The 62,979-nt window shown below is 35.8% G+C and overlaps 4 protein-coding genes, 2 long non-coding RNA genes and 1 other non-coding gene across 54 annotated transcripts; 5 read left to right on the top strand and 2 right to left on the bottom strand.

The window, feature by feature from the left end:
* Positions 1-2,844: 2,844 nt before the first annotated feature.
* LOC110935505 (TMV resistance protein N) lies at positions 2,845-22,563 on the bottom strand. Its single transcript, XM_022177881.2, has 4 exons — positions 21,948-22,563; positions 6,009-7,098; positions 5,625-5,921; positions 2,845-4,340 (listed from the first exon to the last, which is right to left on the bottom strand). Exons 1-4 carry the CDS (start codon positions 22,445-22,447, stop codon positions 2,940-2,942), a joined length of 3,288 nt encoding a protein of 1,095 aa, XP_022033573.1. The 5' UTR covers positions 22,448-22,563; the 3' UTR covers positions 2,845-2,939.
* A 4,696-nt stretch (positions 22,564-27,259) lies between these two features.
* Positions 27,260-32,785, top strand: LOC110935502. Of its 30 annotated transcripts, XR_004891932.1 has the most exons (9): positions 27,261-29,159; positions 29,232-29,316; positions 29,619-29,739; positions 29,827-29,900; positions 30,020-31,224; positions 31,421-31,525; positions 31,826-31,932; positions 32,018-32,079; positions 32,165-32,785. It is a non-coding gene; the product is annotated as an uncharacterized LOC110935502 (long non-coding RNA). The 30 variants fall into 30 exon arrangements; XR_004891915.1 differs by having other exon boundaries at positions 27,260-27,476; positions 27,567-29,159; positions 29,619-31,224; XR_004891928.1 differs by having other exon boundaries at positions 29,619-29,900.
* TRNAC-GCA lies at positions 30,202-30,273 on the top strand. The gene has a single exon. It is a non-coding gene; the product is annotated as a tRNA-Cys (tRNA).
* A 1,000-nt stretch (positions 32,786-33,785) lies between the features above and the next one.
* LOC110935501 lies at positions 33,786-40,459 on the top strand. 19 transcript variants are annotated; one of them, XR_004891909.1, is made up of 12 exons: positions 33,789-34,918; positions 35,054-35,198; positions 35,289-35,398; positions 35,596-35,673; positions 36,634-37,455; positions 37,727-37,843; positions 38,311-38,490; positions 38,610-38,737; positions 38,919-39,069; positions 39,541-39,641; positions 39,718-39,766; positions 40,202-40,459. It is a non-coding gene; the product is annotated as an uncharacterized LOC110935501 (long non-coding RNA). The 19 variants fall into 19 exon arrangements; XR_004891908.1 differs by having other exon boundaries at positions 33,787-34,003; positions 34,122-34,157; positions 34,529-35,198; positions 35,289-37,455; XR_004891907.1 differs by having other exon boundaries at positions 33,787-34,918; positions 35,596-37,455.
* A 4,004-nt stretch (positions 40,460-44,463) lies between these two features.
* On the bottom strand, positions 44,464-45,288 carry LOC110935394. Its single transcript, XM_022177783.1, has one exon. It carries the CDS (start codon positions 45,286-45,288, stop codon positions 44,464-44,466), a length of 825 nt encoding a protein of 274 aa, XP_022033475.1.
* A 6,471-nt stretch (positions 45,289-51,759) lies between these two features.
* LOC110935393 (protein FAR1-RELATED SEQUENCE 5-like) lies at positions 51,760-52,974 on the top strand. Its single transcript, XM_022177782.1, has 3 exons — positions 51,760-52,430; positions 52,604-52,865; positions 52,960-52,974. Exons 1-3 carry the CDS (start codon positions 51,760-51,762, stop codon positions 52,972-52,974), a joined length of 948 nt encoding a protein of 315 aa, XP_022033474.1.
* Positions 52,975-60,642: 7,668 nt separating this feature from the next.
* Positions 60,643-61,723, top strand: LOC110935391 (protein FAR1-RELATED SEQUENCE 2-like). Its single transcript, XM_022177781.1, has 3 exons — positions 60,643-60,837; positions 60,934-61,149; positions 61,247-61,723. The coding sequence occupies exons 1-3, from the start codon at positions 60,643-60,645 to the stop codon at positions 61,721-61,723; spliced, it is 888 nt and encodes a 295-aa protein (XP_022033473.1).
* The last annotated feature ends 1,256 nt before the right edge of the window (positions 61,724-62,979 follow it).

Genomic DNA, 62,979 nt, shown 5'->3' with positions numbered 1-62,979 from the left:
TCCGTTTCGACCAATGTAAAGATTACCCATAATGGTCTAAACCTTTTTCAACTTGTAACAGAATAGTTATAGCCGAGGATACCCAACTGAATTCACATCTTACTTTTTTAAATCTTGATGACCGGGGTAGCTCAAGTCTCAATAAAATGACTAAGAATACATAACAGTTTAAAGGGTTAAAAGGTTAAAGGGTTTAAAACCCGGGAACTAAGGCAAACAACAAAAGAACGTGTACAGTAATCAGTCACCACACTGATTACTTGTAAACTCTCCCAGCCGCAAAAGAGAACATGTGCACAGGGAACTCTCTTTTGTCCGCAGGTCCGAACCTTTCAACCCCTAAAAGGGTAAGTCTCCCACTGCAAGCCATGTTCACTAATCAAAGGTTTCCTCTTTAAGAAACCTCTTTCACTATAAAATGCAGGCCATGACAGATATGCAGGACACTCCATAATCAGGAGGGATTTTCCTAACTCTCTAATTCTTCTTCTCCCTCTTGAGAACTAGCTTCATGCCTGTTTCTCTTCTTCACTCTATCAGCCTTTTGTCTAACCAGTCTGATCACTACTTCAGGTCTCGTATTTGTTGTAACAACAAATCTCTACCCTATTTTTGATCTTGAAAATTGAAACAATTTGTGGAAATAATGTTTATTTAGTTGACATGCCTCTTTTAATTGCTTCAAGCTTCCAATTTGATTATGTATTTGATTGTGACTAAGTTTAGCAACAATTCAATAGACTCAAGATAAGTTCTATAAATAAGCAATGGATGTAGAGATATCACTACACAAACACAACGATGTAATGTTGTATAGAGGTTTAGGTGGATGTTAACAAATCTATCTTACGTCCACTCATTGGTGTTTCACTAGCGGGTAGAGCATTGTAAAATATTAGCTACAATGTTGTCGCTTATTGTTGTGTTGCCGGTTATTGCTCTTCTGGGTCTTTGGAAATTTGTTCACATCGGTAATTTTTACATTTGACTATTTTCCAAATATCTAAGACCCGTTGAAATATCAAAATTGTTTATTTTGGCACAAGTAAAAAATAAATTATCTTAGATCACGATGGGTTGACCCTTGACTAAAACCGTCAACCATGACCGTGCGCTGGAAGACAAAAAACCGAAGCCCATGATGCTGCCCTAATTACTCCATTGCTTTAGTTTCTTCATCACGGTGTCACCGGAGGTTGGTTGTTGCAAGAAAGGTGGTCGAGACTCAAGAGGTTGTTGTAGCAAAGGACATCTTAAATTTAGGTGTTGGTTCACGGTAGTGGTTAATAACACCCTAAATTTACATTGTCATTAATTAAATTACAAACCAAACATGTTATGCCAATAAATCAAAGTTGCATTTCACTTTGTTTTTGCCAACCGTACACATTCCAATTTGTTTGTCAAGATTCCAATTCCTTTGACACACTCCAACTATTTATTCAAACATGTTTTGCGAACCAAATGCTTATTTTTTTTTACAAAATAAAATAAATTTGCTAATGGTCTAGTTTTTTTGAATGAAAGGATACAAAAGGTTTTAACTTGCTGATCACATTTGGTCCATCAGGTTTTTTTACCCTCTCGACTTTCTAATACGTGTTGATATAAATTTGACTTTGTCTATGTTTCATGTTAATTGAGTCACTCGGTGTTAAAAATTCATGCTTTTGTTTACATCGTTTTTCGGTTTTGGTCGTCGTTTAGTTGCCACTTAGCACGGTTTTACTCTCTTGCCCCGCAATGCTGGTAGCACGATTTTACGACCCCGCCCTGCAACGCGCGGGCTTAAGACTTGTTATATATAATTAACTATGTATCATGAGTAGTTTTGTCATTTGATTGATAGATAGATTGGTAGACCAATAAGTGGATGCCACATGACATTCACCAACTCTTATTTTTTATTTCTCAGAGTGTAACTACTACATATATATTACCTATGCACAAATTTATAACATGTTGTCAAGCTGGTGGAGTGGTATTGTCTATTTGAATTTGATACATATAAGAAGTTTGAATCCGAGCCTGCATGACTTTTGTCTCATTTTTCTACTTCCCTTCACTTCTCTCTTTCCTTTTCCATTTTATCTTTTTTTTTTCTATTTTTTATTTTTTCTCTGTTTTCATTTAATTTTAAATGTTTATTTTTTTTCATCTTTAACTTTACCTTATATTTCTCAACCAAAATACCTACTAAAACCTATTTGAGAACGAAATATTTAATACCATGATTTTTTTTTCGGTTTTATCTTTCAGTTGGTCGTATTATGACTGTATTTTTTGGTTTTAATCTATCGGTTGATATTTCTCAATCAAACCACCGATTATAAAGGCGATTTAAGAACAAATTATTTAATACCATGATTTTTTTTTTCGGTTTTATCTTCAGTTGGTCATATTATGACTTTATTTTTTAGGTTTAATCTTTGAGTTGATATACCGAGTGCTGACAACGTATCAATCCTATAATAAATAGAATCAATACTAACCGAATACGGAGTGTGACGTGTGTATTTCAGTCTACGTTTCAATATAAAACACTTTTACATTTAATATTCTTGTGTACATGTAACAACTTTGTTTTTTGTGTTCTATCTTTCAGTTGTTAACTTGTTATAATGAGTGTCAGTATTGTACCAATATCGTAATGTTTCGAATCGATAACAACCATATTCCCGACGCAACGTGCAAGGAATTCCACTAGTATAAAATTATAAGTGGGATGAAATTAATGGTCACCTTTAGACTTATGTTGCCCTATTAATATACATTTATAAATAATGTTGCACTATTAATTTACATATATAAATAATAAATAGGACGAAAAAGAAAATCAAAGCCTTAAATCAATATACTTCATGCTAAAGCCATAACAGATTTGTTGGTAAAAAGTATAAAACATGAGGAAGTAAAATGTGGATATTGATACACCTTGTTTATTTTACATCTTTCAAAGTTTGGGGCACAGAAAAGTATATACTTAGAGCCGACGTTGAGTCATGTAGAATATCTAAGGTAGGTGTATAACCAGAAGAACAAATTGTTGGTGTTTCCTTTATACCACTTCTACTTTTCTTCTCAACGAGCCTAACTCCAAAACTTTCACACCCCTCTATAGTGTCAAATCCCTCTTTAGTGTCAAATGAAAGAGCTTTGTATGTTTGATCCCACCATACACTTTGTCTCAATGAACCAAATGAAACATACACCATCCATGTACATTTATAAACACTGTTACCATCACTCTCCTCCCAAAACACATCACTTCGAGAATCCGTATCATTCGTCTCGTCACTCATACTTATCCTTACAATTAGACCAAAGTAACGACTGGGGAAAATGGCACACATTAAGAAACCAGAATAGTCATTGCACCAGTTCTCTGGTAGTTGCAGCGTACATTTATTCCCTCTACGTAGAGGGGTAAACCCCATTGCAATCTTTGCACCTGTAAGTTGCAGAAGCATATAGTGGTTTTCAATAGCCAAACATACCTCAAGCATGGATTCTAGTAATTTCTGACCATCACTTATGTTGCTCCCATGCTTAAGTGACACTTGAGATAACCATCTACAGTTCTTGTGACAATCTCCAAATGTCGTAATTGACTTGCACCCATCTGCTTTGAGAATAGTTAAACTTGATGGGAGCTCGGGCAATTCAAGAAGCTTTTTACAAAACGACAGGTCGAGGAGTTTGAGTCGAGTAAGTTGTGAGAGGCTGAAATCTAATCGTGAAAAATCATTGAACCTTAGACTAAGCTCTTGTAAGTTGGATAACTCAGTAATACTCGATGGGATTTCTACATATTTGAAATGACATGTATAGAGATCCAACTTTGGTAAGCTCCGTAGAAATTGACGCCTTGTTCTTATTAATCCATCTAATCTGAGCTCCTTCAAATGTTTTAAGGCATAAAAGTTGAATTCTATGCTCTTCAAATTCAAGAAAGACAAATCTAGAGAAATAAGGTTGGTACAATGTTCGCCAATTGACGAGGGCAAAACTCTTATCCCAGTAAAACCAATAGACAACTTTACCAAGCCTTCCATGTTTTCTTGGATCTTCGGGAACTCAACAATCTTTTGACAACTACTTATTTCTAGAGTTTTGAGGTTTGCCATGTGGACAATTGTTGGAAACATTCTAAGCTTGTAACAATTAATTACATTTACGTGCTGAAGACTTGTATGACTTCCAAGTGATGGGTGAATCTCTTCTAACTTAGGACAAGAGGTGAGTGTCAGCTTTTGAAGACACGGGAGTCCATCAAAATCCGGTGTTCTGAATAGCTTCTTCATCCATTGGAGTTCAAGAACTTTCAAATGTGGTAGATGCTATAAAGTACACAAAAGTTGATGTCAGATTTTACAGTTAGTATGCTTTAATAAGTTGTATTTTCTGTTGGAAAATTTAATTAGCAAAAAATGGGGCAATTGTATTATTTTTTTTAACTTTTTTTTCTCTTTTTGGCATTTTCATTCTTGTTAGAATATATAAACATAATTTCTATTATATTCGGATATTATTATTATGTATGTATGTTATTTAGGATTATGTAACATATAACTATGTAATTAAGAACGGCATGTATGAGGGGTTGTGTTGGTTAGAAGACACCGTTTCATGAAGATGGTTTTTCCCTCCATTTTCAACCGTCCTCAATTGCCATCTATATGATATATATATATATATATATATATATATATATATATATATATATATATATATATATATATATATATATATATATATATATATATATATATATATATGGTCTGTCGGGTTCTATTTTCGGCACCAAGAATCAATTTCATTTGATCTTGAATTCCCAAATATCTTTGTATATATATTCCACAATCATGGTTGCCAAATCAACAAGTCATTCCGCTGCAAATGCAAATCCTAGTCTAACAAATCTCGTACATAATTATAAATAATCCATCTATCAATTACTATTTATTTTTGGAATAATGGATATTAATAATCTCAACTATTGCTCATTGGCTAGCAACTGTCTCAACTTCAAAAAATCTAACTGGTGGTCCCATCTTTTCACATATTGGCCTTCAATGGATCCTAACTAACACAACCCTAACGCCGTTAGTTTCCGGTCGCCGGAAACTCTTTTTTGGCCTGGAAACTCTTTTTTGGCCGGAAAACTCAACCTTTTCGTATCAAACCTCTTTGTAACCTTATTACGGACCTTTATGAACTTTTTCTAGTGAAAGCCCCAATTATTAAGGTCGCCGGAAAAACTCCTTTTTCACCGGAAAACTCCTTTTTGGGTGGAAAACTCAACTTTTTGGCCGGAAAACTCAAAGTATTCGTCCCAAACCTGTCTGTAACCATAGATCAGACCTTTAGGAACCTATTTTCGACCAAAAACGTTTTTCCGGTGACTGGAGACTAACGACGTTAGGGTTCTGTTAGTCAGGGTCTACTAAAGGCCAATATGTGAAAATATAGTGCCGCCAGTGGGAATTTTTGAAGTTGGGATCGTTGCCGGCCAACGGGCAATAGTTGAGATTATTAAAATCCATTATTCCTTTATTTTTCAATCTGTGTAACGCTCACTCAATACAGTCTACTATTTTTAAATGTTCAATCAAATGCATTACCTTACAACCCTTCCAAACTTCTTTTTGAAAGTTGGTATGCAATTTTAGAACAACAAGTTTCATTGGTTGGAAACTGGTGTGAAATGGTCTTCTTAGAGGATAGCCACAACAATCAATATACCGCAACTCATTTGAAAGAAAAGTAAGCCCTTCAACATACTCAAGAGGTGTCATCGAAACATTAAGGTACCTTAGTTTCTTTAAGTTTGAAACTTTTTTACAAACTTGTAATGTACGCTCAGGATCATAATTGTGTTCACGCAAATGGTATTCTATGGCTTCAATCTTGTCATTTTCCTACAACAAAGAAGGAAATAATGTACAGATTGTTTATATAACTCAGTTCACATACAATATAATGTATTTGAGAAGCTTAACATTTACCGTAATTGTTGCGTCCCCCAAACACATGTTATAGATATCTTCACTTTTCCAAATTCTGCTATGTTTGTTCGGATGTTTCACTCTAACAATGTAATGTCCCATTTGTTGAACTAGATCATGCATATCAAGCCTACCATCCACAATACTTATGAGAGCTTTTTGTCTCAACACCTCTATCCCTATTTCGGGGTGAAAATCACTAGCTTCAAGTATTTCCATTGCCTCATCTTTCTCCCACTTTCTGAAGAAACATGCAATATCTAAAAATAATTCTTTTTCCACAACTTTAAGTCCATCATAGCTAATTTTTAGCTTTTCCACAATCTCAGTTTCTGGAATATCTTTTAGTCTATCCAAGGTACTCATCCACCCCTTCTTATCTTTGTCGAATAGAAAGGAACCTAAAACTTTAAGTGCCAATGGGAGCCCATCAGCATAAGAAACCACACGTAGTGAAAGTGTCTCATAATCTTCCACCGGTTCTTTTTTGTTATATGCATGTTTATTAAAGAGTTGTATTGCCTCATCATCTGATAATAATCTGACATGACAGACCTCGTCTACCTTGTGAGTTCTGAGCAAATGTGCATCTCTAGTTGTGATTAGTATTCGGCTCCCACTACCAAACCAACTATGTGATCCGGCTAACGCTTCTAGTTGACTAAGTTCATCGACATCATCAAGAAGTAGCAACACTTTTGTACGACATAACATACTTTTTATCATGTTTTTTCCTTGCACGATACTGTGTACTTTCATATCTGTTTTGGAAAAAGCTGACAGAATATTTTCTTGCAACTTTTTTAAACCATGTTTGCTTGTTTCCTCCCGAACATTCTCAATAATGTGATGACCTTCAAAATAGCAAGAGATTCCTATATAGAGCGAAGATGCAAGAGTAGTCTTACCACCTCCACCAACCCCCCATATCCCAACCATGCGCACACCATCTGACCCAATTTCTAATTGTGATTTCAAATATTGTATGCGGGTCGTCATCCCAACAAGATCTTCATTAGCTTCTGAATTTATGGGGGACAATCTGTGAACAATAGTTTCAACAATTTCTTTGATGATTACTGACTCATGCCTGCAAATTAGATATATATGAATGTTAAATCACATAGATGTAACTTAACCCACAAATGTGAAAGGATACTCCTAAACCAGCTTAACGTAAAAGAAAAAATCAAAATAAAAAATATCTACCAATCTAATAAAGTGACCACAATACAGATAACAATGCTTAACTAAAAGCACAGCTAGCCTTATGAGAGACTAGACACACTTACATATATAATAATATAAAATAACTTATATTTATATATTGTTTAATAGTGTTCAATCCATGAGACTAATAGTGTTTTTAGTTAAACTGATTATTAATAAAATATAAGATAGTAAAAAACAGTTCTATTTCATATTATTTTTAATAATTGAAACACTCATTATCAAGGAGCCAAACAATTATAACCAGTTCAAATATTCGTAATTTCACAAGTCTAGCTCAAGCAGAGTGTTGCCTCATTTAGGCTCGACTAGCAAATAAGGCGACCTAAACGATTTAACCTATAAAACTAGCAAAAGGAGCCATGTTCTAATGATACTAATCCCTCGCATCGAAGTCAAGGGTCATTTTGTAATTAGTAAATAGTAACTTTAGTTTGTAGTTGTGACTTGCGTAATTCTCTAGGGATCAATTGTGTTAAGTTTAAAACCTAAGAGCATTCGCATCCCTACCATTAGGCCACAGGGTGTGGCTTAACGTCACCCTGCCACCTCAACAATTATGGCGCCCGTAGGCACTATCTAGCACCCCCTCGAAATTAAATGGGGGGCGCTAGAGGGTGTCCGCCATTGTGCTAACGGACCAATTTTGGCAATTTCGAAGAATATGGTCAAATATGACCGTTGGCTAACGTTCAATTTAAAAAAAAAGTTTTTTTTTTTAATTCTAATATATATACACACCTATAACAAACTAAAACACACACCAATCACAAACTAAAACACACACACACCAATCACAAAAAAAATAAATAAATTCTATCCAATCATTTTTAAGAATATCATCCGATTTGTCGAGCTCTTAATCTGACGGTGTTCTTGACGATAATATCACAGTGACGCAGGAGACAATTAATTATTTGCGAGAAGAAGCCCAATCGTCTACATCGCGTACCAGACAACCACCTCTTGAACGAGATCGGTTAGGTGCTTATGAACGTTTAATGCAAGATTATTTTTTTGAAAATCCGTTGTCCGATGATGAACAGTTTAGGCGTAGGTTTCGTATGAGCCATCATCTTTTTCTAAAAATTTCTAACGATCTTTGCGGCCGAATTCTCTTTTTTAACACAAAGAGAAAGTGCTAGTCGCACAATTGGTTTCTCTGGAATACAAAAATGTACTGCCGCAATTAGGCAACTAGCGTACGGCACATCGAGTGATGTGTGGGATGAATATTTAAGGATGTCGGCCAGAAGTTGTCGTGATTGTCTTGAAAATTTCTATCAAGGTATTATTATTATTATTATTATTATTATTATTATTATTATTATTATTATTATTAGGAAAATTGGTATTTAATAAACCAACCTTTAACCAGTTGGTAAACAATAATCTAACCTACAGAATTGGTATATAATAATCCTACCTATCAACATGTTGGTACTCAATGAACTTCTGTTAATTTTTTTTAACTGAAGTTAGTTTTTAAGTTTTATTTATTACACAAACAGTCCCTGTAGTTGTAATTTACTAGTTTTAACTATTTTATAAACCTCAAATCGAGGAAAAGGAGGATTTTCGAGTGGTTTTTTTGTTTCATAAAATAGTTAAAACTAGTAAATTACAACTACATGGACTGTTTGTGTAATAAATAAAACATAAAAAGTAACTTTAGTTAAAAAATGTTAACAGAAGTTCATTGAGTACCAACATGTTGATAGGTGGGATTATTATTTACCAATTTTGAATGTTGGATTATTATTTACCAACTGGTTAAAGGTTGGTTTATTAAATACCAATTTTCCTTATTATTATTATTATTATTATTTATAGTTTATTATTATTATTATTATTATTATTATTATTATTATTTACAGTTTATTATTATTATTGTTATTATTATTTTTTTATTAACACTATTTTATTGGGTGTTATTTTTCTGCACGGGAGGCGATATTTGAGGATGCCAACCGCTGCCGATGTTCCACTTTTATACGAGGCCAATCAGCGGATACACGGGTTTCCTGGGATGTTGGGTAGTCTTGATTGCACGCACTGGGAGTGGGCGACATGTCCAACCGCTTGGAAAGGGCAACACCATCATTGTGACCACGATAGACCTACCCTAATATTACAAGCGGTCGCGTCTCAAGATTTACAGATTTGGCATGTGTATTTTGGCATGGCCGGTGCGAACAATGACATCGCAGTTTTACAATCTTCGAATCTTTTAGACGATGTCATAGAGGGTGTTGCACCCACTACTCACATAAACTGAAAAAAGTTATCCGAGCGAGGATACGTGACAGTGACACACACCATAACCTTCGAGTTGATCTGACCGAACACCTATGGTTTTATCATGAACAGGAGGAGTCAATGAGTGATTTTTTAGTGACATTCTATTATTTTATTTAAATTATGACATTGTATTTTTTTATTTAAATTATGGCATTTTATTTTAATTTTTATTTAAATTATTAGTTCTAAATTAATATATCAAAATTAAATAATGTTTATAAATAAAAAAATAATAATACTTAGGTAATGATGATGATGGCTTTAAACCATTGCATGTAAGTCAAAGGAAGGGGCTTTAAAGCCCTCTGTGTGACGTGGCGGTGAGGTGGCGGGGCTTTATACCACACCGTGTAGCCTTAGTTGTTAGTTTTTGTAAGGGTGTTCTTTGTATTATAAAAAGTAGTTGTGAGTGGATGAGTAATAAAAAAATTACTGTCTATCTGTATATTTGAGGGTACATTATTCACCCTCTATAACTTTTTAATATGTTTTGAAAATAGTTTTAAGTGGAGGAGAGAGAAAAAATAAGACAAAATATAACAAAAGTATTATTTAATTAAAATGAGAGAGAAAATGTAGTTGTTTTTAGTATAATTATATGGAATAAATGGTGAAAGAGATGTGAATGCTCTAATACCCATCAATCAAACTGAGAAGCGACGTATAGATGCATCGCTCCACAATAGTCACATCGATTTAGAATGGGCGCCAAGACATCGATTAAGTTGTATAGTTGATGGGCCACAAATGGGTGGATCCGTTTCTAAATCGCTAGTGAACAAGAAACGGTAAATGCTCCTTTTGACCCAGGTGGTACAGGCCTAGAGTCGGGCGAGACAACTGGTGAAGTTGAGTTGTTAAGGCAGGTCGTTATGATAATAAATCGGAAACGGGTTGATGTACCTTTTGATCCAGGTGGCTTTGGTCCGAAGGCAAAACTTGTAGACGAGTTTTTTTTTAAGACAGGGAGTATGATGAAGGGATGCCTAAATTGAATTAAATATTAACGATATCTTTTATTTATTCAAATTTTAGTTTCCTACTCTTTTTTATTTTGTTTCCTATTTGATAAGTCTTGTGGTTGAACTATAAATAGGGGATTTAGGGTTTATTGTTATGGTAGTTTTTGATTGAAGTTTATTGAAAAGGACATTGTTCTTGGAACCTTTGGTTCATATTATCGTTTTTGATTATCAATAGTTTCGTGAGTCATTTGATATCATGTGAAACTGCACCAGGGCATGTCGTGGAAAAAACGGAAGAGCGAGAGGCTTAGGATTCGTTTGACGACCGAGGGACGGATCAACAGGTGGTTGTTGTCTTTGTTGGTGGATGATATTATCGGTGTATGTTGTTTCAATTGGCAGAAGTATCCGATCGGACTTGCTGGTAGACGGACGGAAGAAGATTCATCAAAGCGGGAGGCTTTGAATCTAGTCGTGTCTAGCAAGAAAATAATAAAACGGTAGAAACGGGAAGCTTGTTTTTTTGTTTTTTTTTTTATCCATGGTCAAGAATGGTGTAGTTCGGGTGACCCGGGAAGAGGGATATTGAGATTGATCAAGGGATTGAAGTTGTCAATAATAGTGCAGATGTGAAGAAACTGGTCTAATTCAAGACTACGAGGGAGAATGAAGCCGTTAATCTTGAATTAAGGAGATAAGGATTAAAGACGGGTTATAGATAATTCTTGGTGAACTATTTATTGAATCTGTATATTTATATAATGGATAAGTGTAGGTTTATTAGATATGTTTATCTGGATACTTATTTTGTTATTTAAAATAGAGTTTGAGTTTGGTTAGAATTAGGATAAGTCTAATATATATAGAAAGTTATTATTGTAATTTGTGTGCTTCATTGATAAATAGATAAAAGAGTCGAAAGAGTTTGTTCAATCTCGTGTTTGTGTGTTCGATCAAAGGGCTTGATTTCCAACATAAGTTTCAGTCAATAAAAACAAAAAAAAAGACGTCATGGACGAGTCCTTCCCACAAAAGATTCTGAGTTCTTGTTTTACGTTTGTTCTGATTGGTTACTGATTGTCCCTAACAGTAGTTTGAGTCTGCTACACTATTTTCTACAAATCACAGTTCTCATGCTTTTCTTCGTATTCGTGTGCATCACCTCTCGCCGGCGAAACCCCTGCAACATCGAATGAGATACAAGAGATCGTCTACTACGAGAGCCACCGGCGGAAGAGATCCAAATCTACTTAGGGAAGTCAAAACATAGCGTTGTTTTTTTCCAAGCGGAAAAGAACGGTAAAAGTAGGGTACGAGGAATGATACAACGTCGCATCGCAGGGGCGATGGTAATCATTAGGGGTCACATCTAGATTGTAGGGTGGAAGTGGCGACAGATGGAATGGCCGATGAGAATGTGATCGGAGAAGGATGGTAAAATATAGTGTATGGTAGGGATGAACATTTGATACCATATTTCCCGTACCGAAATATTTTTATTATGCTATGGTACTCTGTCACCACGTATTTTATGACCGGTAGATTTATATTGCTAAATGTCTAGTTCAGATTGTTTGCATGCAGTTTGGTTTCGAGCTGGGGTCTTTTTTGGAAGTAGCCTCTCTATGTTGGCCCGAACTTGGATCTTGATCTCTAACGAGCGTGAATAACTTGAATAACAACAACTTTATAATAATCGAATGAATGTAATGTATACAAATCGAATGTAATGAACGAAAAAACAATTGAATCTAACTATCCCTATTTATAGTTTTCTACAGGTACGAATGAATAGACGTGACTCTTCGTGAAAGGGTATGTCTCTTGGATTGTGTGGTTGAGATTGATCTTGAAAGGGTATGTCGATTCTCAGCCATTCAACCGAACCGTCGTGTCCCTTCCTTCTTTTGCCTTGCGTCGATCCGAAAGGATGTGTTGTGGAGACACACCTCTTCGCTAAGTGAGGGTGGTTATGAAGTTCCATCTTGTCAATTTCGGTCCCTATACTTTGTAACCGCTAATTAACTAACTATCTATCTAACTAATCATGGTGTTAAGAGATTAACTTGGTTTCATTCACCCCCTTAATCTCGAACATCCATGAGTTGCTTTAAATCTTGAATTCCGAGCAGTTCCCTCATTGTAGCAAACTTGATCCTTGCTAGTGCCTTTGTTAGTATATCTGCCCGTTGTAGTTCTCCACTTATGTGCTCCACAGTGATATCTTCGTTTTCCACGCATTCTCTTATGAAGTGATAGCGTGTGTCAATGTGCTTGCTTCTTCCGTGAAAGACTGGATTTCTCATGAGTGCTATTGCTGAAACGTTGTCTACTCTGAGTGTTATCTTTTCTTCCTTCCAGCCTGTGATTTCACTTAACAGTCTTTTAAGCCATAGTGCTTGACATGCTGCTGCAGTGGCTGCCATGAATTCTGATTCGCATGATGATAGTGCCACTGTTTGTTGCTTTTGTGTACACCAGGTTATAGGTGATTCTCCAAAGTAGAATACCAGACCAGTTGTTCCTTTTCCTTTGTCTGTATTAACTCCAAAACTACTATCGCTATAACCTGTGATCTTACATCCTCCTTGTCTTTTGTAAATGATTCCATGCTCTTTAGTTCCTTTGATGTAATGTAGTATTTGCTTTACTGCTTTCAGGTGTTGCTCCTTTGGTTCTTGCATGAATCTACTAAGTAGACTGACTGGGTAACATAGATCTGGTCTTGTATGCAATAAGTACCTGAGAGATCCTATCAGGCTTCTGTAGTGTGTTGCATCTACTAGATCTCCTTCTTCAGTCTTTGTTAATTGAGTTCCTGGAGTCATGGGTGTCTTTGTGTCATTGCAGGATAACATATCTGCGTCTTTGAGTATCTTGTTGATGTATCCTGTCTGCTTGATGCCTATCTCACCCCCTGCTTGAATTACTTCGATTCCCAGATAGTATGCTAGCAATCCTAGATCGCTCATATCAAACTTGTTCTTCATCTGAGACTTGAAAATGTCTATCTCCTTCTTTGATGTTCCAGTGACTATCAAGTCATCAACGTAGACTCCAACTATTAGTGTAGAGGCTTCACTTGTTCTTGTATAGATTGCGCTTTCTAAAGTACACTTCTTGAAGTTAAGTGACTTTAGGGTTTGATCTAACTTCGTATTCCAAGCTCTTGGTGCTTGTCTTAATCCATACAGTGCTTTCGATAGTCTGTAAACCTTTCCTTCATTTCCTGGCTTTATAAATCCTTCTGGTTGTGATACATAAACTTCCTCCTTGAGGTCTCCGTGTAAGAATGCTGATTTCACATCTAGATGATGTACCTCCCAACCTTGATATGCTGCTAAAGCCAACATTAGTCGTACCGTCTCCATACGTGCTACTGGTGCAAAGACTTCGTCAAAGTCTATTCCATGTTGCTGAACATATCCTTTTGCAACTAGCCTTGCTTTGTGTCTGACAATATTTCCATTTGCATCTTTCTTAGTCTTGAATATCCACTTTAAGCCTATTGCCTTGTGATCTCTTGGCAATTCCGTCAAGCTCCAAGTGTTATTCTTGTTTATCGAGTCTAACTCAGCCTTCATTGCTTCAATCCACTTTCTGTCACTAGATGCTTCCTTGTAATTCCTTGGTTCTTCTTCAGCGAGTAATAATTCATGTGGATCTAACTGAATTTCTTCTGTTTCGTCATACAGTTCTTCGAGACTTCTTAGTCTTACTGGAGTATTGCTGATATTTCCTGTTGTACTTTCAGAAGTGGATGGACCTCCATTTTGTATGTTGCTTGAATTTCCTGCTGAGTTCTGATTGTATGAATATGCTGGCGGGGTTACATAGGAGTCTTGTTCTTCTGTCTGATCTACTCCTGAATCGTCATGATGTGGCCCGCTACTGCCTGGTCCGCTATTGCCTGGACTACTTGGCTCATTTTCTTCTAACTCTGGTGGTATGTCATCTTCACGAATGACAAAGTTCGTCCATTCGGGATTCCCTGAATCTACCGTTTCCATATAACTATCCCAGTTCCATGGTTGACCTTCCATGAACTTTACATCTCTACTGACACATATCTTGTTCTTTGCTGGATCATATAATCTATACGCCTTTGATCCTTCTTCTATTCCAAGATAAACCATAGGTGCGCTTCTATCATCTAACTTCTTTTGTTGAAGTGGTAGTACCTTAGCGTAAGCAGTGCAGCCAAAAACCTTCAAGTGTTCTAAATTTGGCTTCCTTCCTTTCAATGCTTCATATGGTGTCTTGTTCACCAGGGCTTTTGTCGGAACCCTGTTTAGTACGTATATCGCGTGTCGTACTGCTTCACCCCAAAAATTCTGTGGCATGTTCATTGCCTTTAACATACTGCGAGTAGTGGATAACATCGTCCTGTTTCGCCTTTCTACTACTCCATTTTGCTGTGGGGAGTATGGTGCTGTAAGCTGTCTTGCTATGCCATTTGTTTTGCAATACTTGTTGAATTCAGCCGATGTGAATTCACCTCCTCTATCCGTCCTTAGCATTTTTAACTTGGTCTGCGCTTCCTTTTCCACCTTTTCTTTGAACTCCTTGAATGTTTCGAATGCTTGATCCTTGGAAGTTAGTAAATATGCCCACATGTAGCGAGTACAGTCGTCTACAAGTAAGAATATATACTTCTTCCTAGCATGTGTTGGTGGAGTTATAGGACCACACAAATCTCCATAGACTAAGTCCAGAGGTTTTAAGGATCTGAACTTTGCCTGATTTGGAAATGGTGCCCTACTATGCTTTCCTAATAAGCATGCGTCACAGACTTGACTAGCATGACTTATTTGGGGAACTCCATGTACCAAGTTCTTACGAGTCATTTCTTTAATAGCGTCGAAGTGTAAATGGCCTAACCTCGCGTGCCATAACCATGCTATGTCTTCCGTCTTTGATAGTAAGCAGATTGGTTTTCCTGTCTTCAGTTTGACCTTGTACAGCCTGTTCTTCAATCTTTTGACTCGCATTAGTAGCTTTCTGTTTCGGTCTCGGATAGTCAGTAAGTCTCCGTCCATAACCACTTTGCAACCAGTTTCTGTAAGTTGTCCGAGGCTCAATATATTGGTCTTCAGACTTGGAATGTAGTATACTTGTGAAACAATCTTTTGTTCTTGATTCATACATTCCAGTAGTATTGAACCTTTGCCTTTAATTTCTACGTGTGACCCATCACCAAAACGTACTTGCCCTGTCACCGTTTCATCTAATTCCTTGAAGTGACTTCGCACTCCTGTCATATGGTTGCTGGCCCCGTTGTCTAAGTACCATAGATTTTCATTTCCTGAGGCATAACTTGCTGGTTTTATCTGTTCCTCGTTTAGTAGAGCCCTTTCTTGAACATTTTCTTCTTGTATTGTCATCAACAATACGGGTGCTTCGTCTTCCTCGACGAGGTTTGAATGTTCTTGCACATCGTCTTTCTCAGAACAATCCTTCTTGTAGTGTCCAAACTTCTGACACTTAAAACATTGGATCTTACTTAAGTCGGTTCTTGCAAACTTCCTCCAGTTTCTTGAATTTCCATTTCTAGGCCTTGATGTAGATCCTTCGTTTCTGGGACTTTGCCTATTTCCATTGTTTCGCCAATTTCCACGCGTCTGGTTAAACCTACCACGACCGCGGTTTCCAAATTGCCTTCCTCTGTTGTTATCCTGATGTGTAAACATAAGCCTATCTTGGCTTTCCCCTTGATTTCCTTTCTTTAACTTGAGACGTTCTTCATACGTCTTTAACCTTCCGATTGCTTCTTGTAGCGTCATGGTTTCTATATCGGAGTATTGTTCCATAGAGGCAACGATTTGAGTAAACCTATCCGGTACGCCATTTAGGAGTTTGCGTACTAGAGTCGATTGACTCATAGTTGATCCTACTTCTGTTGCTCGGGTAACGATACTATTGATCTTTGCGGTGAACGAATCAATAGTGTCGTCATCCTTCATTTGCAACATCTCAAATTCTGACATTAGCGTGTGCATACGCGCCTTTTGTACCCGATCTACGCCAACGTGTCTAATCCTTAGATTTTCCCAAATTTCCTTTGCAGTCTTACAACTTGCAACTTGCAATACAACGTCCTCTGGTATTGCTTGAAACAAATATGCAATGGCAGACTTATCTTTCTTCGTGTCTACCGTTGCATTTTCTGCCGGTTCAATCGTTTCCCACAAACCATTCGCTTCAAGAATCGTCTTGATACGAATAGCCCAAACCGTATAGTTTGTTGGTTTCAGAATCGGACACTGAAACTGGGAAAGAGAATTTCCATTTATCTGATTTTGCCCGGTCGCTCCTGACATATCTTCCTGCCGAATAATCTTCACTTTCTAATAAACTTTCTTTTGGTTTCAATATATTCTTAACAACCCCGATTCCCCGAATCGTGTAATAACCAAAACAACCAAATCAAACTAATTCGCACTATAACCCCGGAATCAAAGCAAACGAACCCTAGATTCCTAACCGTTCGGTTCAACCGACTTCCTAGAACCGAAAATAAATTCTGAAATGAAACTTTGCGAATTTAAAACGAAATTGAAACCTGATCGCGAATTCCCTGCGATGCCTTGCGATTCCCACGCCTAGAGCCTGATGCTCTGATACCACTTTGTTGGCCCGAACTTGGATCTTGATCTCTAACGAGCGTGAATAACTTGAATAACAACAACTTTATAATAATCGAATGAATGTAATGTATACAAATCGAATGTAATGAACGAAAAAACAATTGAATCTAACTATCCCTATTTATAGTTTTCTACAGGTACGAATGAATAGACGTGACTCTTCGTGAAAGGGTATGTCTCTTGGATTGTGTGGTTGAGATTGATCTTGAAAGGGTATGTCGATTCTCAGCCATTCAACCGAACCGTCGTGTCCCTTCCTTCTTTTGCCTTGCGTCGATCCGAAAGGATGTGTTGTGGAGACACACCTCTTCGCTAAGTGAGGGTGGTTATGAAGTTCCATCTTGTCAATTTCGGTCCCTATACTTTGTAACCGCTAATTAACTAACTATCTATCTAACTAATCATGGTGTTAAGAGATTAACTTGGTTTCACTCTATCCATATGGATAGAGGTAAGGTTTGTCTACATCTCACCCTCTCCAGACCCCACCAATAAGCTATTGGTGGGATTTACTGGGTTTGGTTGTTGTTGTTGTTGTTGTTGTATTTCCCGTACCGAAATATTTTTGGTACCAAATTTTTGGTATTTCAGTACGGTACCGTTAAAATATTGATTTTTACCTTCAAATACAAGTACCAATACCTAATTTTGGTGATTTTCGATACTAATACCAGAACCATGTTCATGCTTGGTGTATAGTAGTATTTTTTTGTGGGGTGGGGGGGGGGGTTAATATTGTTTGACATAGGTGAGGGCAAAATTGGGAACAAAGAGAAAAATATGAAATGGCATGGAAAAAATAGGGGTGCCCAAAGGAACAGAGCAAGAATCGTTTAAAGGGAAAGTGAATCTAGGTGGAATGACTGATTTCATTCTGTGAAGCAACCAAACACTCTCATTTAGTCATTTTCAATACCCTTAAATCAAGGGCGTAGTTTTGTGGGGGCGGTCGACCCCCTGAACTTTTCGCTCAGTAGTGGAGAGTATATAGTTTTTGTATATAAATTTTTGTGTATATACGTTTTTGACCCCGGTTTTATAGAAATTTTTGGTATCTAAGTTTTCGAACCTCGGTCGAAAATCTCAAGCTTTGCCACTGCCTTAAATGGCTTATGGCATTACAAACTTTATTACCTCATACCATATACTACCTTTTTTTTGTTTTGGTGAAATTTTACTAATACACATTAAGTCAGGCTCTAAAAGGAGCTCAAGTCTAGAAAGCTTCACAAGCGAACTTCAAACATTTGTTTAGGTAGTGTATGGTATGCAGGACTAAGAGGTGTAATAGAATGGGCTATTGTAACGGAATGAAGAAAAAGGTGTTTGGTTGGTCACCAGAATGGAATCACCAATTACACAAAGCATTCCATTCCATCAAAATAATTCCATACGCCCCCTGTTTTTTTTTTTTTCCATTCCATTCCCTCTTTTACTCTTCATTAACAAAACCTCAACCCACCACACCCACCAACGTTGCCGCCGCTGTCACCCACAACCACCACCTCCACCATCACCACCACTGCCACCGCCACCGCCACCGCCACCGTTGTGACTACTGACGCCGCCACAATTGCCACCACCACCGCCACCGTCGTCGCCACGTCCGCCACCCACCACCACCACCGTCGCCGACACCCACCCCCGCCTCAGTCGTCAGCCGCCACCACCGGCGCCGTCACCCGCCACCAATTCTGCCGCCACCCACCGCTGTCGTCGCCTTGAATACCGTTGCCGCCACCCACCTCCGACGTCACCAGCCACCGTTGCTGCCGCCAATTATTTCGTCCTTGCTATCACCCACCACTATCGCTGCCGCCACCCACTTCCTGCCTCCACCCTCACCTGCCACCACCAACCGTCACCCACCTCCGCCCCCGCCGTCACTCGCCACCACCCGCCGCTGCCACCTACCACCGCCATCTCCGACCGCTACCACTGCCACCTATCACCACCCACCTCTACAGATTTTATTCCTTCTCATTTCTTGCCTACCAAACAACACAAAGTAATGACTCATTTCATTCTCACATGGTAACCAAACACGACATGAAATGGTAATGCTCTATTCCATTACCTCGTCGATTCCATTCCTCTGTCCATTCCATTACGTCATACCAAACAAACCCTTAGGTTCAATTAGAAAACCAGTCTAGAGAGAAATAACCTAGCCTATAAAACCAATCACAAGTCCGGTTCCTATAAACGAGCTGAGCCGAGTCGAACCGAACCAGGGTGGGCTGAGGCTCGGCTCGTTTAAAAATCGAATCGAGCCGAGCCGGCTCGTTTAAAACCGAGCTGTCTTCGAGCCGAGCTTTTTTCAAACTTTTTTCGATTATCGCCGCCACCATCGCTGCTGCCATCTCCGATCACCGTCGCCGTCGCCACCCACCTCTGCCATCTCTATCAACTACCACCACCCACCGCCACCACCGCTACCGCCTACCACCATCGTCGCCACCGCTATGACCACCCACCACCACTGTTGTCACCATCCGTTGCCGTCTCCACCCACCGCCGCCGCCGCTACAACTGCCACCTATCACCACCCACCATTGACCACCGCCATCTGATTTTAATCCTTCGTCTTTTTTCGCATACCAAACAATAAAAAGTAATGGTTCATTCCATTCTCACATGGTAACCAAACAAGACATGGAATGGTAATAATCAATTTCATTACCTCGTCTATTCCATTCCCCCGTCCATTCCATTACCTCATACCAAACAGACCCTTAGGTTCAATTAGAAAACAAGTCTAGAGAGAAATAACCTAGCCTATAAAACCAATCACAAGTCCTGTTCCTATAAACGAGCCGAGCCGAACCGAACCAGGGTGGGCTCAGGCTCGGCTCGTTTAAAAATCGAATCGAGTCGAGCCGGCTCGTTTAAAACCGAGCTGACTCCGAGCCGAGCTTTTTTCGAACTTTTTTAGAGCGTACTTCGAGTGAGGCTCGAGCCACGAACTTTTTAAACAGAATAGTAATTTTAAGCGAACTATAAAATGAACATGAAAAGATTTATTGTTACTTACCTTAATCTATATCTTTTGAATCAATATTACTAATTAAAACTATAGCTTAACAATCTATTTCTTTCAATAAAAAGTTTTAAAGGAACCAAGCTCTATTTTGAGCTTTCTTAATTTAAAATTGAGTAAATTACAAGTTTTGTCCTTTATCTTTGTTCAAAATTGCAGACGCTGTCCTTTGTCTTTAAAATTGATGAGTTTTGTCCTTAATGTTTGCAAATCTTGCACGTTATGTCCTTTAGGCCAAACCCAGTTAGGTTTTTTAGTTAAATTTGGTCATGTGCAAGGCACATGAGGGCATTCTTGTCATTTTACCCTATTATTTAAATAAATATTTTAAAAGAAAATATAAAAATAATATATATTAACAATTACACCATCACCTCTTTTGTTAAGATATCTGCTCTTATCTCTTTCCTAAAACCTCCACAACCTAATTACACCATCACCTCCACCTCCTTCCACCACTGCCGCCATCATCTTCTTCCACCACTGCCGCCATCACCGCCACCACCGACACCAGCCTAAAATCAAAATCGAAACCTGCAACTTTTAAACCAAGGTCGCTGAACACCTGTCTCGAGCCTTGGATGCCAGATCTATCGATTAACCATATAATGTCGTTGCTGGAGACACGGAGACGCTAAACATGGAATCTAACCATAAAAGTTGTTGCAGGTCGTAGATCTGGGGCGGTGGTGGCGGCAGTGGTGGAAGAACCCCCCAAAAATCAAAAATCCTAATTTATAAATGATCTTTAGATAAACAAATAAAACCACCACTGCTGCAACCGATCCAATCTTTTCTTTTACACCTGATTTGCTCAGCCCCTGCACCTACCATCAACACTTTTACACCTGATTTGCTCAGCCCCTGCACCCACCATCAACACTCACCCCACAGTCTCCAACATCACCCCTTCGATCCACCATCAACATCCACCCCTTCGGACCGTCGGTGAAGAAGTTCAGGAAGGTAAGCTAGGTGTTATGCTTAATTTGATGATAATTTGTGAATTGTTTGATTCGTGTGTTGATTTAGGTTGTACCAGATTCTGAAAAACCGGTTGGGTGAACGGGTTGAGGGGGTGAAAAAGCCCATTCTGAAGGATTGATCATCTGAAACGATGGTTTGGCCATCGGTTATGTTTTGGTTTGGTGTAATGGTGCTGATTGCAGTTGTGGTTAACAAAAGAGTTGAAATGGTGAAGAAGAAGATGATGATGATGAATAGGGGGGACTGAATCCGTAACACAGGCGGCCAGATTACCGACCCATAGATTGGGGTTGAAGATGAATCAGGGGTGTTATTAGGGTTTGGGGTTGAAGATGAATTGGGGTTTAAATTGTACAAAATGACCCTTTAATAAAAGTTATTTACAAACTAGCCCCTGGAAAGCTCAAATGACAAGAATGCCCTCATGTGCCTTGCACATGACCAGATTTAACTAAAAAATCTAACTGGGTTTGGCCTAAAGGACATAACGTGTAAGATTTACAAATATTAAGGACAAAACTCATCAATTTTAAAGACAAAGGACAACGCTTGCAATTTTGAACAAACATAAAGGACAAAACTTGTAATTTACTCTTTAAAATTTTAAACAATTCAATCTCATGAAAGATTAGGCGCAACTCATAAATACATACAATAGAAAATAAACGCATTAAATATCTCAGAAAACTTATATAAAGCAAGTATATTTAAGTTGTAAATAATGTTAAAGATGTATATAGAATTCAACAAAGAAGAAAAAGAAAATTACCCGTTGGCAATATGTTTAGGTTCCCATCCAGCAAGGTTACTTGCATCAACAAGTGCGTTTCTCCATACCTGAGCTTTGTTCTTGTTCTGTGCTTCTTGTTGGGCAAACGCTATTTCGAAATCCCCCTTTTGTTTTCTCACATCAGAGGGATCCACGTCATAAAAAATGGGCATAACGATTAGCGCTCTCTCTTCTTTGCATTTCATAATATGTGCAAGTTCGTCCAAACACCATGAAGAATCCGCATAGTGTTTGGAGAATATTATGATGGCAATTCTAGATTCTTCAATAGCCTTGAAGAGGGATGGACGGATGGACTCACCTTGAAGAAGTGTTTCATCGTCCTTGTAAATACTTAATAAGCTTTGTTTAAGAGATGAGTATAGATGGTCTACAAATGTTTTGCGTGTGTCTTCTCCTCTAAAACTAAGAAATACATCATATTTACATGACCGAGAAGAAGACGGCAGTGCTGATTGAATGAATGATGAAGAGGCCATTTCGAATTTGTATGATAAGTGGAATTGAACCAAGAGAAATGCAGATCTGTGTGATTTTTTTTTTTTGGGATCTAATGGAACGAGTACTATATGAAGGGATGTGAGAGATAAGATGTGCTTCCCATCAATATCATCATTGAATAACTTAATATGGTTAAGATAGTTCCATTTAATTTCTTCAAATATAAAACATTTTCGCCAGTTCAAAGAAAGTTTCTATGGTGAGCATTATTTTAAAATTAACTTTGGTCATAACAGGCGGCCAATGAGATATAAAGTATAAACTAAATAATTAGCAGTTTCAGGGAAGTTCCCTTGATGAGCATCTTTTATATTTTTATTATAAACACCCAACTTCTGAATATTAAAGTAACTCCACTTGTTAATATTGAACAAACTTATAAATTTTTTTAATAAGGAATTTGAAACCGGTTTAGCAGGTTTTATTACTGATTTGTTTTAGCAAAAAACAAAATCTGAGCTAGAAAGCACATTTAATATTTTCCTACCCAAATAGAAATATCTTGTTATTTTTATTCCAATCATCAGGGCAAATTACATAAGGATAGCAGGTAGACGAGCAACAAACTGCGCCGTCATCCCTTTTGAATAAAAAACCCTAATCTACTAAAAGCAAAGCCTCGCCCCTAAGGGGTCGAGGCTAATTACTAGAACAAACCACAAATCAGTGATGAGTGACGACTAAAAGCACAGCTACCACTCGAAGCACGAGGCTAATTCTCTCTGTCGCAACCCAACTCCAACTCCAAGTCCTGTCCAAAGTCCAAACCCACTTCGCCTTTGTCTATGACAGTAGTGGCATCCGACTGTACATTCTGAGACTAGAAGGTATGGTGAGGGTCATCCCTAAGGGGATGGACCGCCACGTAAGCGGGTGTGAGGATGGGTCTAAAGGGGATGGACCTAGGGGGTGGGGGATGAGCCCCTTTATGTGTGTGTATGTATGTATGTATGTATGTATGTATGTATGTATGTATGTATGTATGTATGTATGTATGTATGTATGTATGTATGTATGTATGTATGTATGTATGTATGTATGTATGTATGTATGTATGTATGTATGTATGTATGTATGTATGTATGTATGTATGTATGTATGTATGTATGTATGTATGTATGTATGTATGTATGTATGTATGTATGTATGTATGTATGTATGTATGTATGTATGTATGTATGTATGTATGTATGTATGTATGTATGTATGTATGTATGTATGTATGTATAGGTGTGTGTGTGCGCGCGGTGGAGAGGGACGGCGAGATCGTTTGGGATCCGCTGGTGAAGACGGGCCGGCCCATAGGGGGCGGTGTTCCGGGGCGACGCTGGGGCTCGACGGCCCGTCCCCGATACCGTCTAGTCTGATAATCTACGTCGAATGTAACCTGTGATTCCAGTTAAGTTAATAATTGCTCTTTTCGACTTTGCTATTTACGTGATATCACTGATTTTGTTTATTCCCATCGTTTTACCAGCACAAAGATGCTAATATGGTTTCAACTTTGCAATGTTATTAATTTTATTAAAGGATTAATTTCATATACATCCTTACAAACTAGAAAATTTTCATATATACCCAACAAAAACGAAAAATATCATATATACCCTTAAAAAAGCTAAAATAACATATATGCCCTTACAAAATAATAGAAATGTCATATATACCAAATTTATTAAAAACAATCTAACAAATAATCATTTTACACTTATTTTTTAACTTCTAAGTTTTCATATCTTCGTCTTTTAACTTCATATTTTTATATAACACATTTTAATCTTAAATTTATTTTCTTTCATCTTTTTATTTTTACTCTTTTTTTTATTTTTTATAAACAATAGTATTCTCCGCATGTATAACATTTACACTAAATAAATTAAGCTAGAAAAGAGTAATATTTGAAGTTAAAGGTCATATATTAGATTTCAAAATTATAGAAAAATAAGAGTAAAAATGTCCTTTATTAAATTGTTTTAATAAATTAGCTATATATGATATTTCAACTACTTTGTAAGGGTATATATGATATTTATAATTTTGCAGGGATATATATATATATATATATAGGTAGAGTATCCTGTAAAAAAGGCCTAAAGTGTGAGAAAGGTAAGAAAGAATCTCAGCCATTAGATCTTTTGATCTAATGGTTGAGATCAATAGGGACCAAATTGTAAAAATATTTTCATTAATTTGGACTGATTTGAAATATTTAGGGGTAATATAGTCTTTTAAACCCACTAGAAATTAGGTAATGCACATGTAACTTCCCCCGTCTTTTTTAAACGTCAATAACTTTTTATACGTAACTTTTTTTAAAAAAAATTACACCATAATAACGAGTGTTTTTTAATCTTTAATATGAGTACCATATTGCTATACTTATATAGAGAAAAAATATGTTTCGGTCAGATGTTTATTCAATGAATGGTATTATATACTTGCTGAATGGTGTTATATACTTGTTGAATGGTTTATATACTTACTGAATGGTGTTATATACTTGCTGAATGGTGTTATATAGTTACTGACTGGTGTTATATACTTGTTGAATGGTGTTATATACTTGGTGTTATATACTTACTGAATGGTGTTATATACTTGCTGAATGTTGAATGGTGTTATATACTTGTTGAATGGTGTTATATACTTGCTGAATGGTGTTATATACTTCCTATAATTAAGGTGGCGGTTATGGGAAGTTTTTAATTAACTGAATTAATGATAAAATTACTTGTTTACCCTTTTCAGTTAATTTATAATTTAGATCTAATGGCTGAGATTCTTTCTTACCTTTCTCACACTTTTGGTCTTTTTTACAATAACCCTACCATATATATATATATATATATATATATAGGGTAGGGTTCCAGCGTGAACAACCTCCCAAGAGTGAACTGCGTGAACAGATATGGACCATTGATTTCCTTTTTAGTTGTTAAGGGTAGGATTGTAAATATATAAAAAAAATAGATTTAAATCATTATTTTAATAATTGAATTAAGTTACATCTTTCCTCATTTAAATTCATTATCCACATTATGTTTATTTATTAATAAGATAATTATCAAAACAAACAACAAATCACCAGATTTCAATTTTAATTTTTATTTCAGATTTCATCACCAGAATTCAAATTTTAATTTTTAAGATCCACGTAAGCTTCATATTTCAACGATATACACATGCGTACTTGGATATAAATAGAATAGTACACATCTGTACTCAGCATCATACATATGTGCAATAATTCACAGGTGTACATCAACATTCAATACAAAAAAAATTCTGAGATATCACAAAAACAGACGATATACACATGTGTACCTCGCATTTAAACAAATAATTATTTTAATAATTGAATTAAGTTACATCTTTCCTAATCCTTTATTTGATTTGTGAGAGATTTATGCAGTCAATTTAAGATTGAAATTACACATATACCCTTTTTGTATTTAATGAAATGTAAAAAATTAACCAAATAATTACCATCATGCCACTCACTTTAATCTCAAGATCATAAAAATCACGAGTCCAGATCAGTTCACGCAGTTCACTCTTGGGATTTTGTTCACGTTTGAACCTAATCCTATATATATATATATATATATGTATATATATATATATATATATGATATTTCGTTAGTTTATAGGGGTATATATGAAATTGCTCATTATTAAAAACATAAATAAAACAACCAGCACCGGTATCCTATCTTTCATTTTTTTTTAATTCACAAGTTTTTTCAATATTAATAAGTTGATTGATTTTAATATTTAAAGTTGGGTTGAAGGACTTTTATGAGAAAAATATGAAAGTATATTGGTTCTTGTAATTAACGAGTTAACGCTACCCGCGTGTTACGGCGGGATGTTAATTATTAAAGTTATTAGTAAGTACATTTTACGAAAAACAAATATAAATTACATTTTAAAATATTATACGTATAGAATGAGAGCACAACATTCATCCACCGTTTCATGGAAAGACAATAAACGTTCATATCAAACAAATATACTTACTCAACCAACAATTATATCACACAAATGTCATGTTTGATACATATGCTAATACACAGATCTATAAATATAAATTAAAATTAGATTTATCAACTTTAATAAAAAAAATAGTAACTATGACAGACAAATTGCCACGGTAAAAATCAAAACCATAGACTCCTTTCACAGTTTTCAACAACCTAATTGTGAAAGACACAATTTTAAATTCACAAAAAATCAAACATAAAAGTCTTTGATTTTTCTGTATTCCGTAATTATTATATAAATTTTATGTCAAACTATTCAAATAATTACTCTATTATTATTATTATTATTATATATAGGCTCGGCCAACCCGTGTCGACATTCGAGGCCCAAATTTTTAAAGGACCTGAAAGATTTTTATTAGCTTTTATATATATACTAAATTATATATTCAATATATGCATCTATTTATTATGCAAAAAAGTGTTGGTAGTGGAGTGAAAAAACCATCTCAAGATAATGTAAAGACCTCAAGTTCTAGTCTTGGCTCTCCACCACCAAAGTTTTATGTTTTTAAATCATTTCCCCTTAACCATAACTTTGAACCCAATTATTTTTGTCGCCTTAGACCTAAATCTTTTTGAGAGTTCTCGAGGAATACTCTAATTACATAAAATAAACACTTTATCTGTAAACTATCAAAGTATGATTATTTAAATTTGTAATTACATTACAATATATAATATATGTTAAGTGAAAGGGTCACATTTTATGCTTAAAGATTGAACAAATAGTTATATAATTTATCATGAGAGGTTGGTTATCCATAGACACGACCACACTCCCCCAAAATATCTCTCTCTCTACCAACAGACAAACATAAATCTTTCAGAATTAGTAACGACGACTCACCCTTTGACGTGATTTCGGATCGTTATTTCCGGCGAATAGAGATATGGGTGGCAAATCATCGGCGATGGCAACACAAATGATCCGGATCTGGAAAGAGAGAGAGGGGCCGGTAGGGTGGGTTTCTCCGATTACGTCTTGAATCTTTGTTCTTTGTCGGAGTAAAACTGAGATTCAATGAATCACTTTTCTGATATTTCTGTGTAGATGTTCAAAATAGCTGATTGGTTGGCGGCCTTTGGAGTTTCGGTTTCAAAGTGATTAATTGAGTTTCTAAATGTAACGGTGGGGGTTATATACGGTGTGAAATGGTGGCAGACGACGGGGGAAGGGCTGTTGAAGGAGACGCAGCGGTTTGGTTATAACTGTGAAGTCATCACGGTAAATGACGGTTAAAGATGGAATAGTTAAACGTGGTGGTTGTCGGGAATTGTTAATGGGGGGAAAGAAACGGTGGGAACGGTTAAAGTAACTGTGGCGGGACAACAATTGGTGTCATTATGGTTGACAGAAAACGGTGACCCGGTGAAATGTGGCGGTTTTAAACGTTGATTACTTCACACGGTGCGTCCCCGTATTCATATTCATAACGCGTCGGTTTTTTTTTCTTTTTTTCAAACGGTGCGTCGGTATGGATTTGTTCTATTGTTTCCATTGATTCCATAACGTTGTAACCGCTGCTGTAAAGTTCCGACGGGTGTTCTTGTTTTTTATTGGTTCCATAACCGTGTGACTATAACGGTGTGACCACCGCTACAAATTTCCGACGATGTGTTCTTTTGTTCTCAAACGTCACTTTTAGAATGTGGTGCTTTAATCGTTACAGCCTTTCATTTTAGAATGCAGTCTTTATTTGCCAATTATATATTCTTAAATAATTTTCCAACGGATGCGATTTTCTAAGAGACGCGACTATTAAACAAAAGAGGTAACCCAAGTTACTTTTTGTATGATTATATAATTTTTTCCCTAAATAGGAAATTTTCACGGTGAGCGAAAAATTCTCATATTGAATTCGAATAAAATCTATATTCTATTACTTATATTAAAACAAAACAATTTTGGCCATTTGGCATTCATTTAGACCACTAATTGACACCTGGCATCTTCTCACGCAATACCAATTTGATTTACGCGCTCAACTTTTTCTGCTTTTACACCTGCTTCTTTCCCTTTTTCTTTCATTAGCCACATTCACAAACCCTAATTCTCTCCCCTTTTCTTTCATACGCCATTTTCAATAACAAGTTGGTCACCTGTTCTTCCCAGCAGTTCAGGTAAAGCTTCTACTTGCAATTCACGATTAAAGCCTAAATTGATGTTTCTCATGTCCACTTAAACCAGTGTTCCTCTTCATCGGGTGAAAAGCATAAAGCTTCAGGTATTATTTACACACATCAAACCCTAACCCTCAACCACCATTTGCGGCAGATCCGGCTCGGTGCAGATCCGGCGCCGTTTGAAGTGTTGATCACACTTTTGCTTCTTATTTCACCTTTATTATTCGTTTTGAACTCATAGTCGCTGTCATAGTCGCTGTCCGTTCAAGTTTCCAACTCAGCGATTCCGACTCAGCGAAAACATGTCCGGAAAGGTGGTCTTTGTCACCGGCGCTTCATCTGGACTCCGTTTAACTTTCCGATACAGCGAATGCTTATTTCCATTTGAGGGGAATATTCCACTGACTTACGTATTTGTTTGAAGTGGACCCCTACCGGTAAGCGTCTTATAACTGGTTCACACAGTGGATAATTCACATAATGGAACGGACAATCTTTCAATTTTGAAATGTTTCGGCAGGTATGTATGCTCTTTTTATTGTGACTTATGTAGTATAGAGAGAAACTTATTGCTGAGATTTGTTGTAATTAGATGCTCATGATAAGCCAATCAGATCTATGGTATGGAGTTACAGTGACAATTGGATGGTCGCCGGTGATGATGGAGGCTGTATAAAGTAATTTTACATTTTATTATGCAATAAACATCTTTTTTTTCAAGTAATCAAACAACATAAAAGGATTTTTGTGTGCTACTTGACTTCTGTTTAAAAAAAATATTATTTGGCTTTATCACCAATCTAACAAATGATTTATTAGTAATTGGTTCAAAAATCAATTTTGGAGGAAAAATAGGAAACTTTTTTTTTAGTTAAATCCAACTCTTCGTACATGATATATATATATCTTTTAATTATTAATTATTATTTAGTTAATTATAATCCAATGGGTCAAATGGTATAAATTTGAAACTTGACAGAAAATGAAACCGGTCAAGCAGGTTGAAACGTCCAAAGTAATATTTGAACATTTCCAAACTTTGAAGATGATTTATTCAACTAACTTAGATGGCATATATCAACGCTCTTCTCTGCTTTCTGGTAACGTGATCTGTTTTTCGTAATTTCATTCAATACTTAGTTTTGAAGTGGATGTGCTTTTGTATGTTATGATTTTGATGTTGACAGAGTTGTTTGAGAAAGAGCAGGAAGATCTACCAAGTGAGTTAAAGGACATACCTAAAAAGGCTTGTGATCGAAGAGTGAGTTTCGAATTTCTTGAACTTATAAAGCTGCAATTTTGTTACATTTTTCTCATTTCCATTAAGGTCCCATCTCTTTTCCTTTAATAATGAAGATGCGCCCCACAATGTGAATGTAGGGCTACACAATAACACAAAGCGACACTTCAAGGTAACGATTTTTAATGGCTAAGCATAGTCCACTTTCACTTAGACCTCTACTTTTTCGACAAGACATCAGTGTGGCTTTGTTAAGATGCGTGATGAAATGTTGTCCATTTCTGATAAATATATTAAGTCCAAATGAAATACATACAACAACGGGTCCATAGCTCAGTGGTAGAGCAATTGACTGCAGATCAATAGGTCACCGGTTCGAACTCGGTTGGGCCCTTAATTTTTTATTTTATTTTTTCTTGAGCTTAAACCCTTTTTGTTTGACGTTAGAGTAGACGGTATGGGGGTCGTCCTCTACCTGTTGTCCTCCGGCGCCGCACCACCTCCCCACCCCCTCAGGCCCGTCACCGTCTTCAACGGCTTCCTGCAGCCGGTGTCGACCTAATGTCAAGGTTATGGTTTTTTTTCGAAGTTTTAAATAGGTTGAGTGACTTTTTCATGCAAAATAAAAAATTATGTTGGTTTTCTTATCGAAGTTTTAAATTGAATCTCTTGATAGTCTTATAATTTAATGTGAATGACACAAGGAAAAGCTCTTAATGTTGTTGCTTCACCTAATGTCAAGGTTATGGTGGTTGGAAATCCCTCCAATACCAAGTATGGAAAACTAGCTTCTATAACTTTTGACTTTTGTAAAAGTCAAAGTATATTTCCTTTTTGGTTTTTAATTATCATCGGAATTTGTCAAATTCATTTGGATGATCGTGTATTTATTTAAGTAGATGTTCAAATGTGCACAAACATACTGTTTCTAAATTGTTTAAAACTCTACCTAAGGTGCCCTCAACTTTCACCCAAATCCTTTTATTTCCTTTGATTGTGATGGATGTCTTTCAAAGAAGACAAAGCTATTGGTCTGGTTGTCTATTGCAACTTGATTAAGGCGAGTTGGATGCACCTCATTGACCATTATGCTTCTGGTAACTATGACGTATGCTTATGAGCCTTTGACTCTTTGAGTCATTATATATGTTTCTCTTTTTCTTTTTTTTTTCGATAAAGCATTCATACGTATAAACATTTAATATCTTTTTGATCATTTTTGTTCATCAGCCAACATGTGACATGATTTCCGTCCAGATTATAGAGTATCGTGGTGTCATAAGCAGAATTTTCAAATGTTTCGGTAATGGCGTTGATGGCTACTGCGACAGAGTCAGTTCGTAAGGTATTATTGCTCATTTTTTACCCTTTTATAGGTGGCAATTTCAACCGACTACTTAATAGTTGATAGATTTCGGTTGTGTAATTATGTTTCATCTCAAATTATTCGTCAAACTAGAAAGGATAAGGAACAAGTCAGGACTACACTCAGCTGTTTATGAAACTACAGTCTCATCTGTATTTTTTTTATTTGTTTATAGGGGAAGTGGATTTAGGATATGGTACCATTTGAACCCATTGAAAATTTGAAATAGCAACAACCACCAGCAGCATTGAAATGTACAATTTAAAAGGAAGGATCAAGAGTACTTTTTCTCACTTTTTCTCCATTGATAAAGAAATATATATTAAATAATCATCACCAAGTAACGATTGAAATGTAGGTACCGCTTTTTCGTATTTATGACTGTTTTTTGTTAAGAGTTTTGATTTATATGTACTTTAATTTAACTTTCTCTTATTTAGTATAATATGTAATTTCATTTATATTTTGGTATTTTATAGAGTTTTGATTTATACTATTTAAAGTCTCTAAAATGTTTTTGCTTTTTAACCTTACCTCTTTGTATACGTTGAAGTCATGAGTCATAATATATCAATTGCAGATTTAGGATGACAGAGATTTGCTTTTTGGACAGTTTCGACTATTGCCAAAAGGTGGGCTTGGGGGCACAATGGGTAAATGTCATGCTGTTATCGCTTGCTTTTCTAGGTAGCGTGTTTTGAATATATCTCATAGTTTTGTAGTACAAATGAGTTCAGAAGCTACAATGTGTTGATTGCTGCTATTGATGCAGTCTGAGTGACAGGAGATTCTGTTGGATGTATTGTTACGTGTATTGAGATAAACCTCCCACGTGTAACCACAACTCTGTTTTACCATATGTGTCTATGACTCTTATGTATGGTCACGTGTGATTAATACTTAGATATCTTCATGATAGGGGCTTGGTTCACCAGCTTTTTACAAACTTGAAGCTGAGTTGGATGAAGATCATCCAAGAGTGAAGAAGATCATCCAAGAGTTCGATCATGTGGTCCCGAATTGTGTCTTTTAACGGATCACCTGGGTACCGAGTAAAGTCGGCATTGTTGCGTGGCGTGCCGAAGGAGACAGGTTGCCAACTATAGTTGCTCTTGCGAAAAGAGGTATTCCAGTTTTGAGGACTTGAATGTGTTCTATGTGCGGAATTCAAGGAAACGTGTGAGCATATTTTTGTGTCGTGCCAGTTCTCACATGTGGTATGGCAACTTATTGGTCAATGGTGCAAAACTAATTCACTGTATGTTTTCAGTTTTGACCTGCACAAATTGGTCCTATTAGGTAAAAGGAGGCAAAACTCTTTTCATGTTATTTCCTTAGTTACGATTTAGAGCATATAGAGGCATAGAAATTAATTGGCCTTTTGACAAAAGGCGGTGTTCGTTTCAAATGTAATTGATGAGATTAATTTTATGAGTTTTCTTTGGGTCAGGAATCGTGCAAAAGAGTGTGATTACGTGGGAGAGGTGGAAGTCATTTGATGTGTTTTGGTTACTTCTATTTATTTATTTATTTTTTTGCATGGGTGTATCAGCTCTGTTTTGGCTTGCATTTTGTGGACCTTTTATATGTATGTTTTGTCTTGTAAGTGTAGCACTAGCGCCTTGCTAGATATCAATAAAATTTTATGCTGGTCGTTAAAAAATTCATTTATTTCATTTAACATCAATAAAAAGAGTTTTGATTTATTATAGGATGCTAAATTAATCGTTCTGTTGTTTAGCTCACAGTATACTCATGATTCATGACATTTTATCCCTTTCTTCTGAGTTTTTGAAGTTACATATTTAGGCAATTTCACACGAATCAATTGGTTATGAAGCTCATTATGCATCTTGGCAATAGAAGTTGAAATGAACTATATAAGTTCTCCACTTGAAGCATGTCACAAATAAATCTATCTTTCAGAGTCTTCAAAGTATGAAAAATTATATAGTTCATCATAACATTTTTTTGAAGTCAGTTAATGTTTATTTTTTGTTGTTTTTTAATCAATTTTGTTAATGTAATACACAACATGTATACTCATACACACACTTAAATATTAACCTAAAATTCTACATAAATAAACAGTACGTTTACTTATAATTCGCTATCCATTATCTTCCATAAACACAATATTACACAAATTTGCATCATCATGTATCTCGAGATATTACATTATTTGTCTCATTGTAGTTTACTAATTTATTATTACTTGAACGGTTATTTAATTCAAACGATTACTTCAATAAATTAAACTTAATCATTTGTGTTTTAGTCCACCCGCGAACCTCGCGGGTTCTTAAACTAGTATATTAATAAACGAGATGATGTGGACTATGTGTCCTTGAATGGTGAAGTCATTTTGATGATGTGGCATGTTATGATGGATTAGAGATTGATTTTGGGAGGGAATCCATCTCAACTCTTAATACAGAAACCAAAATTCTCAAAACAAAAACCAAAGACGCGGGATCCAGCTACATTCGGGTCACCCATGTTTTCAAATGGATCATATATATTCCTTTAACGCTTTCTTCTCTCTCATAACTTCACTTTTCTACAAACCCTAATCTTTCATTCACTCCTTCATTGTTCTTTGCAGAGTCGCGTAAACCACAAAGATTGAATCGGATCACTTATGTTCTTTTGTCTCTATTATTGATATCTTTCACACTTTCCTTTTTTCTCCAAACCCTAAACAAAACCCTTGCTGCATCCGGTTCTTCCTTCGGCGATTCATCAATATTAATCACAAGTATGTTTTTCGCTCTTGATCTTTGATGTTTTTGTTCTTTGATTCGAATCGTGTTAATCGTATTATTGGTTTTTTGTTTTTGATCTCATAAACACTACATACTCAATGTCTACAACAGTTCTTTTCTATGGCTATTCTTCAATTGGTAACACAGGTCTGATGTTCTTTTTTGATTTTGATGTTTTTGATCTATTCATGTGATAAATCTTTGATTTGTTGCTTTGGATTTCACAAACCCTACATATTGTATCTCTACCTATTGTTCGTTATTTTGGGCGATTTTTCAATTGTAAACAGATGTATGTTGTTTCTTCTTGATCTTTGATGTTTTCGGTTTATTTATGTGACAAGTATTTGAATCACAGAGCATCAATTTTTGGCAATTTTTTCAGTTAGCGTATCAATTTTTTGGCAATTTTTTTTCATATGATTCTAATCACATTAATCGTCTTTTTTTCCTTCTGAGATCCAATAATCACATTCTACAGCAAAAAAAGAGATAGATCTAAAATGTTTTGATGATAGGTGTGTTTGGAAGGTTTATATGGATCTAAAATCTGATATGTATGAAGCAATTTGTGGATGAAAATGGAGAATTCATCTGAGTTTGGTTATCAAGTTTTTGGTAGCTGTAGAGGGTTAAATTCTTCAAAGGCTTGAAACAGAAATTCCATATCAGATCATGATTCTGTGATATCAGCAGACATTGCAAGACCAGATAAGACTGTGTTGACTTGATTGAATTGAGTTAGAACTCAGTTTGGTTACTTTCATGAAGATGTTGTGTGGTTATTCGTTCGATGGAGCATAAAGATATTAGGAGTCAATCCTTTTGCTAAGAGAATTCATATAAAAATGAGCGAGTCAATAAACAAGAGAAAAATCAGAAGCTACAAAAGTTGGTACTTTGCCAAGGTTTTATGTTTTTTCGTACTTTCATATCAATATGCAGTTATAGATCTTATCTTAAGTTATATTTATATGAAATTTGAACCCCTCTTTCCCCTGTGGTCATGTTCAACTTGCTACAACAACATTGGCTTTAACTAGGACTCAAATTGCACCAAGAAAGGCTAGCAAGGATGACCAACAAAATGTAGCAGAAATGGCAGCAATATCGACTGCCAGTGGTGGTAAATTTGACAAAAAGTTGGTTGGTGAAAAACCTCCCAAACATGAAAAGATATACATGAAGGTGGGTAAAACATGCACTCAAATCTTTAGGTTATGACATATTTAATTTAAAGTGTTTTTTTCTTTACGGTCACTTTCTTTATCTTTTCAGTTCTTACCTACGTCGAAGGATCATGAATGGGTTCCTTAGAGAAGCAATAATTTGATAAGATTCCGCACAAGTTAACCAACAATTCTGATGAAGTTTTGAATGTTGGAAAGGTAATGATATTTATACACTTTTCCAACATTTTGTCACCTTATAAAGGTAGCAAATTTTGGTGTGTCTAAGTGTAGACGGGTAGTTTACGGCTGTGCTTTTCTTAATAGGATAAAATAGGTGAGTGTATATAATTGGTTAAATTTGACATGATTCATAATCGGTTCGGTGGTTTATGACATGAGTGCGATATTAGCAGCGAAACTGACAAAAAGATTGGGTTTTGGAATGTCGCCACAGGTAACACTATCAACACATATTCTCAATTTCGCCACAGGTAACACTATCAACACATATTCTCATCGATTTCATTAATTTGTTGTGTGAATATGTAAATTTATGATAAGCTATTGGATTAGTTTTGTTGATTAAGCGTTATGCAAATATGAGCGAATTCGGATGAGATTTTAATATTTTACCTACCGACTTTATGGATTTTTTGTACAATTTCGATGAATGATTGTGTAATTGTTGATAATCAATCTCAATTTGGCGACAGGTAACGAATAATGATACGAACACACATTTTGTGATTCTGTACCAATGGATCGAGTTGAGATACGTGATTTGGGATTTTGCTTTTGTTTTTCCGTATAATTTCAATTTCGATGATAATCCATTCGTGATTTCGTTTGCGTAAGCGATATGCGAAGTGATTTGATTGTCTGAGTGTGTAAATTGTTGATAATTGATCGGATTAGGTTTGATAATTCTGTGTGATTTCATTTTGCGTAAACCGTAAGCGTTTTGTACGTATGATTGAATTTAGATGAGATTTTACTTTTGTTTATATGCATCACCATCTACACTCTCCGTATCTGTCCTCGGTTATGCATAAAGTTATCTAGGATCTTAATTCCAATCGTTCGATCTCAGTTTAGCAACAATAGCAGCATGAACACATATTCCGTGATTGTAACATTGATCGAGTTTGAGATCCGTGATGTCTGATTTTGCCTTTTGTTTTTGTATAATTTAGTTGAATTTGTTGTGTGATTGTGTAAATTGTTGATAATTGATCAAATTAGGTTTGATAATTCAATTTGATTTTTGTTTGCTTAACCGTTAAACGAATATGATTCAATTCAGACTAGATTTTGCGTAAAGAGTTTATCGATTATTCGATTGTTGTAACTTTTTGGTGGTCGGTATAGAACATGTTCCAATTGATCAAGTTTCGGGTCAAGCATTACCCATTAATTCAGATCTATATAAAAGCTTTTTTCTTTTTTGACAGCCTCCTTGTAGGATCGTTTGCTGACCCAACGAGTCGTTCAGAAGAGCACTTAGACTAATTCAGAGGCGGAATTCATTGAATTAGTCTTCGTAAAGCTTGATTTCACTACTTAACGTCTCCTGTATTGATTATATGTCAAATTACAAGTCTGTGGAGACAATCGGGCAGGGCTTCGCCGTTACACCTTAGAAAACACACACATAAGCTCTGCTTGGAACCGCTCATATGACACCTATATATAGGAGTCTTGGGCCGCTCATATGGACAAGTCCATATGAGCGATCCAACCAAGTGATATATGAGCGATCCACTTGATTGCCACATAAGCGACCCACCTATTCTACCCTATAAGCGGCCCTCAACAATACAAGATTTCTCGTTGACTGTTCACTATACAATCAGCCCTATCCTAAGACTCGAATTAAGATGTAGTCGACAGACAACTGCACCAACACTCCTTTACTACATGCTCCATCTCTCCGCCTCTCCTCTTCCTAACCTTAATCGGTATGTATTTTAATCTCAAAATGGAGCTTAAAGTGATAATTCTCAGTTTAACACATGCGAAATTTTTTGGTCCGATGCAACGATTGAAAACATTCAGGTAAGTTTTCTTTTGATCTATAATCTAATCCACGTATACGATTGAAAACATTTAGGTAAGTTTTCTTTTGATCTATAATCTAATCCACGTATGTTTTTTGGTATAGATCTGGGTACAAAACATGAGGCTATTGAGATGTTGGTTGCCTGTGGATGTGAGATGAATGTCAGTGATGGTTTCGAATACTCGCCAGTTTTCCACATGACTTCTACAATTAGGTACACAACTTTTTATGGTAATGAAGTTGAATTTTTAATGAGGAACTTTTTATGGTAATGACGTTGGCCTTGATCATTGGGTTAACCTGATTCGAACAATTGTACGCACCTGATTGTCTACAAGAACATATTCCTTGATCATGTAATGACATAAAGCAATTATCGAAAATGCAATCAGTTTTAATAACGAGTTAATGAACTCGTGCGTACATGTGGCAAGCAGAACCAATGACTTGGTTTGAATGTGTTTAATGATTTCTGAATCTATTAGGTTCTATAAAGAAGTGATTGGAAGAATATGGCTACTCAAAGTGAAGTTGGAGCAAAAGGTGCTACTACTAGACCGCCTCCCAATCCATACATTTTACGGATTGTTAAGATTTTTGAGGTATAGCTTAAAAATTGAGAAGCATTTTTGCTATGGTATTCATATTGTGTATTGGTTTAAACCGCCACACCGAACCTTTTTCGATGGCCTCGCTGACCCAACCAACCCGGCCGGTTTGGTTTGCCATTTGTAGTAACCGTAAAAGTTAGAGGTCTGGTCTATAATTTTTAAAATAGCATGGTTATAGTTGGATATCATCAATAGTGCAGGTGAGATGATTTGACCCATCCCGTAATTGGTTCTGTGTTTTGTTTGCTTTGTGTTTTAAATGCAAGATGGCATCTTTAGGGTCAGAAGGTTCATTTATATAGATGAAAATTATAAGTATGGATGTGCTTTTTAAGTTAACATTTAATTTGTTCTATGGGTTTTCTAAGTGTTTGTTAAGCATTCCATCTAACCTTTATTCTTAGTTTTTATTTGCTTATTTCTTTTGATTTTCCACTTGAATATGTTGATGATTCAAGGACCAGATGGGCACTCTTGCAATCGATATTGAATCCGATACAACTGTCCCAGAACCCCCAATTGGCCTCCAGCACAGCTCGAAATCTCCAGCGATGAAATGAAAAGGTTCTAAAAAGCACTCTTCTGTCTGTTTTCTTCACAACACTCTGTCGTGAATGGTCAGGCAACAATGTGCTCAGGTTAGAGAATTTATCTACTTATCCGTTGCTTTGTAAATTGTAGTTCCAGTTGCTTAAAAAGAATTCATGGGATTTAGAGTTGTATCGGCGTGTGATGACTAATTGTGTATTGGTTACAGGCAGAATGAATACTTGGAATAAATGCACAAAACATTTAAGAAGAAGATGTTAGGAAGCAACTTAACAAAGGGTTTGTCCCACATTGGATAGATGTTCGTTGTTTAGCAGCCTTGATTAAGGAAGTAAGGTACCCTAATAATATTTTTTTGATTTACTTAACTGATAGACAATGAAAGTGATTTTGTGGAGGCATGGTTAATAGAACCACCTACGGGTGTTCTTGATTGGTTGACACCCAGGCAAGTAATGCACTGCAACACGTACAGAAGAAAAATGCATAACAGTTGTGAGTTTCTTTCCTTAACCAGATGCGTGTGAAAAAAAAACGCTTTTTGGATGGCTGCAGCCTAGGAATACTATACAGCCGAAATGAGAGCACTTCATAAGGCGGTGTAGGGACCTCAATCGATGGTGTTGGCTGCAGCTATTGGTAGAATTAAGCAGGTTTTGAAGAGATAGGTACCTATCTAAACTCTATCGATATCATTTGGTTCAAGTTTTGATTATCTGAGACCTTAAAAGATGAATTGTTTGTAATGTTTTTACAATATTGTTGATTAACATATATTTCAGCTCCGTACAATATTGATGAATTGCATAATTTTGTTTTTTACACTTGATCCTCTCTGTGTTGTGTATTGTATCAGTATCATGAAGGGCTTAGTGATAATTAAATTCATGGGGAATGTTGCAAAAATGAGTATGAAGATGATGGGGTTTAGTATGGTCTATTGATGAGGATGCTAATATATTAATAACCACATATTGGATTATTAAGGACTTTTTTATAACTGTTTGTTTTGGAATTTGGTTCTTTTTCATTGATAACATATTGTATCATACGTTATGTAGACATGCATTGTATTGCTTTCATTTTGTCATGTATTATTATTTTTTTCCATCATACCAATAAGTATTATTGTTTTGTAGTCTAAACACAACTGAAAACTAATGAGAGTGATGTTGAAGAAGGAGTTGGGTTTCATGGTGTTGTTGATAAGATGGATCTACCAGATTATTCTCTCCTAATGGTATATACTTATTGTTAAAGTGTTAATTTTTGTATATTATAAAATTATAAATATTTATTTTTATGTTGTTTTGTAGGATATAGATCATGGAAAGTTTGATGTTGATGTCAATACCCATTTCAAAGGTATTTTAAATATTGCTCTCCACATTATTCAACAGCTCGTGAATATGATTGCATACAAGGCCTTTCTTTTTTATTTGTTCTCCACTCCGTATTTATGTATTTTATTGAGGTTCTTGAAGGAAAAACATAGATTGCAAGTATTCCACACTAATGTGATATTGTCGGCCATTTGGTGTTTTCCACCTTGCATTGAATGAATAGATGTCCCGCCTGGTTCATTGCTGCACATTCTGCACATGATGGACCAGACTTCAACCCCTCTTTTGTTTCTTATTGATATATGTCACTTTCTCTTCTGAAGAGACGAGTGTGATTGTCTTTAGAATTTGTGTTTTCTGCTTAAATGACTTAACGAGAGTTGGTTTTCAGCCTACTGAAAATATTATTAAAAAGGGATGTTTTTCAACTACTTGAAATATTATTCACATTTTGCAGGGAGGCAGGAATATCGTGCATCTTATTTAAGAGATACAGTAGGAAGACAATTGTCTTCACCTTAGAGAAACTCTCCTGCACTATAGCAAATGAGTATGTGATTTGGATTTGTAATAGTGGTAATTATACCACTTCTTATTAGTACTTTTATGTATATACAAGTCAGGTTATGGTGAAAAAATATTTAGTTATATAGGCCCTAATATGTAATAGGGGGTTCCTTTGTTTATATTGTAAGCTTTTTGGTTGTGTATAAAATTTGGCCTTTCAAGAAAAAAAAATATGTGCCCAAATAATGAAACTTTTCACACATGGCGAATAGTTAGGACTATTAGAATCCAATATTCCTAATTAATATACCTTATTCGTCACACATTTTGCATTTTTTATAATATATATACATTTGTGTTTAATAAAATTTAAATGTTTAACCCATGGTTTTGTATAAACTTTGTTAAAAAATAGTTTTATTCAGCATAATAGTGTGATGAATCAAGTTAAATCGGTATTGTTATAATCGGAACCTATATCGGAACCCATAAGGGAAAGAGGATACTTTGGAGATTAAAAATGTTATTTATATACTTTTATTTATTGTAAATTAAATTTCCTCACGCATCGACGGATGGTATTGAGTGAAGTCGCATACAATTATTGATTCTCTTATCATGGCTTTGTTTATGACTTCATGTTCTTTATAATGTATCTAATCAAGTTGTACGTACCTTCACAAGTTGTATAAGACTAGGGATGGGCTCGGTACCAACCGTTACCAAATATACCGGTGTCAAAAATCCCAAATAATAGCTACTGGTAACGAAAATACCAGCCACGGTACGATTCGGTATTGGTAAACACCATATTTCAACTTCATATTATATTTTGCGGTAATATTTATGTGACTCTGTTTCGGACATTTAGTTGCCGATTAAAAATATTGCTTATTTTTTAGACTTTACGAATTATTGATCATTGTATTGAGGTGCTTTCATGGTAATATTTTGCGAGACAAATAGACTTATCAAGCCTTATTCGTTACACGTTATTCGTTTTAAAATATATAAAATTATGTTTAATAAAACATTAAATATCCAACCCGGGAGTATTCCCGGGTGATAACCTAGTATAAAGTATAAACTAAATACAGTAACAATTATGGTGGTACAGTATGGTATCAGTGGTGCAAAAATACCAAAATCGACTCATACTAAAATCGAAAACCCTTAAAATGAATATGTGTGCAGCGAATTACACCCTTTGTGATAATTTAATAAAAAGTTTCGCATAATCAATCTTGAAAAGTTGAATTATGTTATGAACAAGCCTAATACAAGAAGATGAGAATTGATATTGGGAGAGAGAAGATGTTTATTATTAATGGTGCATCTTTAAAATTATGGTTTCGCCCTCTGTTAAAAATTACGTTTTCCCAATCGTTTTGGTTTTTTTAGCAAAAGTAGAAAACATTTTTTTTAATTGGTTGATTCGATTTAATTTTTTTCCGTCTCAAGGAGCCGCCTAACACTTGCTCATTAGTCCTGGAAAATTACAGTTTTACCCTGATCCGAAAAATATTGTTTTAGTTTTTTTTCCTAACAAAATTATAGTAGTGTTTTTTCGATTGATTGAGAATTATTCGACCATCGCCACGCAACACGGAGGGGGCATCAACTAGTATCAACCAAATTGTATGAATAGTAAAATAACATCATACGCTTGTATATGAACGTTATATAAATATTTTATAATAGCACAAATATAAAATATTGATAACGTGAAATATGTAACATGTCATATTTTTATATGTCATAATAAAATATTATACGTAATATTTGTGTATAATATTAAGGCAAATATTGTATGAATATTTTACAAATATTTTTATAAGATTATTTGGAAGAATAAAAACAAGTCTCTAACACAATCAAAATTGTATGAATTACAATATGGATCATTTATAAAAGAATAAAGAATAATGGTAAACTAATTAGAGAATATGATATACCTTACGATGGTGTGATCCAAAGAAATTGTGCTGATAATGTGTTATAAACAAGCCTAATAACAAGAAGATGAGAATAGATATTGGGAGAGAGAAGATGTTTATTATTATTGGTGCATCTTTTACATTAGAATACATTGAGTATTTATAAGGGGAAAAGGCTTGGAGAAGAAGTTGGACTATATTAGGAATTGATAATCATAATATCATTTATTATTTATAACACTCCCCTTGTTTATCAATTCCATACGCTTAATGTTGCCTCATTAAAAACCTTGTCAGGAAAACCCAATAGGACAAAACCTTGACTAAGGGAAAAAGAGTGCAGCGCGTATTATCTCCCCCTAATGATGATTACTTAAGCTCCTTGAGTCGACACATCTCGATCCTTTGAACTAACTTCTTAAATGTTGAGGTCGGCAATGACTTAGTGAACAAGTCTGCTAAATTTTCGCTGGACGAATTTGTTGGACAATAATATCTCCATTCTTTTGTAGATCATGTTTAAAAAATAACTTTGGCAAAATGTGCTTTGTTCTATCACCTTTGATGTATCCTTCATTTAGTTGAGCAATGCATGTTGCGTTGTCTTCATGTAAGATTGTCGGTCCATCATCTCCCGAAGAAATACCACAAGATCCACGAATATGTTGTTGGGGATCGAACGTGGGTTTCCTAAATATATGAGAAGGTCATGGGCCTCTCCACCAAGCTACGCGTTATTGTTACCTCGACTTAACCATCTACATTATTTTCTCCCTTTTTCTTTCGAGGATTTTTATCTTTAGAACCGGTTGGTCTACCACGTTTTAGGCGTGCATTAGACCCATTACCAACATGTGGTTGTCCTTGTGGGACACTGATTTTTACCGGAGCATTAACAACTGGTATATGTGACTTAGTCACTCTCGTTGGGTCAATGAATGCGTCTGATAATTGATTTGCTAATTCTTGTAAATGAATTATCCTTTGAACTTCTAGTTCACATTGTTTAGTTCAAGGATCAAGATGAGATAATGATAATTCATTCCAAATAATACTATTATCCAGCTGCTTTTTATCTTCCCCTAATGTTGGGAATGTTGATTCAACAAAATGACAATCACTAAATCGAGAAATAAATCACCCGTCGTAGGTTCTAAATACTTAATGATCGATGGTGATTGATACCCACATATATTCCTAACCTCCATTGAGGCCCCATCTGCGTGCGTTGTGGTGGAGTGATAATCATTAAATGTTTGGGATGTAAATTCACCAGCATTGTCTAATCGAATTTTCTTGATGGGGTAATCGGGAAAATGTGCTCTTAGCCTTATTAATTGAGCAAGTAGTCGCGCAAATGCCATATTACGACTTGATAGTAGGCACATGTGTGACCATCTAGTTGATGCATCAATTAAGACCATAAAGTATCTAAATGTCCACTAGAAGGATGTAGAGGTCCACAAATATCCCCATGTATTCTTTCCAAAAAAATCAGGGATTCGGTCCCCACCTTCATTGGTGATGGGCGAGTAATCAACTTCCCTTGTGAACATGCAACACATGTAATATCCTTGGACTGAATAATCTTCTGGTTTTTCAAAGAATGCCTAACTGAATTTTCTATAATTTTTCGCATCATTGTTAATCCAGGATGGCCTAACCGGTCATGCCATATGATAAAATTTTCTTGGTCTATAAACTTCTTGCTTATGACTACATTTGATTCATTGCATTAATTTTAGTATAATACAAACCAGAGGCTAGTGCGGGCAACTTTTCTAACACATGCTTTTTACCTAAACTAATATTTGTGATATAAAGGTACTCATCGTGTCCCTCAGATGTAGTCTCAAGATGATATCCATTTAAACGAACATCTTAAAAACTTATTATATTTCTTTGAGACATTGGGGAAAATAACGCATTGGTTATTTTAAATGGTGTTCCACCTGGCAACACTACATAAGTTTCTCTAAAGCCTTCAATTAATTTTGATTTACCAGATATAGTAACAATATTTGCCTTTTTCATGGTTAAAGTAGAGAAATAATTCTTTTTCTTAAGAATTGTATGCGTTGATGCGCTGTCTATTAGATATATATCTTCTCCATTAATAGGAATCTTAGTTAAACACTCCATATGCTTCAAAACAAAAACAATATCCTATAAATAAAATGTCTAACATGCTTCAAACATAACAAATCCCAAAACAAAACTCAAACAAAATGTCTTAAAGAAATGAAAGAAATAACATCACTTAAAAATTAATAATTTATATGTAAGGAAAATTGCAAGCATCCAACTGGGTCGTATCAGCCACGATATCACTAGAATCCAAGTTAGTTGGCTCAATAAGGAAATCATCATAATCCAGATCAGTTGTATCATTATGGTCTTTATGACCATCAGTGACATCAACACTTGCAACCTCATATGTAAAATTTGTCTCTATTCCTTTTGCTTTGTCTTTGATGGACTGTTGATAAAGTTCCACCAAGTGTTTGGTCGTACGACAAGTCTTCGACCAATGATTGTTACTTCCACATCGGTAACATGCATTAGAGCCGACCTTCTTTTTATTTTTTGCATCACTGGATTTATTTTCATTATTATGCCACTTTTGGTGGGTCTCTTTGTTTTTAAATTGAACACTATGATAATTTCCTCGGCCACGTCCACGACCATGATCACGACCACGGCCATGACCACGACCACGATGATAACCTCGACCACGTCCGTAACTTTCACTTTGGCCATTATATGTTGCCACATTAGCTTCAGGGATTGAGGTTGCTCCAACCGGACGAGTCTCATGATTTTTCATTAAGAGCTCATTGTTTTGCGCGGCCACAAGTAAACATGATATTAACTCACTATATTTGGTGAAATCCCTTTCATGATATTGTTGTTGTAGTATCATATTTGAGGGGTGAAAGGTTAAGAATGTTTTTTCCAACATTTCCTTATCAGTAATTTCACCACATAGATTCAATTGTGATGTGATTCTAAACATTACCGAGTTGTACTCGCTTATAGACTTAAAGTCTTGCAACCTTAAATTGATCCACTTGTAACGAGCTCTCGGTAATATTACCATTTTCTGGTGGTCATACCTTTCTTTCAAGTTGGTTCAAAGGACAAGTGGATCCTTGATAGTGATGTACTCACTTTTTAAAGCCTCATGAATATGAATATGATGGCGTAAAAAGATCATAGGTTTTGCCTTATCTTGGGTATTTGCTTTATTTCCTTCTTTAATAGTTTCACCCAAATTGTTGGCATTCAAATGTATTTCAGCATCCAATACCATGACAAATAATTTTTCCCAGTAATGTCTAGAGCCATGAACTCAAGTTTTGCAAGAATTGTCATGATGAACTATGCTATAAAAACATATGAATTAATATATGTCTTTGATTTATGATAAATTTATATATATATATATATATATATATATATATATATATATATATATATATATATATATATATATATATATATATATATATATATATATATAATGGAGAGTTCAAATGAGAAGAAATTTTTGTAAGAAGAAAAAAGAACAAATTCTAACCAATAAGAATGCTTTATTTTACTTCATTTAATATAAGTATTTAATGTTACTAAAATGGTACATTGGTAAATCTACAAAGGTCATTAATTTGTAGTCTTCCTCCTTAATAGCTAATACATTAATTTTTTTGTAACTTATCTTCTAAATATATATTTTTTTTCAAAAAATAAATAAAATAATTTAAAGTGTACGATAAATTAGAAGTTGTGTAGGATAAATTACGAATTGGCTAAGATAAATTTTAACGTGTAGGATGAATTTCGAAATATGTAGGACAACTTTTTGATGTGTGTAGGCATAAAAAGTTAGTATGGAGGATAACAGTCTTTATAACTAATTAATCAGTCAAAATTGATAATAAATGAGATAAGTGAAAAACTATTTAATGTTTTACAAAATTACCCTTTGTTCTTTTTCTTCTCAATTAAATTTTCTTCTCAAATGAACCTTCCCCTTATATATATATATATATATATATATATATATATATATATATATATATATATATATATATATATATCTCCGTGGGGTGTAGTTCTCGCGGTTCTTACAACTCGGGGTGGTTTTCCTCTAGCAGCCCACTATATATATATATATATATATATAGGGAGAATATCATGCGAGAACCACCTCTTATTGTGAGAACCGCGAGAACCAATGTGAACACACCAAAAATGTCTAAAAATAGCTAAAAATCACAAAAAAAAATTAATATTTTTTATATAAAAATCGCTACTTTTCGAAGCAAAAAAAAAAAACAAAAATTTTTTTTGGCCACTAAAAGTAGCGATTTGAGCATAAAAAATATTTAAAAAAATTAGATTTTTTTTGATTTTTTTAGGTTTTTTGAGGGTTTAGTTTTTAGGATTTTAGCTTTGGGGGGGGGGGGGTTTAGGTTTTTTTTAGGTTTTTTTAGGGGTTTTAGTTTTTAGCATTTAGTTTGGGGGGGGGGGTGGGGTTAGCTTGGGTGGGGGGGTGGGGTTAGGTTTTTTTTTTTTTTTTTTTTTTTTTTGGAGGGGGGGGGGGGTTTAGGTTTTTTGGGGAGGGGGGTGGGGGTTAGGTTTTTTTAGCTATTTTAGGTTGTGTTCACATTGGTTCTCAAGGTTCTCACAATAAGGGTGGTTCTCGCATGAGCCCCTCCCTATATATATATATATATATATATATATATATATATATATATATATATATATATATATATATATATATATATATATATATATAATGTAAGTATCTATAGAAAACTCACTTTAATTTAGAAAACCCGTGAAACTCAAAACTCCCGATGTTTTTTTTTCTTGAAAAAATTTACACATGTTATATACATGTTTTTTAAGGGTTTTGGGCAAAAAAAATCAAAAAAAGCGCCGAGTAGATATTTTAAAAAAAATAAACAAGTTTTGGTGTAACACATGTTACAAATATGTCAGAATGTAACATGTGTTACACCAAAACTTGTTTATTTTTTTAAAAATATCTAATTGGAGCTTTTGATTTTTTTTACCCAAAACCCTTAAAAACATGTATATAACATGTGTAAATTTTTTCAAGAAAAAAAAACATCGGGAGCTTTGAGTTTCCCGGGTTTTCTAAATTAAAGTGAGTTTTCTATACATCCTCCCCTATATATATATATATATATATATATATATATATATATATATCAAACTTAAAAGCAATCTGTTCTGAAAAAAAAAGTAATTCAAACTACATAACTAATTTTATCACTTTTAGGAAAGTATGGAGATAATCTAAGCTAAACAATATCTTTATAACACGCTTAATAGGTGGCATGACATTACCTATTTCAATAACGTATGTTATCAATCTTCATAACACAATATATTGAACGCAGTAATAATTGTCTAAAATACTTAGATATATTGTGTTATTTGGTGCTCTCGTTGAGACATATGTAAGATTACTAATATTACAATAATATTGTTTAGCTATATTATTATAGACATAGCAAGTAGTGGCGAAGCTTGAGATTTCCGACCGGAGGTCGAAAATGTATGTACCTAATAAAATTTCTATAAAACAGGGGGTTGAAAACGTATATTCCTAAAAATTTCTAAACGAAAACTACGTACTCTCCACTACTGAGCGAAAAGTTCGAGGGGTCGGCCGCCCTCTCCCGCCCCCACTATCCTTCGCCCATGATAGCAAGTAAATAAAATTGTAATATAATTATTGTAAAGTTAAGATAAGAGATGATTAATAATTGCACCCTAAAAATCATTTAATAAGAAGATTAATATAATTAACAAAGAAAAGATGAATATGTGAATTGAGAAAATCAATAGTAATATGTAGATCGTATTCCCTTTCTAAAACTACTGAATGGCCATCACCACTTTGGTGGGGTGGTAGAGACTTTGTATCTTTTGAGAAGAGATCAGAGTTCAAATCCTGACATAGGGTAGAATTGATGTAATTTAGTAGGGGTATTTATGTAATCTTTACCGTTCAAGAAAAAAAAAACTACTTAATGAATGGATCATTGGAAGTAACAATTCTTAGCGGAAAAAAGGCACAAACAAATATATGTTTCTAGTTTTCAACGTATACAAAACACAAGGGCAATAGTGACTGCCTCCTATTGGTATAAATGGGTGGCAGTCTGAATAGTGCTAGGCAGCTGCAGGTCACTCCTCTATTGGCCTAACAAATTTACGATTTTATCCCGCTTTAAAATTACGATTTTGCCATAAGTTCAAAAATATGTTTTTACCCCCACTTCAAAATAAATTTGCGCTTTGCTCCCAGCTAAAAATTTCGATTTTACCCCCGGTTAAAAATTACGACTTTGCCCCGTTTCAATTTACAGTTTTGCCATTAGTTTTTTTTCCCTTATAATTACCATTTTGCCATCAGTTCAAAGTTATGTTTTTTACCCCCATTTAAAAGTAAATTAACGCTTTTGCTCCCAGCTAAAAATTCCGATTTTGCACTCGGTTCAAAATTACGATTTTGCCCCGCATAAATTTATAGTTTTGCCATTAGTTTTTTCTCTCACAGCCAAGTTACGATTTTGCCCTCAACTTTTATTTACATTTTCTCTATCGTTTTTGTTTGTTTTACCGGTGAAACTACAATTTTGCCCCCAATGTAAAATTACAGTCATGCCGGCAGATTCCTGGCACTCCCCCATTTGTCCATTTAATTTACGATTTTATCCCGGAATTAAAATTATGGTTTCGCCCTCGGTTAAAAATTACGTTTTCCCAATCGTTTTGGTTTTTTTATCAAAAGTAGAAAACATTTTTTTAATTGGTTGACTCGATTTAATTTTTTTCCGTCTCAAGGAGCCGCCTAACACTTGCTCATTAGTCCTGAAAAATTACAGTTTTGCCCTGATCCGAAAAATATTGTTTTAGTTTTTTTTTCCTAGCAAAATTATAGTAGTGTTTTTTCAATTGATTGAGAATTATTCGACCATCGCCCCGCAACATGGACGGGGCATCAACTAGTATCAACCAAATTGTACGAATAGTAAAATAACATCATACGCTTGTATATGAACGTTATATAAATATTTTATAATAGCACAAATATAAAATATTGATAACGTGAAATATGTAACATGTCATATTTTTATATGTCATAATAAAATATTATACGTAATATTTGTGTATAATATTATGGCAAATATTGTATGAATATTTTACAAATATTTTTATAAGATAATTTGTAAGAATAAAAACAAGTCTCTAACACAACCAAAATTGTATGAATTACAATATGGATCATTTATAAAAGAATAAAGAATAATGGTAAACTAATTAGAGAATGTGATATACCTTACGATGGTGTGATCCAAAGAAATTGTGCTGATAATGTGTTATGAACAAGTCTAATAACAAGAAGATGAGAATAGATATTGGGAGAGAGAAGATATTTATTATTAATGGTGCATCTTTTACATTAGAATACATTGAGTATTTATAAGGGGAAAAGGCTTGGAAAACAAGTTGGATTATATTAGGAATTGATAATCATAATATCATAAATTATTCGTAACAAATTTCAATATTAATCCTAAATGTAAGCTTAGTGTATTTCTTTTATTTATTAACGTGACTAGTGTCGATGTACTTTTGTCTATAACTTGTAATTATTCTTCAGGTATATCTTTCGGTCATTGTATAAACGCTTAAAGTTTGATTTTGTGTGTATTGACCAAAATAAAACATTATCCTTCTGTTGTTTGACTTGGCCTATTCTATACCGAAACTCTATTGAAATCAATATACGAGAACTTATTAAGTATATCTTTGTTATTGATTATCATATTTCTTGGTTTGTGGTGTGACTTGGATTCCACACTTGTTACATCATTAAGAACAAGAAATCTTCATTGTTAAGATCGAAAATCTGGACCTACAAGTGGTATTAGAGCCAGGTTCGATCTCTTATTGAAAACAAGCATTTTTACGTGATTTAGAGTGGTTTTTCAGTGATTATTGACTTTTCTTGGACAAAAACCCTTAAACCTGTTCTTGGCTGAAATATGGATTAAAAGACATTAAAATGATGTTATTTGAAGATAATACTTTTCCGGCAGTCAAATCGACATCGGCGACCACTACTTTGAGATATGTAAACTAGCTTAGCAAAGATGTTCAATTCTTGAGAATCAAACGGCGAAATAGTTTGTTTTGGGTGAATGGTGATGGAATTAATTGTGGATGATTTGTGACATTATTTGAGGAGAATTGTATTGAAGTATTTAAATTTCATCTTGTTGATAAGTGCAGAATTAATTAGATGATTTTGAAGATCTGAAATGTTGTTCCAAAGTTCATGTTTATGGATTAATAAATAGATAAAATTATATTTTTTTGAGTAAATTGCCATTTTCGTCCAAAATCACACTTTTATACCATTTAGCCTCCAACGTTTGCAACTTTTTGCCATTTTCGTCCAAATTGCCTAACCCAGTTACTTTATAGCATCAGAGGGGGTATTTTTGAAATTTCTCAATTAAAAGGGGGTAGCTTGTAACTATGTTATAACATAGTTATATATATATATATATATATATATATATATATATATATATATATATATAGGGATAGGATCATGAGAAAACCAAAAAACTATTAAACATAGGGGTATTTTTGTCAACAAACATATTTATACGCTTTCTGTTCGCCCAATTCATAAACCACACACACAGTCTCGATTTTCTTTTACGGAGGTTTCGTGTTCAACAATTATCAAGTCTTACATCAATCAATTCCATAATTGTATCAATTACTCATACATATAACGGATCTCATACTGAATTAAAGCTATTTCGCATCCAAATTCATGTTTAACAATCGTAGGTAATCGGATTTCATGTTTATTTTATCACATATTGTTCATAATCAGAATTCGGACATGTTTGATTGTTGTTTAATCGATATTGTTGTTAAATCGTTCAGGTATGGCTTCATCCAGCAGTTCTACAAACAATGGTGCAATTATTGTTGACGCATTAATCGGTTCTAACGATGATGACGGACATGAACGCATCGATGAGTCAACTGATGCTAACAATTCAAGTTATGGTAGTCATAATGTCCGTCCATTACGTCTGTATGACGTTGATCAATTAGGTAATTTGTTTATTTATTAAAAAAATGTGTATTACACATGTGTACACGTGTTTATATTACGATGTGAACTGTATATATCGTTAATTGTTAACATGTTTGTATTTTCAATATAATATGTTTTTTTTATTGTATGTATGGACCCTATGCATGCATGTATGTATGTATGTATGTTTTACATGTTGTGTGTGTGTGTGTGTTGTATGTACGTATATGTCCATCTTTTAAATATATTACTATAATGCATATGTGCAATGTTTTTTCTTTATTTGGCTGTAATTTTCGTGTTCATATTGAAGGAGATATAACCAGCCATGTATACATAACAACTGATGGAACAAAGTTCTAGAAACCTTTGGTGTCTCCTGAATATACACCTACTATCGGAATGGTTTTTGACACATGGAGCGACGTTGAGAATATGTACAAGTCTTATGCTGAGAGGTCTGGGTTTTCTACACGTTTGGGTGCCATGAAGAAAAATGGAACTGTTGTTACACATATGTATATGCAATGTACCAGATCCAGTAAACCTAAGCAAACACAACTTGAATCGATGGACCCTAGTGCTTTTAAAGTATCTCGAAGTAGCAGCTACAAAGTTACTGACTGCAGGGCGCGGCTAAAGCTTAAAGCTATCTCAGGCACTACAAAATTCTTCATTTATGGTTTTATTGAAGCTCATAATCATGGATTGGTCGACAAGGACAATCTAGACTTTACCAGAAAAAGGAAGAAACTTATTTATGACGACCAGAGGTTCATTCACAAACTAAGCTTGAACAAAATTGGCCCTAATGTCGCGCATAAGATTCGAGCTTCGTTAAAGGGTGGGCACCATAATGTACAAGGAACTGTAGTAGAATTCAAAAATTTCACTAGAGATCTACGGTCTTTTATCGGCAAGAAGGATGCACAAATGGTTGTTGATACGTTAAAAGCTCGTATGATAAACCTGCCAAATTTCTTTTTTGAATGTGTGGTGGTTGACAGTGAGTTAAGATCATTGTTCTGGGCTGATGACGTATCCAAATGCAATTACGAAGCCTTCGAAGATGTGTTAGGTTTTGATGCAACATATCATACGAATTAGTAAGTTTTCTATCTTTATTATGTTGCATAAATGCATGTATTACATCTATGTAATAACGATTTTATTTTATTAATGAATGTATTACTGAAGTTATGTTTGTCATATTACACTAAACTCATTGTTTTATTTTGTTTTGAAGGTATAACATGATATTTGTTCCGTTTACCGGTGTCGATTACCATAAAAAGTGTGTCACATTTGGTGCTGGGCTATTATACGATGAAACAATTGGTTCTTACACGTGGTTGCTTACCACATTCCTTAAAGCTCATAACAATAAGCAACCAACGTTGGTGTTGACCGATCAGGATGCTGCGATGAAACAAGCAGTTTCTGGTGTATTCAATAAATCTATTCACCGGCTGTGTATGTGGCATATTGTAAGGAAAATTCCTGCAAAGGTATGATAGTATTTTTACATACATTCATCCACATACGTGTAATAGTTGTATACTTTAATGTCATTCATTTATTTTTGTGATTTTTTTTATTCAGATTGCAGGTGATTGATGTGTGTAAAATGCAACATATAAATTACATCAAATAAGGCATAAAACTAACCCTTTTTTAGTACTAATGTTGGAAAAAGAGTGTTTTTGTCTTCCTTTTGTATTTTCAGGATGAAATGAGCTCAAATTCACAAAAGAAGCAAAAAGACAGCTAATTCTAACATAAATACAAGAAAAGGAACAAAAGTGGGTTGCCCGAACCCTCAACGGCATCCTCCCAAGCAGAGAAGACAAAACAGAAGACTGAACACGCCCCGTGCTCGCTGAGCACGGGGCCGAGCCCAAGAAGCAGCAGAAAAGACAAATCTATAGAAGCTTCTATTACCCACCACGGGGCCGTGTCCAGTGAGCACGGGGGCGTGGCGAAAGTACAGCAGGCGCATTAATTGTAATTGCGAATTACAATTAATGAAGAGAGAGTGTCAGACGGACACGGGGGCGTGTCCAGCGGACACGGGGCCGTGCCCAGCCTTCTATTCAGCCTATAAATAGGAGTGTTTGGTTTCATTTCAACTCATCCCTTGGCACACCACCTCTCTCACACTTCATCCACCACCCACCACCACCATAACACCATCATCCACCACCATCATCCATTGTCCATCGTAGAGTGTGTGAGTCGTCTCGGGATCCAAGATTGATCGTAAGAGTTCTTGACAATCAAGGCCATGTTTGCCTAAGTCTCTTACATCACTTGGTGAAGACAAGTGTTTAGTATAATACTTTTTATTTTTAATCTTTTGCACTTTTTATTTGGTTTTGTATTAATGACTTTAATAACTAGTTGCTTATGTTGAAGGTGATCTTTCCTTATCGTTTGTCCGTGGTGTCTTGGCATTATTTTACTGTCTATATAAAATAAAAGATTTTCACCATTCATATCTCCACGGTCTATATGGAGGTATGTTGGCTACCTAGTCGGGGGTTAAGGGAACGGTTTGGTAAGGGTCTTGCCCTTGTTCAGCGTTTAGAGGTCCTGCAAGGGACCTGGGTCAATTTTAGTAGGATCTCCTTCAATGCCCATAGGTATTGGATGGCGGGGATCCAAACTCTTTGACCCCCTCATAAGTTAACTACTATTAATACTATAACCCGGCTATTTAGGACTGTATCCCTGCTGACTCAGACTACTTAGCTGAGGGTAACATCACCGCCAAAAGCGGGGCCAACCACAATTTGCATTAATAACTTAATTCATTATCTTCCAATAATCCAACCCTTTAGGATTGTATCCTTGCTGACTCAAACTATTGGGTTGAGGGTAACGTCGCCTTCAAAAGAGGGGCCTACTACAATAACTAAGATAATCTCTTAAATAAGTGCAAAAGTGCGAAAATAATCAAAGGTTATACTAATACACGAGTCAGATCCAAGTGATGCATCTTGTCTATCTGTTTTTATTTCATTTTTATTTTTCAGCATTTAGTTAGTTTTTATTTTCTTAGTTTAAAAAACCTTTTCTAACTTTTTGATTTGATTAGACGTTGAGGATAAACCGGTACTAAAAGCTCTTGTGTCCTTGGACGACCTCGGTATCTTACCAACACTATACTACGTCAACGATGGGTGCACTTGCCCATATGTGTGTTTAGTGTTAGTAAATATCGTGTTTTATAAATTTAAAACTTGGCTAAAAGTGTAAAAAGGGCTTAAAATATACATCTAAATTATATTACACTACACACGCATCAAGTTTTTGACGCCGTTGCCGGGGACACAAGGATTTTAAGAAAGTTAGGAATCAACGGCCTAATCATATTTTTATTTTTCTTTTTAATTTTTTAGGATTTTCTTAATTTTTCAGCTTCTGCAGTGCTCAGCACGGGCCGTGCCCGCTGAACACGCCCCCGTGCTCAATCATTGGAACTGGCAATCCTGTTTTAAGTCAGACAGTAAGCTGAACACGGGGCCGTGCTCACTCAACACGCCCCCGTGCCCAAGATTCTCTTACTGAAAACAGAACCGTTAGATCCCGGCGGTTGGTAATTTCTGACATAAACATGAGTGATGGTAATTCTTTTTACTTTCGACACTCTTATGGTATGTGGTGTCAATTATGTGGAGGCGAACATGAAGAACTAAAATGTTACTTTCTAAATTATAGGCCCCACTATATAGACCCACCAATTCCTTATAACCTTAAGAGGGGCAAAAGTAAAAATAAGCACTATCTCTCCCTCGAATGCGCCCAGCCAGATATTCTAGGGGAAATGCTCCTTGACGAGTTATTTCAACTAGAAGAGCTAATTCTAAATTGGTCAAAAGAACTTAGGGAGGATTTTATTAATCCACCCCAAGACGATGACCATGAAGAATTGTTGGAACCGCATTCCGACAACCTCGTTGCTTCCGAAAATACCTTCATACCTAGAAAAGACTTGGACGATAGTTGTCCCTGTGCCGATTGTGCCGTGAAGGACTCTCCATCAACTTCGTTCGGTGCATACATAGACCTGAGCGATTCGGCATACACCTTCCTTAACGAGAGCCCGGGAAAGGGTTGGACTTGTCCACCTAGAATGAAAATAGGAATTACCCTCACCGACAACCTCTTGCGTTCTCGCCTTAGTCCAAGGCAATTAAGGTATCTTAGGCACTTTGGGGTTGTTCCAACCAATCAAGAGCCGCCCGATACGGGTAAGTTCCTTAAAAAAAAACTAGACAACTTCATAAAACAGTCCCTCGACACGGGGTCGTGTCCAGCCAACACGCCCCCGTGTTCACCAAAAGATTCCCTTCTGATCAGTACGTCAGAATACGGACAAACTGTGTCAGAACTCCACCTGCACACGGGGCCGTGTCCAACGAACACGGGGCCGTGTCCAGGATGCTGTCGTTTTCTATAAATGCAGCCAAGAATTTTGCACATTTGGACCAACTTGGGACAGAGATTTGAAGGAATCTTCTCTCAAACTATCTTAGGTAAGTCTAAAAGAAGGTTCCAACAACCCATCTTGTCCTTTCCTCTTCTAACCATTTCCTTCTTCTCCATCTTTCTCCAAGAACTACCATTAAAAAGTTTGAATTCTTCAAACTTTGTGGTAGGAATTAATGAGTTTTGTTCAAGGAATCTTGGTAAAAATATGTTATGCAAAATGCTTAAAAAGACCTCACAAGTTAAGAAAATAACTTAAAATTTCAAGTTTCCTTGCTTCAAAATTCTGCAGAAAGATGAACACAGGGCCGTGCTCAATGATCACGGGGCCGTGTCCAGATACTGTTTCACCAAATAAACTATTTTTTAGTTTATTTTTCATAGAATGTCGAGCGAAAACAGCGAAACATCATCCGTGCATTCATCAAACAGCCGAAGAGGAAGGAGGCCTTCCGTTGAAGCTACGCTTGTGCACTATGTGATAGCATTAAGGGAGGCTCTCGACGAAATGACGTCAGTAGAGGAGGTCCTAATTGACCGTATTAACGATCTTACGGTGGGACTCGAAAGCAGCTTCCAAGAAATTAACCTCTTGCACCAGAGGTTAAATATTCTTGTAGCACCCCCGATGGAACCAGTCCTTCCACAACAGGATTGGAACTTGGCACTCGGGATTAACAACCCAACCGGGTGGGAAGACTTCCCAGCGGAACCTCCTTTGGTACACCAACAAGAGATCCCAGCGGAAATCGAAACTCCTCAAACTAATGCCAATGAGCCCTCTTTTCTCCTTCCAAGGGAGGTGGAGGAGTGGCTCGCCGACATGTGAGGAAAGCCACACCCGGAAGAAGGAGTTCTAAAAGCCTTATCTAACCAAGATTAGTAGCTTCTTGGAAATTTTGCTAATTAAAATAAAGTATAGGGCTAGAACTCCATGGTTTAATATTTCCTTGTTTTCATGTTTAGTTTTATGTAATGTCTCTCTATGGTTGCAACGAAATGATGGTTTTAAAAGTTTGATGGTTTAAAATAAATAAAACACACTCACGGTGGTAAAGGATGAAAAAGGGGAACGAGAAAAATGGCCCCATGCACAAGAACAAGGCAACCCGACACGAATTTCTCCATTACAGAAGGTTCAACACGGGCCGTGCCCAACCAACACGGCCCCGTGCTGAACCCCCTGCAGAAAAATGCACAGTTCAGGTAACTGGACACGGGCCGTGTTCACCAGACACGCCCCCGTGTCCAGGCTTCTGTCTCATTTCTTCAATTTTCGTTACTGGCACCTGAACACGGGGCCGTGTCCGGTCCCCACGGGGCCGTGTCCAGACTGCCAGTAACATAAATCTTTGCTTTTTAACACCACGTTACACATCCAATCAACCGAAAAATTTATTTTTGGGACACATTGAGGACAATGTGTAATTTAAGTGTGGGGGGGAAGCTAACACCTTGAAATTTTGCAAGTCCTAACAACAAGCCTTACACAAAACTCTATTGGAACCGCTAAACACCCCAATTTTTTTCAAAATTTTTCATTTTTTTACTTGTCTAAAGTTTAAGTTAGGAATCCTAAGATTAATAAAGGTTATATTTTTACAAATTTTACAACCGAGAGCGTCGTGATAACAAGAACCAACATAAGAAAATTATGAAACGGCATAACAAGCTTAGTTAAAATTTGATTATATATGCTCGATCACATAAAAACCCATTCCCACAAAAGTGAGTTTTGAGCCTTTATTGAGCATACAAATTCACATCTTTAGACTAAATGCTCATTTTTCGTTTCTTGTGTGAATAGCCGCTTGGTTCTTACAACTATAGAACTTGCCACGATGATTCATTCCCGGTCCTTACTAACTTAAACCCAAGTAAGTAAATGATGGAGGCATTAGGACTAACCATTTTTCTTTCCACACCATTATTTTTCATTTTTTTACCACCTACCCAAAATCCCCGTAGTTAACCCCTTTGAGCCTAAACCTTTCATTTCTTTACCCTAAAACCCTTTTTACCCACCAAAAACCCTTTTTATTTTCACCCTTTATTTTAGTAACAAGCTCGGTTTTTCGTAAGCTCGATTTTTCGTGTGACTAAAAAAAATGATGATGAAGTTAAAAATAAACAAACAAAGCTATGAAAACAAAAGCTTGTTTGGAGAAATACTTCAAAATAAAAAGTCACTAAAAACAAAGTGTTTTACGAAAACCGAAGCTTTTTACGCTTTTCGCCCTTTTACTAACCACTAACCCAACCACCCACCTTTAGCCCAAACCTAACCCTTCACCCAAAAAGTCCTCTTGATATTTACAAAGGTATATAGTTAAAAAGGAGAAGGATTGATTGTTTGGCAAGCTTATGGTAGGAATAAGTTCCAAGCCGCTCAATAAGTTCCAAGCCGCTCTCGAGTGATTCACTAAAAAATACACCTTCGGCCGAGTGTTGAGTGATTTCTCCCGTGAGGTATGTGAACTTGTATATAAATGAAATTTTAAAAAGGCATGCTAAGCCTAAATAAATAATTTCTCTTATGAAACGTTCTAAATAAATCATAACGAATAGGATTGTAAATAAGTAAAAATAAAACCCAAAAAGATCTTGGATTCCCGACACTCTATGACAAGCCAAAAAACCTTCTCTTCTACCCATTCCATTTGGGAGTGTAAGCCTCATATTTAAAGAGTTTTGCTTGAGGACAAGCAAAAGTTCAAGTGTGGGGTATTTGATGTGTGTAAAATGCAACATATAAATTACATCAAATAAGGCATAAAACTAACCATTTTTGAGTACTAATGTTGGAAAAAGAGTGTTTTTGTCTTCCTTTTGTATTTTCAGGATGAAATGAGCTCAAATTCACAAAAGAAGCAAAAAGACAGCTAATTCTAACATAAATACAAGAAAAGGAACAAAAGTGGATTGCCCGAACCCTCAACGGCATCCTCCCAAGCAGAGAAGAGAAAACAGAAGACTGAACACGCCCCGTGCTCGCTGAGCACGGGGCCGTGCCCAAGAAGCAGCAGAAAAGACAAATCTATAGAAGCTTCTATTACCCACCACGGGGCCGTGTCCAGTGAGCACGGGGGCGTGGCGAAAGTACAGCAGGCGCATTAATTGTAATTGCGAATTACAATTAATGAAGAGAGAGAGTGTCAGACGGACACGGGGGCGTGTCCAGCGGACACGGGGCCGTGCCCAGCCTTCTATTCAGCCTATAAATAGGAGTGTTTGGTTTCATTTCAACTCATCCCTTGGCACACCACCTCTCTCACACTTCATCCACCACCCACCACCACCATAACACCATCATCCACCACCATCATCCATTGTCCATCGTAGAGTGTGTGAGTCGTCTCGGGATCCAAGATTGATCGTAAGAGTTCTTGACAATCAAGGCCATGTTTGCCTAAGTCTCTTACATCACTTGGTGAAGACAAGTGTTTAGTATAATACTTTTTATTTTTAATCTTTTGCACTTTTTATTTGGTTTTATATTAATGACTTTAATAACTAGTTGCTTATGTTGAAGGTGATCTTTCCTTATCGTTTGTCTGTGGTGTCTTGGCATTATTTTACTGTCTATATAAAATAAAAGATTTTCACCATTCATATCTCCACGGTCTATATGGAGGTATGTTGGCTACCTGGTCGGGGGTTAAGGGAACGGTTTGGTAAGGGTCTTGCCCTTGTTCAGCGTTTAGAGGTCCTGCAAGGGACCTGAGTCAATTTTAGTAGGATCTCCTTCAATGCCCATAGGTATTGGATGGCGGGGATCCAAACTCTTTGACCCCCTCATAAGTTAACTACTATTAATACTATAACCCGGCTATTTAGGACTGTATCCCTGCTGACTCAGACTACTTAGTCGAGGGTAACGTCACCGCCAAAAGCGGGGCCTACCACAATTTGCATTAATAACTTAATTCATTATCTTCCAATAATCCAACCCTTTAGGATTGTATCCTTGCTGACTCAAACTACTGGGTTAAGGGTAACGTCGCCTTCAAAAGAGGGGCCTACTACAATAACTAAGATAATATCTTAAACAAGTGCAAAAGTGCGAAAATAATCAAAGGTTATACTAATACACGAGTCAGATCCATGTGATTCATCTTGTCTATCTGTTTTTATTTCATTTTTATTTTTCAGCATTTAGTTAGTTTTTATTTTCTTAGTTTAAAAAACCTTTTCTAACTTTTTGATTTGATTAGACGTTGAGGATAAACCGGTACTAAAAGCTCTTGTGTCCTTGGACGACCTCGGTATCTTACCAACACTATACTACGTCAACGATGGGTGCACTTGCCCATATGTGTGTTTAGTGTTAGTAAATATCGTGTTTTATAAATTTAAAACTTGGCTAAAGTGTAAAAAGGGCTTAAAATATACATCTAAATTATATTACACTACACACGCATCAGTGATTTATTGGAAAATATAGACTTGAGAGCTGCTATACATAAGCTGGTTTGGAATTTGTTTATCACACCTGAATAATTTGAAGAAAGATGGAATTTGCTTATGGAAGGGTTACACTTGAAAGAAAATAATTGGCTGAACGAGATGCATGAGATTAGGGATCAATGGGTTCCGTGCTATTTTAGGGATGTGCACATGTGTTGTCTAATGAAAACCACCTCGAGGTGTGAGAGTTCGAATTCCCTGTTTAAAACAAATTCTAGTGGAACAAACACGCTCGTGCAATTCTTGATGTGTTTCGACACAGCAATTGATGGGCAATGATACACTCAACGCAGATTGGAGTTCGAAAGTAACACAATAGCACCATCAATGCCGAAGAATGTGCCTATCGAAAGACATGCCTCGGAGTTATATACACATACGCTGTTTTTGGAGGTGCAAAAAGAGATATACAGAGGCATGACATTCTGCTATATTGCTTCAAAAACACCAGAACTTGATGGGGTAAAAATTTATACCATTGTTCATACTAACAGGCAGTACAAAGATATTAATGAATTTGAGGTAATTGGCTTATTATATTGTTGCATTACATATGTACATTATAATTATCAACGTTATGTTTTTTTAACATTTGTAACATATACACATGTGATGCAGGTCAGTTTTGATACACGTGATAGATCGGTTTCATGTTCGTGTATGGGTTATACGCGCCTTGGCTATTTGTGTAGGCATGCCTTTTGCGTGTATAGATACAATCAGGTTGATGAAATTCCCGTTCAGTATCAACCTGGTAGATGGAAACGAGACATATTGCCAAGGAGGGTTTTTAGCATGTCGAACAGGTATTCTGCCGATACAGACGCGGAATCTGTAATCCGGAATGAGATTTTGGATTTGGTCATTGAGTGTACTGATCGTTTAAGGCGTAATATTGGTAAACTTTCTGAGTTGTCTGGTGAAATTAAAGAAATTAGGAACCGTGTTCTTTCGCGAATTCCCGACCGAACCGGCGTGTAACAAGACATCAGCTGTTATCAGTGAACTTCTCAAACAGCCTGAAGATATGGAAGTCTCGATAAATCCGCCACAAGGCATCCAGAACAAAGGGTGCGGTACCAACCATCGACTCATTGGTCCCGGGAAAAAGGCTGTTGTTAATAGTGCTAAAACTACTAGGCTGTGTGGAAAATGCAAGAAATACTTTAATGATCTTGACTCACGTAATTGTGAAAAAGTTCGGGCTGCCAAAGAAGCCGCGGCTGCTGCTACAAAAGCTGCTAAAGCTGGTAATGTTGTTGTTCCAAAAGATTCATGTCACGTTGGTGTTGTTGATTTGTCTAACGGTGATACATCTGTTGGACCATCATCTCGCATTTGTACTCGGGCCACTAGAAGATCCACTAGAAGATCTACCCTACGTTCGTCCGACCCGCTTGAAGAGTGATTTGGTTTATACAATATCGAGAATTGTTTTACATAATAAGCAATGTGACTCTTACATTACACATGTGCTTCGAATAAATTTCATGGGATTATGGATTTGTTTTTTCTATTACACATGCATCATGTTTGTGATGACATGTTTTTTTATGGATTGTGTCACATGTTTAAACTTGAGTTTATGTTACATAAGCATACATGGTGTTACATATTTTGACGTTATATTCAATGTGATATTATACTACATGTTTGCATTACTTTGTTTTATGGTAACATCGATTTTGACATCATATTACACGTCTGATGGATTTGTTCACATTCATTTTATATGTACATTTCATATGATATTGCTATTATATTACAAATAAAAATCATTCAGAATAATCCAAGCCATGATACGTTTTTTTTAGTTATGTAGTTGTATTTCACGTGTGTTGTATAACGTTATCATAAAGTTGTGATACGTTTTTCCTTTTTGTATGATACTGTTTGCTAAAACATTACACACGTGAAATGCATACAACTGTCAAAACCGATAAACATTCGTATCCAATATAGATGCTAGAATTTAAACGTGCATAAAGCATCATATGTCTTACACAATCATGTTATACTAATAATATTGTATCAATCATAACATCTAAAGATTGTATCAATACAAGATAATAGTCAAAAGCAATATCGAAGTGATACGATTTTCCATCTATCCTTTGTACGTTGCACCTTCCAGTTCATTCTGTTTGGCCGTGTTCGCTTCATTCTTTGCATCCGCTATAACATTTTCTTTGAACACGTTTGCATCAGAAAGCAGGATTCTTGCACAATATTTCATCCTGAGGTTGTTTAACTGACTTTGTTGCATTGATTCCCTGTTGTTGAATCCGCATTCAAACGGTTTGTTCTTTCCATAGTACATCTCCATATGCCGCATGGCGAAAATCCCGCAGTCAGTGAAGTTGTCTCTTGTTGCCCAGCCAATCTCTTTCTTTGATAGCGTTACGCTTGATAATGCTTGTGCACTCGGGTGTTGGACACTACGCATGTAAGCACATACGATATGTTTCTGCCAATAATAAAGTGTATGTTAGGTGATACAACATCCACATTGAAATGGTGCATATGTGTATCACTATTTAATGTCATTTTCATTATATTTTAATAACTTACAATCTTGTTTGGTGTGCCTTTTGACGCGAAGCTGTTACCGTCTTTCATCGATACCCAAGCAAATTTTGGATGCATGTTATCTATCACTTCAAT

The sequence above is a fragment of the Helianthus annuus genome, chromosome 4 (assembly GCF_002127325.2).
Source record: "Helianthus annuus cultivar XRQ/B chromosome 4, HanXRQr2.0-SUNRISE, whole genome shotgun sequence".
NCBI lineage: Eukaryota > Viridiplantae > Streptophyta > Magnoliopsida > Asterales > Asteraceae > Helianthus > Helianthus annuus.
This window is presented reverse-complemented; position numbering and strand designations above follow the sequence as displayed.

Coding starts and splice junctions, on each gene's coding strand:
- LOC110935505 (XM_022177881.2), bottom strand. CDS start 22,447: ATGGCCTCTTCATCATTCATTCAATCAGCACTGCCGTCTTCTTCTCGG. Junction 7,099..21,947: donor CCTAAACATATTGCCAACGG/GTAATTTTCTTT, acceptor TCTAATTTGCAG/GCATGAGTCAGTAATCATCA. Junction 5,922..6,008: donor TGGGGGACGCAACAATTACG/GTAAATGTTAAG, acceptor TCTTTGTTGTAG/GAAAATGACAAGATTGAAGC.
- LOC110935394 (XM_022177783.1), bottom strand. CDS start 45,288: ATGGTAATATTACCGAGAGCTCGTTACAAGTGGATCAATTTAAGGTTG.
- LOC110935393 (XM_022177782.1), top strand. CDS start 51,760: ATGGTTTTTGACACATGGAGCGACGTTGAGAATATGTACAAGTCTTAT. Junction 52,431..52,603: donor TACGAAGCCTTCGAAGATGT/GTTAGGTTTTGA, acceptor TTTGTTTTGAAG/GTATAACATGATATTTGTTC.
- LOC110935391 (XM_022177781.1), top strand. CDS start 60,643: ATGCCGAAGAATGTGCCTATCGAAAGACATGCCTCGGAGTTATATACA. Junction 60,838..60,933: donor AAGATATTAATGAATTTGAG/GTAATTGGCTTA, acceptor CATGTGATGCAG/GTCAGTTTTGATACACGTGA. Junction 61,150..61,246: donor CCGATACAGACGCGGAATCT/GTAATCCGGAAT, acceptor GTGAAATTAAAG/AAATTAGGAACCGTGTTCTT.